The following is a 72,089-nucleotide window of genomic DNA, read 5'->3' on the forward strand; positions in this document are numbered from 1 at the left end:
CCTACTCTCTTTTTCTCTGCTTCTTGCGGGTACATTAATTTCAGGGATTCCCTCTGTATTTCTCCGCCATTGCACACCAGTTCATGAAGGCAGGCAGACTGTTAGGTCCCTGACATGGTTGATGGATGTAGGGAGTAAGGGAGATTGTGTGTTACAAGGCCCAAAGTGACTTTAAGACATAGCGCTTTGCAGCTTTGATTTTCCTGAAGCCTGAAGCATTGAAGAAATATCATTTAAGGCCTTTCAGGGAAACATAAGGAAAGAAAGACTGGTTTTTCCTACCCCTACTCCCCGCCCCTATCAAGAAAAGAGATCAGAGGTCAGGACAGCAGTGGAAGGACTGGTAAGTGTATGCCCTCTCCCTCTCCCTGCCCAATGCCTAATGGCAGCTCTGGAGAGAGAGTAGAACCTCAGGGGAAACAGCTGCAGTCTGTGTCCAGGAAGAATGACATATAGTTTCCATTCATGCAGGAATTCTTGATCTGTCTTGTGCCATGGAAGGAAGGAAGTATGCCTGGTTCTTAAGGGTGCACTTAGGCCTTAAGCTGGGAGATTGTCAGTAGCCATCATGATGGGAGCTGGAGGCCTCCCTGCTATTTTACTAGCACCATTTATAGGTCCATTTGTTGCAAACTTGGGTGGGAAGGACAACCCCATAAGGAATGAGATTAAATTTTCTTTTTTCCCTACATATTTTATTATTTTATCAAAGCAAGATTTAAATACATGTGAAGGCTGATTACTAGGATAAGGAAAGGCATTATTATGCCTACCAGATGAAAGTGTCCAGATGGAGATCAGGTGAATGGGGCCTTTGACTCATCGTTCAGCTTCCCTGTCACTGAGGTTCTATAGAAGCCCCTCTGGGGAAATCAGTCGGAGAGGCTATGTGGGGGTCCCAGGAGTGTATGGAGCATGCAGCTGGGTTGTAGTATGAGTAAGACACTGGCCAGCAGGAATATGGGCAGGAGGATCAAAGTACTCTCAATTCTCTGATTCTAAGTTCTCATGAGCGATGTCTAGCTCTTAGGGTTAGGACAAAGAAGAACACTTCAGTAGGGGGTGAAATTAGTGTTCTGATGGAAGGAATTCATCATCTGCCAAGTAAAATATAAGAATCTGGGTTTGGCTCACCAGAACATGATCAATTCAAGAATATTTAAAAACCGATAACAACAGAAGGCTTGTTAGTGCGGACACCCCCCAACATATCTTCCTGTTGAACTACATTGCTGTGGTCTGGACTGAGAGTTCTCTGTCTGGTGATAGCTGTCATTCCGTGCATCAGTCAAGATGGGTTGAGTTGCTGTGGTTACAACCCTGAAAATCAATGGCTCAAAACAATAGCATTTATTTCTCTCTCACATTACATTCTCATTGCAGGTTGCCTGGGGCTCTACTCTGTGTCATCCCTACTGAGGTAGGAAGGGAGCTCTTTCTCCATGATTCATGAGAAGTGGGGACCCTGTCCAAAGTCCTTTGCTTCAGAATGGTGCTATCCTTGAAATTGTCTGTGTCCCTCTCTGCCAGGGTTGGCAGGGTCCTCTGAGTCCAGACCTAGTCTCATGTGGAATTGCATACCTGGAAATTTTCTAAGTCCCTCTCTAGTACCTGGAACTGACTGGGCCAGAACTGGTGGAATCTTGCTGGTGTGCTCTAAAACTGGACCAGGACACATGGTAGTTTCAGTGCCTGCTTCTCTCTTTTGTACTTGCCAACCTTCTAGCAATGTGGAGTATACAGAGTCAACCAGATGCCCCAAGGGGCCTCTCACCTCAGCCTTGAATCTATGTGGTTGTCCTGGATTCATTGGCCAAACTCAGGTTCCAGAGGAACAGTCCTGCTGGTTACCATGATGTTTGTTAGGGGATTATGTGAGACTGGGCCACCAGAATGGTATCAGTATGCTGAGTTTTGTTAGATTCAGAATGAATACACTTATGTTAGATTCAGAATGAATTCATAGTTCTGGACTATTGGTAGTCTACTTCTGACTGGTCTGTTTGACCTGTGTGAGGGTCTGTGTGTCATGATGTGTGTTCCAGCTATCGTGCTGCCTCTGATATTCAGCAACAGGGCAGCAAGTGTCCTTTAAACAATGAATTTCTTCATACCTGGCTGCCCTGTAGTCATTTAATTCCCTCTGCAGGCTTTATGGCAAGTGTCTGGCCATCCCTGGGGTTGGGTGTGACTATATCCACTGAGGACTTTCAAGACTATTGCTTTGCAATACTATAAGGCCTTATTATTAATGCCCTTTATTGGTGCGGTGATGTGCTCTCCCAGATGGTCTGAAATCATGCAGGATGAGGGGTAGAAATTCCTTGTGCAAATGAGATGACTCTTCTCTGCATTGGCCTGTTTCCTACTTCTCTGTTAGAGGTAGTATATGGAAGACAGATGTGTGGTCAACACTGATGGAGGACTTAGGGAATGTAGTGATTGCAGCCTAAAAAGTTCAAGAGAAGACATGGCTAGAAAAAGTGATGTTCTACTTCTACACTATAAAATACCAAACAGTAAACTAAACATGATTAGAACATGAATCATCTCTCACATTTTCCTGTGTACTCTGGTTAAGACATGTAATTGTGGTCATTAAAATGAAGCACAGTAATGAGTCATAAGAACGTCATTGAAAGCCAGTATTCACGGATGATATAATAGATGATGTAAAGGTATGAATAAGGATGTAACAAGGATTAATAGAACTAGGAATCTTTTGGAGCAAGAATATCTTATTTCAATATGATTGAATTCCAAAAAACCATGGCCATACTTTCTAAGTAATAGCAGCGTTGCTGTCTTTGTGTGTGTGTGTGTGTGTGTGTGTGTGTGGTAGGAGATAACCTAGCTAAAAATGGTGCATTTGGCAATAAACACATGAAAAGATACTTTCTGGACCTTCACAAGAAGAGATGGTATACTGATTGGACAGGGAACATATACGTTCTCATGAATCCAAATATACCTATTAAATTACTGCTACAGTCATGATATGAACATATCCATTACTCTCAGAAGTTTTCTTGGGCTACTTTATGATCCTTCCTTCTGCTCTTTTCCAACACCCACCCTCCCCAGACAACTACTGATATTCTTTTTATCATTATAGGCTAGAATTGAATTTTCTAGAATTTTATAAAATGGAATCATAGAGTATGTATAAGTCTTCTTATGGCTGCTTTCAATTCTTTTAGATAAATACCTAGAAGTGGAGTGGCTGCCTCATCTGATAGCTTTAGCCACATTTCACAACTCTTGGTTTCTTCTGTTTTTGGTTTCATTCAGTTCAGAATACATTCTAATTTACCTTTTGAACTATTCTTTAACCCGTGGTTTATTCAGAAGTGTGTTACTTGGTTTCCAAATAGTTAGTGATTTTACAGATATCTTTCTCTTACTGATTGCTAATTTAATGCCATTTTAATCAGAGAACATATGTATGTTTGTATGACTTAAATCCTTTAAAATTTATTGAAACTTGTTTTATTGCCTAGAATATAGTTATCTTAGTAAATACTCTGCATTTACCTGAAAAGACTGTGTAATCTGCAGTTGTTGGATGGACTGTTCTATAAATCTTAATTAGGTCAAATTTGTTTTAATGTGGTTTGGATTACTATATCCTTGCTTATTTGCTGTGTACTTTTTCTCTCAATTTATTGAAAGAGATGCATTGAAATCTTTGACTAAAACTGTGGTTTTGTTGTTTTTCCAGGCAGTTGTATCAATTTTTGCTGCACTTATTATGAAATGTTATTACTTGATAGATAAACCTTTAGGAGAATTATATCCTCTTAATGACCTTCTATCACTATGAAATCTCAATAACATATAACATTGGTAATATTCTTTTTTCTAAAATCCTTTTGAATAGTGTTAATATGGCATTTTTTTAATGCTTTCATTTTAAGCCTTTTTGTGGATTTCTTACAGGCAGCATATATTTGGTCTGGCTTTTTCAAAATCCAATTTGACAATTTCCACCTTTTATTGCAGCATTGGACCATTTACATTTAGTGTGATAAGTAATATGCTTGGGTTTAAATTTACCAGTTTTCTATTTGCTTTCCTTTTTTTCATCTGTTCCTTGTTTTTCTTTCCTTATTTGTCTGCCTTTTAAAAAATCGAGTATATTTTTAAAATTCCCTCTTCATTTCCTTTATCTTATTAGCTTTATCGCTGTTGTGTTATTTTAGTTACTTTAGCATTTATAATGTATGTTTATAACCTATAACATTCTATCTCCAAGTAGAAAATTTACCATTTTATGTATCATGTAAGAATCTTATAACAGCGTACTTCCATTTTTCTTCTCTTAGCATTTATACTATATTGTCAGATATTTAAGTTTACATTGGCTCGATCCCAGGATCCTGAGATCATGACCCAAGCTGAAGGCAGACACTGAACTGACTGAGCCACCCAGGCCCCCCACTAGTTGCTCTTTTCTGCTGGTTGGTGTTGAGTTCTCTGTGTTCTGTATTAGAGACTGTCTCCCATGTCTGGAAGTCCTTGGTTGTTTGCTCAGTTTAGAACTCAAGTGGCTTAAGAAATGATCACAAGCTCTGAATACTGGGGTGTGGCATCTAAACTACGAGGCTCGCTGTAGGATTATTAATCTGAATTATCTACTGTCAAACCTCTGGTGTTGGTGTGATTAGTTCTTTCCTCTTGGGCTGGTCAGTTTCTCAGAAAATGCTGTTCCGGAATTCCACTGGGAAGATGTGGGCTAGTTGCCAGAGTTCTGGGAGTCAAGGAGAAATAGGGTTGTCCATATTTAGTGTGCAAGATTCCCTAACTGCCCTGTTTTCCTTGTGCCACTCTGTCGCTGAGTATGGTGGTTGTTTGTTTGTTTTTTGAAGTTTATTTATTTATTTAAATAATCTCCATATCCAGTGTGGGGCTTGAACTCACAATCCCAAAACCCAGAGTCACACATGCTTTTCCTACTGGGCCAGCCTGGTCTCCCTCATGGTGTTTTATTATTCACATACAGTTTCTTTTGTTGCCTCCAGAAAAAAATATTTCCACCTCCAGCTGAGGTGGAGAAGAAGCAATTGCCCAGGGGTATGTAATGGGAATGGTGATCTATGTATTTTATTTATTTTTAATGTATTATATGCCAGTCCTGGTACATATGTGTGTGTGTGAGTGTGTGTGTGTGTGTGTGTGTGTGTGTGTGTGTGTATTAGCTAATCAAGAGGGAGGAAGTGTTAATGCCCTATTTTTCAGATGCAGGAACTAATGCATAGAGTGGTAAAGGAACTTGCCCAAGATCTTCTCAGGCAGTAAGTGGCCAGCTGGGACTTGCAGCAAGGCAGTTGGTTTCCTTAATGTGTCATCTTGACAACATTGCACTGTCAGCTTGGGATCTGACAGTTACACAGCTTTCAAATGCTCTTCCTTTTCTTAGCCATTCCCACCATTCTACCTCACTTGCAGAGGTGATATGGGGTACTGCCAGTTCCTAAGCCTTTGAGGAGTCTGCATTCTTATTTAGATTGTTTCTTGATGTTCCCCACTGTTGGCTCAGAACTGCCAAGTCGGTTTCCATTCACCCATCTGCTTTTCAGCCTCCAAAATTAGGTAGATGTTGTCTTTTCTCCTGGTCTTTTTGATTTTTTTTCTTTTTAGGCAAAGATGTCTTTGCTGTGGTTTTAGTGGCCCTGTAGGAAAGGGTGCTTTAGGTAAGTTTGTGCTGAATCTGCTGTCTCTACCTGGAAGTCTTGAGAGAGACATTTCTACTACCCTGGTGGCACACAAATTTAACTTGATTTATAAATTACAGAGAAATGGATGTTTCTTTCAACTCCAAATTTGTGGGTAGAAATTATCCCATATTCACAGGCTGTGATGTATACGTATTCTCATGCCTTTGAGGAAGTCCCATGTGTGTCTCTGTGATGAGGGCATTTTAGGGACATGTGAATATCTCTTAAGCAGAGAATGGCCTTCCTGCCGCCTTCCCACCACTGAGCTACCTGATCCCATGAAGGCCATTAGCTTTTATAGTTTCAGCTTCCTCACTGGCAAAGAAAAAAAAAAAGAAAAACCTCTTTGCCTTTAGGATGAAGCTGGGCCAGGAAGCTGGTACCCTTCTGTCATCGGCATGCTTGATTTCATGAGTCTGTGAGGTTAGTTGGGAGATGGTTTTCGCCCTTTTAAAAAAATTTCCCCTATTGTGGAAGTTTCCTGTGTCTTCTGGCCATAATCACAGGTCCTTGTCAGCTCCTTTCCACACCACTGGTCCACGTGGCTAGAGCCTTAGTAAGTTTGTGGCTAATTCAACCTCTATTATAGCCACAGACTGACCTCCTACTGTGTGACAGGCACTCTGTTACACAGAAGGCACACAGAGATGAACTAGTCAGGTGCGTGCTGTCCTGGAGCTTGCGAGCCAGCAGGGCAGATCCTGCACTTGCTATCATACCAAGAAATATGTGCTTTGATAGCAGTAAAAATAAAATGCACTGGGAGGGAGCACAGGGAAGGAGTGATGAATTTTGCCTGGAGGGATGAGGGGAAGCTTCACACACTGACACATGCATCAGTTCTCAAGGGAGACCATGGCTGTTCTAGGCTATGGAAATAATGTTGGTAAAGTGGGCGTGATGGAGAAGGGGAGAGGAGGGAGAGCAGGCAGGAAAATAGTGTGAACATGTGTTGTTATTTTCCTACATGTCAGGAACAGGGATAGGCCCTGAGTGGGTATGGGGTTATCCAGACAGAGGAGAGAAGATTGTTTGGATGAAATCCAGCGACCTGGTTTGAAGCCATGCTTTAGAGTTCGACTGCCTGCTTTCCAAACCGGATTTTATCCCTTACTGACTCTGTGATCCCAGGCAAGTTGCTTAAGCTTTCCTCAACTTACCTGTAAAATGGGAGTGATGACACGAACTTAGCCACATACATAATTTTTTGTAGTAAATAGCGCATAAGATGAGTACTTGAATGTTAGCTCGAATTTTACCTGCCTGTCTGTCGTTCTGCCCTTCTGTACAACTATCCACTTCTCTTTATGTCCTGCCTTGTTCTACAAAGGATTCAGCAGGAAGAAAAGATATCGAAGAGCTCTCAGGGAGAGAATGATGAGTTCAATTTTAGACATGATGAGTTTGCTAAGCCAGTGGGACACCCCAGTGGAGAAGTCAAACAGAGATTTCAAAATTTGGTTCTAAATGCTCAGAGAAGAGGTCAGAATTGGAGATATGGATTCGTGAGTCAAATGTAAAGTCAAGGGAGGGAGGGAGATTGGAACTGGGGTGGGGGAGAGGGAGAATGCCAAGGACTGAGGCATTATTACCTTGAAGACTCTTCCATTTCAGAGCAGGAAGAGGAGGAGGGGGATGTGTATGAGTGTGCTCAGACTGCCATAACAAAGTACCACACATTGGATGGCTTAAAAACAGAAATCTATTTTCTCGCAGATCTGGGGGGCTGGAAGTACAGGGTCAATCTCTGGCAGGGCTGATTTCTGGTTGAAGGCCTTCTTCCTGCTTACAGATTTTCAGTGCCCCACCATCTGACCTAATGAAATTTAATTACCTCCATAGAGGTCCTAGCTCTAATACAGTTACATTGGGGGTTAGGGTTGCAACATAATGAATTTAGGAGGGGATACAATTCAGTCCATAGCAGCAGGAGACTTGGGAATTTGGGAAAAAGAGGTGAGGGAGAACCATGGTATGAAAGGGAAATAGGGAATAGAGAAGCTGGTAAACATACAAGCCCAAGAAATCAAATAATGCAGTAGTAATAGTAGTAGTAATAGTAATACAAAGCATAGTTACCGTACATTGTGCAACTGTGGTCGACAGGGCTCTTTCCATGAGTTATTTCCTCATTCCTGCTGTCGCCCTGTGCTGCCCACCCCATTCTAGAGGCCAGGAAACTGAAACTCATGCCAAGTTGCATTGTCTGTTGGAGCTCCCCCAGCTGGTGAGTGAGGAAACAGTTCCAAACTTGGATCTCTCATCCTAGGGGATGTGTGTGCCCTTTTCACCCAGCTAAGCTTCCTCTCTAGGTGGAAGGTCCATGTTGAGAAGAGGTCACAGGCTTTGCAGGGGTTTGGGAGGGGTGAGTGGTGGTGGAGGGATGAGAAAGGAGGCTTCAGGCTGCAGCTTGTACAGGGAAATGGGAAAGTTCGGAGAGCAGATGTAACCTGTTTAGTCTAAGACCCTTGTGAGCAATGGAGGTGCCGGCACTTTGACATGGCAGTAGGGTACTTGTAGAAAAGATGACTCCATGGACCAATAGCTTTGGGAAACTGACAATTCTGAACTTACGTGCACCCCCAGATCTTTTCTGCTTCACCCCTTATTCTAGCTGCTCCTCTGGCCAACAGCTCTCCATGGATTCTGACTGCAGGCTGGTACCTCATCTCAAGATGCCCCTGTACCTTCCACTGCCTGCCATCAGCGTTGGTCCCTACTGTGAACCCACACAGACTGGTGGATAAATGAATCCCTTTTCTCCCCTCATTATAGGCAATCCTGAAATACAGCACACACAGAAGTCAGGACTAGCCTTGTCTGGTGGCCGCCAGCTCAGTGACCAGCCTCGTTTTTCCTCTTGGCTTTCCCTGCCTTTTCCCCCATGTCCCTTTGTCATGCTCCCTGGGTTTGCACTTCCTAATAAAGTAATAGCAAGTAAGACATCTGCCTTGGGCTCATTTTCTTTTCAAAATGAGGCTTAAACTCCCAAACTAAAATACCCATTCCTCTGGAGAGTCACAGTATATATAAACATAATATATTTTCTGAGAATTCTTCCAGAAACTTCTCTGCATGATCCAGAGGGCTCTAAACTCATTACACTTTGAGGCTTAAAAATAATGTTAGACTAATTCAACTTTTAGGATTATAGTGTTCCAAAGAACACTGATTAAGTTTAGCTTTACATTCTTGTAAAGAGCCAGATATTAAATATTTAGTATTTTAAGGCCATAAGATCTCTGCTCAACTATTCAACTCTGCCATCGTAGCACAAAAGCAGGCGTGCCGAATGCAGAAACAAATGGACATAGCTGTGTTCCAATAAAACTTAATTTATAAAAATCAGGTGGCTGGCTGAATTTGACCTGTGGGGCACAGTTTGTATCCCCCTGCTAAGAGAAACACAACAGTGACTGGAAAGAGAGAAGGAGGTTGGTCTCTAGTCCAGAACAAACAGTAGAGCTGGAATAAGGGAAAAAATACGAGAAAGGTGAGTAGCACCTGGGTGGCTTGGTCGGTTAAACATCTGACTCTTGATTTCAGCTCAGGGCATGTCTTGGGATTGTGAAATTGAGCCCCACATTGGGCTCCATGCTCAGTGGGGAATCTGCTTAGGATTCTCTCTCTCTTTCCCTCTCCCTGGCCCCTATTCATGCTATCTCTCTCCCTCTCTTTTTTTCTCTAAAATAAATAAGTAAATCTTTAAAAAAAAATACAAGGAAGTTGAGGTTATTCTCTTACTGCTGAATGACTCTCAGTTTTCTTCTCATGCCCCCTGCATTTTCTCGTTTTTGTTAGTATTGCAAGCATGGAGTACATCCTCTACTTTACCCATAATCTATTTTACATGATCAAGGTAGGACAGGGTGTTCAGAGTCAACCATTGGCTCCTCTGCCCTTGATGGTGACATATGCACAGCATTTGGGGAGTCCTGCACCCAGAAACATCAGGGGTAAATGAAATCTTATCATTCTTGGCTATCACTGGCATTGATCTTTGGCTCTGTCACCTTGAGCATACTGTTTGTCAGTATAATGTATCTTGAGGATATCTGTGGTGCCAGGCCAAATGGGAAAGGGCCCAAGCTCTTTGCCCCCCCTCACGCTAGAGCCACGGACCCCTGTAAAGACACCGGTCTGGTACAGAGTATCAAGTGGGTCTAGTGTATCCTAATTCTTAACATTATCATTTCCATAGTCAAGATAACAGGAATACATCATGAGGCTGCTTCCAACTGAGATATATGAGGCTAGAGAAGAGGAGTAAATGGAGGAGAGGAGGAGAATTCACAGGTAGGTGGTATCTGCTGATACCAGGCCTCTTGGCAGGCACTTTATATATGTTCTCACATGTAATCCTCTAAGTCCTTGAGTGGGTATCATTGTTTTTATATTTCCTAAGAACCAGAGAGGTTAGGTATCTTGCCCAAAGTTATGTCACTAACACAAGGGGCCTCCAGAAATAAAATCCCAGACAGGCAACACTGAAGGCAATTTTTGCCTTATCACACTGAAGCATAACTCCTATTTAGCAAATCTGCCCATGACCTGCAGCTGGAATGCCCAAGGCACCGTGGTCAGTCTTGTCCACAAGTCAAAGAGTAGGATGCTGCCATCAAGAGTAGACATGCTCTGAAATTTCAGTGTGAAGCCGGCTATGCTAGTCATTACACTGCAGTATGAGAGGAGCTATGTCTCCATCCAGTACTAACATTAGGAGGCAGGTGCTTAGAGCTGGAATGCTCCTGTGCCCAGAGGTCCACTGAAGGACTTAAAGATTAACAAAATTCAGGAGCTCTTGGTACTGGTAAGTGGTAGGGAGCCCTGCCAATTATTCAGCAGCCTTGAGCATCCATTAGTGACAGAAATGAAATAGGGTGTCTTTGCAATGAGCTCAGTGTGTATTATGGGTCTTTCCAGTCCCATAGTCCTCTGTTCCTGGTAGCTGAGCCAACTTATCTGCTCCTTGCAACTCCTCTTAGGGCCCAGTCATAACCTTGGAGATGGATCTGCAGATGGGCAGCAGAGGGGTGTCCATGAAACTATGTGCCTACTGGACCAGTAGAGAGCCAAATATTTTTTTCTAAAGATTTTGTTTGTTTATTTGAATGAGAAAGAAAGAAAGAGAGAGATTGAGAGAACAAGTGAGAGGAGGGGCAGAATAAGCAGAGTCCCTGTAAAGCAGGGAACCCGCCACAGGACTTGATCCCGGGACTCTGGGATCATGACCTGAGCCAAAAGCAGATGCTTAAACGACTGAACCATCCAGGTGCCCTAGAACACAATTTATGGAAGTGTTCCCAACCAGCTTTTTTCTGATAGGCTGTATGAGAATGTTTGCATGATTTATTGTTGAAATCAGTTATTTGGGATCATCTGACTGAGCCCAGGACTGACCAAACTTGAAAGGGACACAGAAGAACCCATGTATGAGGTGGACAGAAGGCAGGCCCACTACCACTGTGATGATGGCTGACTTGTAATTCCGATTGTTCTGCTGGAGTAGTAGACATCAAATTTGATCACATCTGCTCTCTTGGGGAAGGTATATGTTGGGGAGCTCCCAGAAAGGATTTTACTTAACCTCAGATTCTTTAAGAGTGTGTAACCTCTTTCTGGCTTCCAAGCCAGCTTGACAGATGGCAGTGATGGGAGGGGTAAACCAGGGGGGCTATGGCTAGGCAGGTGACTTCCCATGCTATTTGTAGCAAACCTCTGTCATCGGAGATGACTGTAGTATGTCTAATTAGACATTGCAGGGACATACGACAAGATGGGGCAAAATGTGGGAGCACTCTGCCCTTGATCAAAGCCTTTTGGTGAGCTTGTCTTGTGGTCTCGACCGTCCACTTCCCTTGGCTGAGAACCTGGAGTAGATCCTGACCCTAACACTCTGGGTTTGGGCCTCTAGCATCTGCAGCCGTTTCTCCCATTTTGGCTGACACATCAGTTGGATTTTGGTTCCTGGCTGCCCTGGCTGTGCTGTGTTATGACTGATCTTGGACTCTGTGTTGACTTGGACTCCCAGTCCTAGTGGGAGATGTTGATGGAATATCTCTGTAAGTTGTTAAATGGAAACCATGACCCATGGCTCTGCATCACCATGAGATCAGTGACTGTCTAATTGATAGTTCCCAGTAACACCTATTGAGCATACTGACTGGGCAACAGATATGATATACTCGAAAATAGTACAGGATGGGGGCCAGGAGGAAGTAATAAAGCAATGACAAGGCATCCTCCTGACCAAAGTTCTTTAGCAGAGAGAAATCTAACAGGGTCACTGGGAGCTCCTGCCCATGGGTTCATCTCACTTAAGTGTATACAGATGTCCAATAGCAACTCTACCTATAATAGCTCCAAACTGGAAATAATCCAAATGTCCATCTGTAGATGGATACGTACAAATTGTGGCATATCCATTCAATAGAATACTTCTCTGCAATAACATGAGGAAAATACTGAGCTGTGCAATGCCTCCAATAAATCTATAACTAATTATATTGAGTGAACGTTGCCAGACTCCCTCCTCCCTTAAAGAGTACGTGGTTTATAATGCAAACTAATCTTTGGTGAGAGAAGCAGATTGGTGCTTGCCTGAGGGTGGGGAAGGGCTGGAGGAAGGAATTATAAAGGGGCAGGAGGAAACATTGGGGGATGTTGAATATGTTCATCATCTTGATTGAGGTGGTGGCCTCATGGGAGTAGACCTTTGTCAAAAGTTAATCAAATTGTGTGCTCTGGATATGTGCAGTTTACGGTAGGTCAATTATGCAATAAATTTTTAGGAATTGCAACTTTGGAGCAGACTTCCCTGACCACCATCTGTCCCCATAGCTATTTACAGCACTTCTTTCCCCCTGCCTTCTCTAGGAGACTTCGCCAGGCCAGCACTCGGATCATCTGTTTCTCACCACATCCTAACGGTGTCTGGCCCTTATGGAGGAATAAATAACTACTTGCTTGTTGAGGAATGAAAGGCATGAGCTTTAGTGTTAGGTGTATCCATGTTTGGATTGGGGTTGACACCCATGTGTGTATTTAGGAGGATTACTCTGAGCCTTTGTTTATTTATAAATTAGGCATAACCTCCCTCACAGAGTCATTTGAGGATTAAGTGTGAAAATGTTTGTGATATGCTCAGCCACAGTATCTGACACACAGAAATCCCTTTCCTGCTCTAATCTGTCTTAACTAGAGGCTCAGAGTCTCCCTCATGGGGGTGGTAATGAGAGGGCCCCTATCTACAGAGGAGACAGGAGGAGACATAGAACAATATTCTAGACAAAATGTGCCCAGAACAGTGGAGCTTTGTGGATGGTTTCTTCCCTTTCCTGCATGAGGCTATTACTCTGGGAGTGTCATAGTGAGAAGGGGGGCTGGTGGTGGTTCCTCTACAGTGTGCATCAGGTGTGCACCAAAGCACACCTTGGTTTGCACACCAGCTGTGTGCACCAAGCAACCAAAGCCAAAGCTTTCTTAGAAACACTAAATTATTCAGGAATCAGTATTGACTCTTGGGAGCCAGTGGACCCAGCATGAATCTTTTGAGGGTGACTGTTCTGACTTTCCAGGACTCCAGATTGGGTTTCTGAGTCACCTCCAGCCCTGGTGACCTCAGGTCTGCAGGGGCAGGTTGTACCTGGGTTTAGAATCCTGAGGCTGAGCAAGGTCTTGGGAATATGCACATTCCTGAGGAAGCTGGAGTGGCAGCGGGATGGAGGGCAAGGAGAGGCTGAGCCGGGTGAGACTGGAGAGGAGGGCACTGGGGATTTGGAAGGAATATTACTGAACATCTTTGGCAGGTCACATTCCAATAGGCACCTCTGAGTTCCTGCTGGCTCTCTCCCCAGGATCCACCAGGGATAGCAGTTGGCCCTGGGAAGCCTCACCTCTAGGTCAGTGACATTTTTTCAGGATGTCGCCTCTTCTCCTGGTGAGCCCTCTGCATCTTATGACCTTCAACTCAGTATTTTGGCACTTCTGGTCCTCCCCTATATCCAAGATCAATAGAGAGATAAACACTCCATATTATACAGGTTCTTATGTAGACCTGCTGGAGAAAATGTACAAGAATTCTGAGACAGGGCGCCTGGGTGGCTCAGTGGGTTAAGCCGATGCCTTCGGCTCAGGTCATGATCTCAGGATCCTGGGATCGAGCCCCGCATCGGGCTCTCTGCTCAGCAGGGAGCCTGCTTCCTCCTCTCTCTCTCTCTGCCTGCCTCTCTGCCTACTTGTGATCTCTCTCTGTCAAATAAATAAATAAAATCTTTAAAAAAAAAAAAAAGAATTCTGAGACAAAGTGTTTCTGAGTATTCTGAGACCCAGGTAAATACTGGCTCATTCTGTTTAATAGATAAGGAAAACCAGGTTGATGAAAAGGTATTACATGACTTACTCCCAGAGCAGTTACACTTTTAGACCCTTATGCCTTCAACAATAAGTCCTGAATAGCTTTGTGAATTTCACTCTTAAGTAGAAGGACAGAGAGGGTTTCCTTGGGGGCTTCCATTTGAGAAAGGACTCAAAAAAGGTCCATAGAGGGTTATGACTTAGACAAGAAATAGGAAGGACATAATAGATTGAGTCTAATGTGTTATTCTGTTAAATTGTTGAAGAAAAGGTATCTGATTACCCTTAGAAATAGGTGCAAATGGATTCATTGGCAAGGAAGAGACATATTACAACTAAATGAAAGCAAGATTGGCTGTAAGTAGTTTCCTGAAAGCCATCAGGCCCATGCCTGTTTGAAAACGGAGGACTCCATAGCCTGGGCTGTTGCATTCTTCCTTTGGTAATAGCACCTCTGTTTGCCTTAGGAATACCATCCCTCCTCCATTCTTGCCCACACTGTTTGGGTGAGACTGTCTCTGAGGGTGAGCGCATGGTAGAGGCTAGCCATTTAGGGTATTTTTCTTTTGGCTTGAGCGATTGATTCTGGAGTAGGTAGAGGATCCTGGTTGGTTCAGGGAGCTTGATCCTGGGATGTTTATTAGATTTACTGAGAATGGGAAATTCCATTTCTGCTGGAATGGCTGATCTGGTCTGACTGGAGCTTCCGGGGTCATCCTGTCACCAGCTAGTGGGGGCTGGTGAAGACGGAACCTCGCCCAGGAGGAGGCAAAGCTAAGAAGCCTGGGACAGGGGAAGAGGTATGTGTGTATGTGTGTGTGCATGTGTTTGTGTGTGTGTGTGTGTGTGTGAGAGAGAGAGAGAGAGAGAGAAAGAGAGGGAAAGAGAGGATAGAGGGGGATGAGGAAAAAAAGAAGGAGAGGAAAGAGAGAGAGGGGAAGGTATGGGAAAGGAGTGGAAGAGTGGGGATCAGATCTTTTCCTAATATAATACCATTATTTAAATTCTTGGAGTTAGCTGCTCCTGAAGCCAGAAATACCCTGGGATAGTACAATAAGATTAGGCAACCTACCCCTCTCTTCTCCTAAATTATTATTGAAGTATAACTTATATACAGAAAAATGTACAGAGAATAAGTGTATAAACTGATGAATTTTCACAAACTTAACATGTACCAAGAACTAAGATAAAAGGGAAAGCATCAGTTTACAAAAACCTAAGCAACCCTTTTGTTCTCTGTTCCAGTCGCTGTTCCGATATACTCTAATGATAATGTACAGGTTATGTTTCCCCTTATTGTACTTTATATAGATAGAAATAATCTGGCTTTTTTGGTTCAACATCACATTTGTGAAAGTCACATCTATTCTTCCATTTACTTGTGGGTGGGTTATTCACACTCCTGTATAGTATTCCACTCATGCATTCTACTACAGATAGCTGTTGAGTCGCTTCGCTGTTAACACTCTAGTACATATCCTTTGGTGACTACCTGTAGACTAGAGTGTTGATAGCACCATGTAAACACAGGCCCCCCACCTTGTTTCCATTGGAACTATGCTTAGAACAGAAATAGCTGTGCTATTGGATGTGACATGTATAGCTTTGCTGCTGCTTTCTAAAGTGTTTCTACCAATTTACTTCCCACCAGCTGTGTGAAGACATGTGATTGTTTCACATCCACAGTTTCACTTGGGAATGTCCATCTTTTTCATTTACCCATTCTCATGAGTTGTCATGCCATTGCACTGTGTGGGTGCTTATGGTCTTTTTCTTTTCTAAAAATTATGATAGAATTTAGATTCAGTAAAACACACAAATCCGAAGAGTTCAGTTTGATGGGCTCTGGCAAATGTATGAAGCCATGTAACATGAATCTATTGAGATATAGAATATTTTCCAAAGTTCCCTCTTGTCCCTTCCCAGGCAATATCTGCCCTCGGCCACAGGGGCAGTCTGGTTTTTTTTAGCACTCTGAGGAGTGAGATGGGTGGACCGTCTCCAGCTATTTTTAGTGTCCACTTCAGCTTTTGAAATGAGGTCACAATCTTCTCAGGGCATGCTGGCCAATGACTGAAGAAGTCAGGGGTAGCCGAGGTCATGCTGTTTATGGGCTTCAGCCAGTGACTGAGTAAGCAGTTGTACGAGAGCCTAGACATTTCTGCCACATTTGGCACCCCTCCAACACCCAATCTTTGCTTTGGAGCTCCCTGCAGAGCTGGCAGAGACTCTGTCACATTGGCCTTGCCATCGGACTGCTTTCTTTTTATTTTATTTTATTTTTTTTTTTTTATTTTTTTTTCAGTGTAACAGTATTCATTGTTTTGCACCACATCCACACCCAGTGCTCCATGCAATCCGTGCCCTCTCCAATACCCACCACCTGGTTCCCCCAACCTCTTACCCCCTGCCCCTTCAAGACCCTCAGATTGTTTTTCAGAGTCCATAGTCTCTCATGGTTCACCTCCCCTTCCAATTTCCCTCAACTCCCTTCTCCTCTCCATCTCCCCTTGCATTGGACTGCTTTCTTATCCCAGTTCTTCCTTTTTGCTTTATCCATAGGTTTTATTCCCCAATACATCTTTAGAATTTCTATCTTCATCTCAGTGCCTGCTTTCTAGAGAACTCTAACTGGCCCTGTGGTTCCAAGAGAACAATCAGTAGGGTAGAGTTTTAGATGAGGTCACTGCCCAGTTGGCAATGCCACCCCATCCCAGGGAATCAGTGGATCACGGATAGGCTCTGGCATGAAGTCATAGCCCAATTATTAAAACTTCAGTGTGGTAACCTGGTGCCACAGTGTAGGAGAATGCACTGATCAGTATGAAGATCCGGGTGTCTGGAATACATGGGTGGAATGATAAACATGAGGATAATGGAATTGAGTGGTTGTTACTAAGTTTCATTGACACTCTATAGATAGATAATGAAAGGCTGAGAGCAATTAATTAGCAGTTGAATATTGAATTCTAGAGCCAGACAATCTCTTTCGTAGGAAGAAGAAAAGCTCTTTTTTCATGCAGTGAACAATGAAAAATCTGAATATCAACCCAAGATCTACTAGAGTGGTTATATTTCAAAGATGGTTTAATGTTCAACCAAAGTGGCTCTTTTATGTTGAGGTCAGGTCCCTGGCTGGGAAATTCTAGGACTCTGACCCATGGGATAGGGACAATCTGGATGAATTCCCTCAAAGAATTTTCCTCCTCAGACTTCTGTAAATCTTCTAAGGTTGTAGGTGTGCCTTAACACTTTCTATTAAGAGCTCCTACCCACTATCCCACTGTGGGCTGGGAGTACAGAGCTCTTTCCCCAATAAGGTCATAGTTGTCCCTTAAGGACGTGACATACTTCCTCTCCTGGCTGCCAAGCTTATCAGCAGCATTGAGTTGCAGCATAATCCAGTAGGGGATATGCTGAGCCTCAGAAAGAAGGCAAGTATTTATACCTAAGGGAATTGAAGATCCTAACCAGTGGCTGGGGGAGTATCTGTGAGACTGGGTTCTAAATGTGCTCAATCAAAGGGGCAAGAGCATGAGATTGGAATAAGGGACAGAGGGTTTGATACCCTGGAAAGAATGTAGAGGTTGGGGCAACGTTGTTGTGAAGATGATTCTTCGAATCTGGAAAAACCAATGGCCCACATTGAGTGATGTCGCAATGCCTGAACTTTTGTGCCAGATGGTCTAGGAAGGGATTAAAAGATTAAGACCTGGGCATGCTGGAATAGACATATTATCTGAGGCTAAAGGACCACCAGAGGATTATATTTTCTCAGAAGGCCATGGAATGCACTTACTGAGAAGTTCCACTCTAGCCCTCCTCTGCAGGCTGGGGCCAATGGCTGGAGAGGCTGTCACAGATTGCGGCTCACTAATAGCTATGGGAATGATAGCCCTTACCTTCCCCACAAAGCCGGAGAGGCCAGGTGATGGTGTTTAGCTATCAGAAGTGGGTGTGTGGGTGTGAAGGAGAGTGGAGCTGCGGTGAACATAATGGTTGGCAGGGTCGGAAGGGCAACCACGAAGACTTAGTTTGCAAAAAGAGTTGAATATGGCTATTAGAACATGGCGTCTCTAGGGCTAAAATCCTTGGGCAGCCAAAAAGGGGGCTACTTGACCTCGATAATCAGAACATAAGAATGAAAAAGCAGGAGGCTGATAGTGTCATTGCAATAAAAAGCTCCAATTTTTTCTCAGTTTCTGGACCTGCAACAACTTTTTGACCTGGAATCCCTTTATTGAAGAGGGCAGACCACCAAGGAAAGAACTGCAATACTACAAGTAGGCATTGTGATCAATTCTGTACACTTTCCAAAGGGTCTGTGGCCATTTCCTGAGTGGACTATACTCTGAAGAAAGGGAAATACCCAAGCATTTTGGGAAATTTCGACTTGACACTGATATCTCAATACCCCCCAAACCTCATCCTAGGTCCCCTTTAGAAGAGGGGCATGGAAGAGGCACAAAGCTACCAGTTAGACAAAATTACTCAGCCAGCTGATGCTAATTTTGTTTGTGCCTGGCACGATGCTGGCACACAAATGAAGTGACCTCAGTGGCAGAGAAATAGAGGCTATATAAGACCCTAATATTATGCAGATCCGACATGGCCATTCCAGCTACTGCTGCCTCCGAATTTCCAATCTGCCAGCAGTAGAGACATATATTCTATAGTTGGGTTAGCACTATTCCCTGAAAGGATCTATTATCCACTGGGTAACAAGTTGACTCCATTAGTCCCCTCTACTCTTTAAGAGCCAGAATTTTATTCTTCCAAGAACAAATAACCTATTCTGGTTGTAGATTCGTATTTCCAACCCATGAACCTTAGCCCCAACCATTATCCATGGATCCAATATATCATAACACCTGACCAAGGAAACAGCTTTATTGTAAAGGAGGTGTTAAGTAGATCCATGGCCATAGGATTCACCAGTTGTATTTATATATCTTGCCATGAGGAGCTACCAGCAGGAATTTTGAATCACCAGTTCAAGAGGAATGCTCTACACAGATGGGGCACTGTCATCCAGAAAGTGGCACATGCATTGAACCAGAGACTTTTATTTGATGCTCTATTCCAATTCTCAACAATTAATGAGTCTAGATAACAAGGTGTGGGAGCAAGAGTGGTCCTATGTGATTTCATTGCCAATGGTCCACTGCAGAAACTTGAGCTTCCCATGTGCAGCTCTCAAGTCTGGAGTGTTGGAGGTCAAAAGCGTCCATTGAACCAGAAACTATGGCTGGCTGCCCAGACCCTCTGGGTCCCTTGCAACCAGAACCAGCAGGCAAAGAGGGGAGTTATCATCCCCCTTTTGTTGCTGACCATCAAGCTTGGTCAGCAACAAAAGTTAAATCTCCAGGCATATGGGTGACTCCATTGGTTAAGCATCTAACTCTTGATTTTGGCTCAGGCCATGATCTCAGGATCAGGGGATTGAGCCCTATGTCAGGCTCCACACTCAGTGGGGAGTTGGCTTGAGGATTCTCTCTCCCTTACCTTCTGCCTCCCACCCTTCCCTGGTTCATGCATGCACTCTCTCTCTCTATCTCTATCTCTCTCTAATAAATAAATAAATGAATAAATAAAATCTTAAAAGTTAAAGCTTCTGTTTTCCCATTGGGGTGAGAGCTGAGGGCAAAAGGAACTTAGGGTAGATAGTAGAGATGGAAGCTGATGAGTACTGGCTGCAGCCTTAACATCAGCTCTAATGATGGAGTCTGTAGTTTGTCCCACTATCCTCCATCTTCTGGGTTTCTTCTTAGGAAGAGGGGCTGGCCAGATCCCTGGAGGAAGTGTTCCCTGAACATGTGTGGATGAGTGAATGTGCGGGCAGACAGTGATAGATGTGGAGGCATGCCACTTAGACTCATCATACAGAAAGAACTTGCTGTCCAGCTAACAAGAGTGTGTCACCTTCAGAATTTGCCTGTGCATAGTTTTAAAAGTCAGACTATGGAGAGATAATATCTAGTGTATAATGTGTATAATATATAATATATGCAATATATATACAAATACAATATAAGGTATTTACTATATACATTACATATAATAGAATGTATAATGAAGTATACATTAAATTAAAACTCTTTAGTTAAACTTTTGTCAGTTTTAACTTTCTCTTATCTTACCTTCTAGGTCCATCCATTTTGTTACATTCTTTTATATGACTGAGTAATTTTTCCATGGGGTGTGTGTGTGTGTGTGTGTGTGCGTGTGTAGCTCTCAAGCTACAAAAAGACAAGGTGTGTATCACATCTTCTTTATCCATTTATCTATTGATGGACAATAAATATAAATAAATATCTTAGCTGTTGTAAACAATGCTGCATAAACCAGATTGTTTTCTTATTGAGTTTTCATATAAGAGTTCTTCATATATTTTGGATGCAAGTCCTTTATCAGATATGTGTCTTGAAAATATTTTCTGCCACCTTTTCTGTGGTATATATTTTTAGTCTTAACTGTATCTTTTGCAGAACAGAAGTTACTAATGTTAATGACATTCTACTTAACAATTTCTTCTTTAGTGGATTGTGCTTTTTGGTGTTTTAAATAAAAAGCCACCATCAAATCTAAAGTCACCTAAATTTTTCCCGTTTTCTAGAAGTGTTATGATTTTGTGCTTTTCATTTCTATGATCCATTTTGAGTTAATTTATGTGAACTGTGTAAGGTCTGTCTAAATTGGTTGATTGATTACATGTGTATGTCTGGTAGATTCAGTACCATTTGTTGAAAAGGCTATCTTTTCTTCACTGAATTACCTTTGCTCTCATGTCAAAGATCAGTTGACTATCCTTGTGTGTGTGTGTGTTTTCTTGGCTCTCTCTTCTGTTTCAATTATTTACTTATTTAGTCTTTTACCACACTATCTTCAGTACTGTAGCTTGATAGTGAGTCTTGAAGTTGGGTAATATTGCCTATTCTGGGTATTTTGTCTTTCATAAACATTTTAGAATTACTGTTGATACTTACAAAGTAACTGATGGGATTGTGATTGGAATTGCACTGAATCTATAGATCAGGTTGGGAAGAACTGACATTTTGGCAATACTGCATCTTTCTATCTGTGAACATAGAATATGTTTTCATTTATTTAAATCTTTGATTTCTTTCATCTGGGTTTTATAGTTTTACTTTTATTGATTTTATATGTATCTTGGTAGATTTGTTTTTAAGTTCTTAGTTTTTTTGTGCTATTGTCTATGACATTGTATTTTTAATTTTAAATTCCAGTTGTTCATTGCCCTTATATAGAAAGTAATAGACTGTTGTTGGGGCACCTGGGTGGTTCAGTGGGTTAAAACCTCTGCCTTTGGCTCAGGTCATGGTCCCAGAGTCCTGTACCAAGCCCCACATCAGGCTCTCTGCTCAGTGGGAAGCCTGCTTCCTGCTCTCTCTCTCTCTCTCTGCCTGCCTCTCCACCTACTTGAGATCTCTGTCTGTCAAATAAATAAATAAAATCTTTAAAAAAAAGAAACTAATAGACTGTTGTATATTAATCTTGTATCCTGCAACCTTGCTGTAATCACTTATTGGTTCCAAGAGATTTTTGGTTGATTCTTTGAGATTTTCTACATAGATGGTTATGTCATCTGCAAACAAAGACAATTTTATTTCTCCCTTCTCAATGTATACTTCCAGATTCCTTTTCTTGTGTTATTGCATTAGCTAGGGCTTCCAGTGTGATGTTGAATAGAAGTGATGAGAGGGGACATTTTTCCTATTCCTTATCTTAATGGGAAAGTATCTGGTCCCTCACCACTAAGTACGATGCTATCTGTAGATTTTTTTTTTTGTAGATGGTCCTTATCAAGTTAAAGAAATCTACTTTTATGCCTAGAGAGTCATCAGCAAGTGGCATGCATGTGAAGTGTCAACAGGAACTTTTCAGGGAAAAGATGAGCTAGGTGGGACCTGCAGAGGGAGATGGCACAGTGGCAATCTCCTGGAGTGTAGGTGGGCAACAGAGCGCTGGCAGGAGGCATTTGGGTACCTGTATGGATAGGAAGTCTTCAGGTGCTCTGTAGGTGGGAGGCCTTCATGTACTGGTACAGGTAGACAACCCCAGCTCTGCTGACAGGCATTCAGGTGTAAGTGAAGGAAGAAAGTCTACAGGACATTAATTTCCATGTCAAGAGGACAGTGGAAATACTACTGCTAGACTGAGAGCAATAGGTGACCAAATGTTCACACGTTCTGGCCTGTGACTGGAAAAGATCTCCACCAGATGTGCACACACTTACATCCTCATCCCTTTCCCTCTGCACAGCAGCTAAAAGTCTCAGGACAGTGCCTCCCCCCTGCACTGTCCCTCCAGTGTCCTCTACTGAGAAAGTTGAACATCATGTTCACTTTAAAGGAAAAATGCTTAAATTAGTTCTTTTATCACAGAATACGGAGTAGAGGGTAAAATTGGTGATTAGATGTAATAAATTGACAGCTACATGCTATTTTTTCCCTAAAATAAGTATTGAATGATAAAATTTATCTACAAATACAGTATATTGCACAAGCCTTGGTATGCTCTGTTTTCATTTTCATTCAAGTCATCATATTTTCTGATTTCTTTTATGATTATGATTTCCATAGTCATTGGAATCATTATTCTCTGTAAATAATGCATTGCTTGTCTGTGGCTGTCAAGGTTCTGTTCTCAGTAGTTTGATCATATATTCAGCATGGATTTTTTTCCATTTTATTTATTTTCAGAAAAACATTATTCATTATTTTTTCACCACACCCAGTGCTCCATGCAAGCCGTGCCCTCTATAATACCCACCACCTGGTACCCCAACCTCCCACCCACCCCCGCCACTTCAAACCCCTCAGATTGTTTTTCAGAGTCCATAGTCTCTCATGGTTCACCTCCCCTTCCAATTTACCCAAATTCCCTTCTCCTCTCTAACTCCCCTTGTCCTCCATGCTATTTGTTATGCTCCACAAATAAGTGAAACCATATGATAATTGACTCTCTCTGCTTGACTTATTTCACTCAGCATAATCTCTTCCAGTCCCGTCCGTGTTGCTACAAAAGTTGGGTATTCATCCTTTCTGATGGAGGCATAATACTCCATAGTGTATATGGACCACATCTTCCTTATCCATTCATCCGTTGAAGGGCATCTTGGTTCTTTCCATAGTTTGGCGACCGTGGCCATTTCCAGCATGGATTTTTCTGGGTTTGTCCTACTTGGGATTTGTTGAGCTTCTTACGTCTGTAGGATTATGTTTGTTGCCAAATAGAAAGATTTTAGCCATTATTTCTTCAGATTTTTTTTCAGGTATACATTTTTTCTTCTCTCCTGGAACTCCAATGACAGACTGTTAAATTAATCCCACATATCCCTGAGGTTCTGTGAATTTTTTTCAATATATTATCCCTTGTTGTTCACATTGAATAATTTTTATTTGTCTGTCTTTGAGCTTGCTTGCTTTCCTTCTTTCTTCTTCCTTCATTCTGATATGGAGATGTGAGTTTTTTTAAATTGCAGTGATTGTATTTTTCAATCCTAAGATTTCCATTTGATTTTTTTTATGTCTTCTATTTCTTGTGACTTTCTCTCTCTCTCTCTCTTTTTTTTTCATTTGTTTCATGAATGTTTGTACTGGTTGCTGGAACATTTTTATAATAGATGCTTCAAATTTTTTGTCACATAGTTTTAATATCTGTTTTATCTTGGCATTAGGATGAACTGATTTTTGCCACCTATGATTTGGTATTTTTCTGGTTCTTTTGTATGTTGAATAATTTTGAGCTTTATCCTGGACACCTTGAATATATTGTGAAGCTCTGGATCTTAAAACAAAAATCCTATGGAGACTGTTATTTTTGTTTTAGCAGGTAACCAACCTCTTTAGGTTCAGGCTGCACGTCCCTGCCCATCTTCAGTGAGCTCTGGTTTCAAAGTTAATTCAGTTTTCAAAGCCTTTTCAGTGTTCCTTGGCACTATTGCACATGTCTGCCGCCTAGTGGTCAGTTTGAGAGCTGGGCAATGATGTTAGTCCCTTTCTCAAATTTTTTGATAGGTTGATTAAAAATCCGATCTGCCCATGAACAGTATCAGGGTAAGCCCAGGAATTAATAAACTGCATGGGTGTCTCTTTCCTTAGCTCTTCCCTTTCTGCAATTTCTTGCCCTTACTTTCCAGTTCCATGGGGCTTCCCATTTTTTTTTTTTGTTTATTTATTTATAAGAAAGATATCTTTATTTAAAAGCAAGAGGGGAGGGGCAGAGGGAGTGAGAAACCCAAGCAGACTCTGTGTGAGTGCACAGCCTGACAAGGGGCTCCATCTCCTGACCTCAGATCTGGACCTGAGCCAAAACCAAAAGTCAGAGGCTCAACTGACTTTGCCACCCAGGCATCCCTAAGGCTTCCCTTTTTAATCCTTAGGCCAGAATGCTGGGGCTTCATTACCCTACGCTGCTTCTTCAACTGCTGCTTCCAGAGACAAGTGGCAGGAAGGCAGCGGGAGGGAAAAAAAAAAAAAAAATTAATGAGAGTTTGACCCGTTTTCTTGGGACCAGAGCTCCATGGCCTACAAAACAGGGTTCCATTCTCAGCGTTTTGGTTTCTATGGGCTCCTGTGGCCATCACAAGGAGATGGCTTAAGGCTGGAATACCAGTCAATGGAAGAAAAAAGAAGAAGAAAATCAGTCCCAGAGGATTTCCACAGTTTCTCTGAACATTTGGAATTTTTTTTTTTTTTCTGCTTAGGGAGCTGAACTAAAAGGGTCTTCCCTGCAGCTCTTCCTATACCTTGGGGCCCAGTTTTGTAACGAAGGTCTCCCTCTCCCCGCCCCCGCCCGACCCCCCCACCTAGGCTGATGAAAGGTCAGAGTAGATAAAAAGATATATTTACCACCAGTTTGGTGGCACTTTGAATTCTAGCCTTCTTCCTCAGCTGCCTGTTGTTTACCTTCCAGATTTCTTGAGTAACTGCTCCATGCATTGTCAGGTTTTATAGCAGTATTCAGTGGGAGAGACAGAGTGGACTCTGCTTGTCTGTCTTATCCAGAAGTGTAACTCCTTTATTGAATTTTTTATTACAGCAATTCCATATTTTGTTTACTTTCAAGATGTCCTTTTGTTCCCAAACCTTTTATTTTCTTTGCTTTCTTTTTTCTTTTAATAATATGTAATATTAATAAAATTCCTTCAACCAGGTAAAGGCTGGGTATGAAAAGAGAAGCCCTTTATAATTTTAAAAATAATGTTTTTTTTTCCTCTTGAAGAGATTTACTACTGTCTTTTTTATTTGCATTGTAATATTTCTGGGGTTTTCTATTTTTTTTAATAGTCATTTACTACTATCTCCTAGTGGGGCTATAATATTAGAAATGGCAAAAACATTGATGGCACCTATCTTTCTGTCTGTGTACAGTTGTGTTTATATCTCATGGATTGTGATATACAGTTTTATAGATTTTACCTTTTCTGCCATAATAGGCTGTTGAAGTGTTCTTTATTTTCTTGTATTTTAGGAGGCTAGTGCTTAGTTTTAGGTTTTTGGATGGTATTAATATCTGTCCTGAGAATAAAATCTATAAATTTTTTTCTTTCTTAAGTGCATTAGAATATTCTTCATATTTTTTTTTTCTTTTTGTATAGCATCTGTGGATACTGTGAGGAAAACTTGATTTTTGTGATTCTGGGGCAGTAAGCTGGTATCAGTTATGAATATCTAGATTATTATCTATTTAATTTCTTTACCTCCTTAACGAGGCTGTGATCACCTTGAGGGCAGGTGCAAATGGCTTCTTGATTTTTGTATTCCCATCACCTAGAAGAGCCAAGCAGAATGTGGGTGTAAGAAGCATTTGTTCACATTTTTCCCATTGTGTTAATTTCTTTGACATTTGTATGTATCTCAAGCATGTTTTCCATTTTACTAATTGATTTTCTGCAAAATAAATTCTATTATTAACCACATCCAATACCAATTCAAATTGTTCCATAGTGCGATTCAAATGTCTTTTGTTCCTCTTTTGAAGATGGAAATAGCTCATTATGGTCTTAAGCTTCTTTCCTGTTTGCTCAAGTGTTTTTAGGATCAGGTTTCCTAGGAAGATGTTTTGAAGTTCCGTTTTTGTTGCTCATCTAAAGAAAGAGCTTTGATCACCCAAGTTCTGGATTAGGGGTTGGGTAATTCTTAAAGGAACATTCTTTTTCTTTTTTATTTTTTTTAAGATTTTATTTATTTGACAGAGAGAGAGATCACAAGTAGGCAGAGAGGCAGGCAGAGAGAGAGGGGGAAGCAGGCTCCCCCCAATCCCCGCACCCCCATGAGCAGAGAGCCTGATGCAGGGCTCAATCCCAGGACCCTGAGATCATGACCTGAGCCAAAGGCAGAGGCTTAACGCACTGAGCCACCCAGGTGCCCCTTGAAGGAACATTCTTAATCCTCATATCCAACCAGAGTTGAGTGATGCTGGCTTCTTGGCGCTGCTGAAGTTTATAATCTCACTTTGCCCCATGGAAAATGCTTATTATTTCTATGTCTTTAGACTATCAAGTGTTTCCAAATATGGAATATGGCTCATTACAAAGAGTTCTCCGCAATTTGGAGCAAGTATCAGAAAAACATCCCTCTAGGGGCATCTGGGTGTCTTAGTTGGTTGAGTGTCTGACTCTTGATTTCAGCTCAGGTCATGTATGATCTCATGGGTTGTGGGATTGAGCCGCCCATTGGTCTCCTCACTAAGCTGGGAGTCTGCTTAGGATTCTCTTCCTCTCCCTCTGCCCTTCTCCCTACTTGCACACACACGCACTCTCTGTTTCAAATACATAAATAAATCTTTTAAAAAAATATCTCTTTCTGTAATCATATTGGCCAAGTACTATTCCAGTAATAGGATTGTGACTGGGGATGGAGACCAGTAGGTCCACTGTTCCGTTAAGCTTTTCACATGAGAATAATATAGGCTATCACTAGATCTTAACCCGAAGTGTGAGCTCACTGTTGCGAGAATTCTCAATCCTGTCCTGGTTTTCCTGGATAAAAAGAGGTAATAGGGAGAGGGGAACTTACATGAATTTCCTCACAGTGCCGTTTTTCTGGAATGATGACATATTTTTATCTTAACTTCCTTACCCAATATTTGAATCTGAGGCTCCTGCCTGTGTCAAGTCTGGTGACTTCATAGTTTCTACTTGCATAATTTTTTAAAAGATTTATTTATTTGATATAGAGAGAGGGATCACAATTAGGCAGAGAGGCAGGCAGAGAGAGAGAGGGGAAGCAGGCTTCCTGCTGAGCAGAGAGCCCAATGCCAGGCTCGATTCCCGGACCCTGAGATCATGACCTCAGCTAAAGGCAGAGGCTTAGCCCAATGAGCCACGCAGGAGCCCCTCCACTTGCATAATTCTTGATGAGATTTTCATCTTATTTGACATTACTGTGGCTCATCATCTTTGATCCTACTTTTAAGTCTACTGTCTTACATTATTCCCTCTGCTTATAAAATCCCCTCCATCCTTTGCCATGACTCAACAATTCTCTTGTGAAAAGCCCCAGATCAGGAGACTGACTCTTGTGTTAGCTTCTCCTTTCTTGATGCTTCGTATTCCTTTCCTTTCCTTCCTTCCTTCCTTCCTTCCTTTCTTTCTTCTTTTTTTTTTTTTGGAAAAGATTTTATTTCTCTATTGAGAGAAAGCAAGCACAAGCAGAGGGAGGGGTGAAGGCAGAAGGGGAGAGAGAATGCTAAGCAGACTCCATGCTGAGCAAAGAGCCCAGGGCAGGACTTGATCTCACAACCCTGAGATCATGATCTGAGAGGAAATCAAGAGCTGGACACTCAACCGACTGAGCTACCCAGGTGCCCCCATATTTCTTCCACAAAGTTATGACCTTTAGAAAGAAGAAGAAAATGAAAATAAAATCATTTTCTCTGTGTTCTTCCCCAGTTTTTTTCCCCAGGTCTTCAAAGTCTCTAGATGTGCAGTCCATTGTCTTTTGATTTTATTGGCTCCCAGGTGATGTGGTTGAAATTCATTTTCTATGTCCTGGGTACATTTCATAAGGCTTTTTTTGTGTTCTAACTCATGTTTCAGGAGGAGAGCATATCTATCATTACAAAACATGGTATCTAAACCAGGCATTTTGGTTATTACTTCCCCCAACTCAGTCAGGCTAGTGTAAGCACTGAAAGCAAAGTTTTAAAAGGATCTGTAGGAATATCCCAGGAGCATGCAGAAACAAGGAATATAGGAGACAAGAGTCCAGACCTGAGAGAACATCCGGAACCAGAGTTATTCTCGTTTCTCAGGGCTGAATCGTCTCACCTCTGTGCCTCTCTGTCATCTGTATATACACTTCACTTTTGTGCATGTGAGTAAGGCCAACAGTGGCTGCCTCCATCTTAGTTTTTCATCACTTCCTCATTCAGGTATATAGCAGAGGTTGGCTCCTATCTCCAAATCCCAAACTGTTGAGGAAAATCTGTTGGCTCAGTTTTGGTTCAATCCTTTATGTCAAATAGGAGTGCAAAGGTACATCTCTGTGAGTGGAGCGGTAGTTCTCAGGAAAGGGAATAGTCTATATGCTGGAAAGAAATCACAAAAGGGCTCTGCCACAACATCTTCATAAGACTTCATTGATTGTCTTGTTGTCCTGGACATGGCAATTATAATTTTCTATCCAGTCTTTTCATCTGACTCCTCCTTAGACTCTGGGATCTTTCTTTCCTCCTTCCTTCCTTCCTCCCTCCCTTCCTCTCTCCTTCCATCCTTTCTGCCTTTTAGAGAGAGAGAGAAAGAGAGAGAGAGAGACTGTGTGTAGGTGGGAAGGGGCAGAGACGGAGGATCCCAAGCAGACTCTGCCTGAGCACTGAGTCCCACACAGGACTTGAACCCAAGGCCCTGAGACCATGACCCAATTCCCCAAATCAAAAGGCAGATGCTTAACTGACTGAGCCACCCAGGCACCCCTACTCTGGGATATTTCTATTTCTCCAGAATGCCAGGTGCTCATTCTTGAAAGGCAGAATCCTGAATATCCACAAAATGGTCAGACATTCCTCATCCTTTAATCTTTCTCTCTGTATACCAGTTCCCTCATCTATAAAAAGTGGACATAATAATACCTATGGTTCTTGGGAAATTAATTTTGTGTATATAAAAGCATCTAGAATTGCACTTGGCATAAGGGATATGAGCCATAGTCTCTCATATTCTTGCACTGGACACTGATTTATCCCTTTTTCCTTAAGAATGATTTTCTTTTTTGTGGTTTCTTTTCTTTAGTGACACTTATGACAGCACACTGTCTTTGCCAAGCCCCCTGTCTGTGGTTTGCAGAATTCTGCTACTTGAAGATTAGAACAGCACTGGCCCATTTCCAATCTATGAGAAACTTTCCATTTTATGTTAGTTTCCCAAAGATCACTGACAGAAGCTTGTTGATTCTTTTTGAAAATTCTTTTTGTTCTTTGAGCTCCAATATGTTGGCCAAAAGACTTGAAAACACTAAGAGAGCATGGGTACCTTTACAGTCTCCTAATAAGTGTAAGCCTTTTATTCTCCATGGCAGGTTAATTCTGTTCTTCTCAGTCCAAGTACATGCTCTTAGAGCAGAGAGAAGCAAATGAAATGTAAGGAAATTCACTTTTCATCATCCATCCATCATCACTGGAAATTCTATGTTTCTTCCTTGGGCTTTTCTAGAATCTCAAGAGTAACTGAGAAAGCCTTTTGGAGAGTCTTAACATTTTGCAAACAATAGCTCACTCTGTTCCCTGTTTTTCATGTTTCTGTTCATCAGTCCTGATCATGTTTTCCTATCCATCTTTTGAGTGTTTTTCTTTTTAATAATCTGAATTAGTTACTGCTCAGTGGGCAGATCGAATGTTTTCTTGAGTTTGATTCGTTGACTGACAACATGATTAACTTATTCTACATCTAATTCCTGGGGGTGTTTGAGGCAGCTATAGCTACATTGTACTAATCATTACCCACTGCATTTTCATTATTTAAAATAGCAGACAGTTGCTTGAGGGCAGGGAACAAGCCTCATCCTTTTATGCCTTCTTTGTCTAGAATGGAGGCTGGCCAGAAAAGATGACCATGGCTGTATCTATTGTGCTTTACTAATGCCAGGCACTTGAGATGTATTATTTTATTCAATCATCACAGTAATGCATGAAATAAATGGCATTACATATCCTTTTTTAATGGATGAGACAATCATAATGTAGAAATGTTAGTTAATAGTCCCAAGATCTCTGTTGTAAAGGAGTAGGACTGGGGATCAAATGTTATTGGTCAAACCCCAGGGCCAGGCTCTTAGCCATGACACTGTTCTGTCTTGCCTAACGGGAACCCTAGCATGGTGTTTGAATGTAGCACTCTACATTTTCTTTCTCACCAGGGTCATTTACAAATATGAAGTGAAATCACATTTTTTGGAGCATTACTTCCTTCCTAAAAAAGCATCATCATTTATAATTTTGGCCACTTTTTTTCTTAAACTTCTGAGAGCTGCCTTCCCAAATCTAGTACCTACATTCATCTCTCCAACTGTTCCTTTCTTTGCTACCATGAGATGATATGATAATTTTCTCTCAAGTGTCTGTAATTTACACTTCATCAGCCATTTCTTCTTGGTGGTCAGAAGAAAGTCTAAGGTGACAGCTCTGATCACGTCCTTCACCATCTGCCACTTCTCCCTCCAATTCAGTATCTTTTAAGTAGGACAAACTCTTCCATCTGTTTGTTCCCAACTTGAGTTCCTTCCTGCTAGGACTTGGTGATGCCACATAAGCATAGTTCCCATGCTATTTTAATTTATTTTAATACATTGTGTGTTTTGTTTGTTGGATGTCAAAAACAGTAAGTATTGTTTATGATTAAAGCAATTAGTTTATTTGAGTGAATCATGACTACTGTTATTGAAAAGTCCTAACTGCTCTCCAATACAGGCATTTTTCCCATGGGCTTATTTAGGCATTTCATTCTTGGTCCTAGACTAGTCATGATTTAAAGTACTTAACTCTCCACTCTTGCATTTTCAGGCTGCATTTCTCCCTGAGGGATCCCTGAAAACACCAGTCTTGAGTACCTATAACTAAAACAATTCAAAGATAAACAAAGAAGTACTTGGCATTGGCTCAGAATCGAGGCTACATGGGTGATCCTTTCCTTCCTTCTCCAGGTTGGAGATGGGTACCTGCAAGGTTCCAGTCATTCAGTGGCAATCCAAATGGTTATCATAAAGTTTATCCTTCAAACCAGTTTTTCTAAACACTGACATAGAAGAATGGTAAAAATACCTTTAAGCACTGGGGTTTTATGGTTAGAATTTAAGGGTTGTAGACACTGGAAAAATACTCTCAAAGATGGCTGAAGTGCTGAGTTTTATCTATGCTCTGATAAGGGTACTGCAGTTGGGTTGTAAGAGAACAGATTTGCACTGTGTCGTGTGTGTGTGTGTGTGTACATGTGTATGTGTGTGTGTGTGTGTACATGTGTATGTACATGACATGGCTGTTCACTACAACCACTTCTCTTGTTTTCCAGCTTAAAGCTCTCTTGCTGAGACCAGTTGGTCTCTGGATGTGGGCTTGGGAATTAAGCACCACCACACCGAAGAGCTCACAATTTTGTTATCTTGAGTTTTGCTCCAGAAGTTCAAATCCAATTAGTTTACATAGTTCCTGTGTCCTTGTCTCTCTCTTAAAGCAAACCTTCACTGAGGAGATCAGTGAAATTACAACCCAGGCTTCTAGACCAACCATCTTCCTGTTGCAGATGCTCCCATCCCATGGGTCCTTGTTTTTTCCTGAAGTTCTGGCTGTTTTTCTGTTCTGCCTCCCCTGGTGGTGTGGAGTTGCAATTCCTTCTCCAAAATTCAGAATCCAGTTTATGTCCTTATACTATGGATGTCAATGTGGAGTTTTAAAGTTCACATAGTAAAAAAGTCACAAGAGGAGCTGGGACTTTAATACAGGTGGACCTTACATCAAAGGGCAGTTGTTTTCACGACCCTGTGCAGCTTCACTGTGGGTGGCTCTCACCACTGTTCTATAGAGCACAAGTTGTTGCTGTCTCTCCAGGTCCGCTCTCCCTAGTAGAGATGTTCCCCTGAATGCCCAGGTCCATCTGCGCTGACTGTTGAATTTCATTCCTATGTGAGGCAGGTGTTAAAAAAATCCTTTATTAAGATACAGGCTTGAGTCCTGACACTGCCAGGGACAAAGTGCCTTTCTATCCTGTTTTCTATGACATTTTCTTTAGGACATATTTTTCTACTTTGTCTGAAAGGGAGAGCTGCTGTGTGATGGTCCCCACCTGCCCAGTACTTGCAGAATATACCGACAGAGTCAGAAGACAGAGAAGATCAAGATTGTCCCAGGGTGCCCCCTGGCTTCCCCACTCTATATGTCCCTAAAGATGAGACACTGGTGGAAAGGAGCTGGTTTAAGAAGGGTGCCTAAATGAAAATATGGGGAAAATGGGCTCTTTTCAGCTTTGTTATGCTTTAAAGCTTGGAAAATTGGGAGCCACATAGAAGATTAACCCAATCTGTTTTTTGCTGTGCCTCCACTGGGACGGACCCTCTGAAGGCCTTGCTGTCTGACTTTCATTAAGAATGTCACTGTCATCAAGTTCAATCAGGTCCTGATTCTGGGGTGGGATTGCTTTGCAGAGAGACATATTCTGAGAGTCTCTGTGGTGAACTGGTGGCTTTAGATACAGCCAAGAAGGGGAATGTGGTTTTGTTTGGTGATAAAATGAGATTGTAGCTATCAGGAAAAAAGAGGAAAGGAGAGAATTTCTGATGAGAGCTCTTAGGATGGTGTCAAGACCCCTAAAGCTACAGCCTGTGAGTGACTAATTGGATCAACCCTAGGAGTTGGGACACGCCTGGGTGAAGCTCTGAATAATGCATGAGGACAAATGGCTTAGTTTGGCAGTCCTGGGCAGGCTTGCCACATTTTACAATGGGAAACTAGGAGAGAATTCAGAATTTACCAATCACAAACTAAAGGCGCCTGATGCTTTAATTATGTTATCTTATTAATCTTAAAAAAAACCTTCCAGAATGAATACTGTGATTTTCATCTCCATTTTCTGAAGTAGGATACAGATGCTCAGAAAAATTCCATAGTGTGTTTAAAGTCACACAGCTGGTCATGGCCCATGATTTGGAGATGGTAGGTCAGTGTTTATTGTCTTATGCATAGTTTTATCCAGTGGTGACCCTGAACATAGAATCTGCTTTCACTCACACACACACACACACACACACGGCAAATAATGGCCTGAGAGCATCTGTAGAGAAACTGATTACCAGGACACAGATGAGTTTACTGAGAACACATTACCGATTAACCTCATTCCTTTTGGTTATAAAGTTACTGGGTGTAAGAAGTTGTGAAGACTGACCTTAATTAATTGTTGCCAGAAGTAGCAACTGTGACTGTGGGTCACTACTCATGACCTGATTACCTGTAGAATGTTGCACTGACTCCCCATCTTTGCAAACATGTCCTAACTTATTTGACCCTTGACCCTTGCTTCCAACCCTGCCTAGGTGCTCACATTCTGACTCTGTATGATGCAGCCAGCCCCTGATGCATTCGCTATTGGATGACTGGCTCTGGGTTTCAGTTTGCCCCCATTTATAACTCACAGAGTCCCTCAAATTTTGGTGATGCCCTTTCTTTTCATCTTCTCTGAGGGTGGCCTGAATTTCAGGCTCTTGTGTAAACCTGACAACCACGTTGGACAGGTGAGTAGACAATGGCTGGTCCCTGAGAGTCGAATGAAAATGAATAGGTGGGCAGAGCTAAGTTTTGTATCTTGAGAGGACAAATAACATTTTGATTCAGAGTAAGGTGAATGGGTCAAACATGCCCAAACCTGGTTCACAGAAGGAGACAAAGAAGGCACCACCTTGACCTTGTGACAGTGGGCACGTGTCTGAAGGGGATGTGACAGCAGCTGTTTTGGGGAACTATCATTGTGTAAAAAATCAGCTCTAAATGTTGTGGCTCAAAACAAGAATCAATGCAGCTCAAGAGCTTGCAGCTTGAGTAGGGCTTAGTGGGAGAAGCCGGTGCTGCTGAATCACCATCAGCTGGAGTGGGTCTGCTGGGCTGTGGGCTGGGGGCCGGGGTTCCTTCCCACACAGGCCTCTTTATGCAGAGCCCTTGCTGGCTCCCCGACTGCCTGTTCCTTCCCAGCATGCTGGCCAGGCTCCCAGGGAACCAAACCCAGATGCATCGCCTTCGACGAGCCTAGCCTCACGCAGAGTCACATTCTCTGTGTTCTGTTTGTGGAGTCCATCACAGAGACCTGTCCACGTTCAAGGAGAGCAGACATAGACCTCAGTTCATGAGGGGAGAGGTGTCCATGTCACACTGTCAGGAGAGCGGGTGAGATAGAAGGCATGCTTGTGGCCATTTTGGGAAAATGGAGTCGACCACGGAGGCTGTCAGAGAGCGTGCAAAACAGAGATGAGATTATAAAATGCATTCCCAGACTTCATTGGTGGGCTGTCTGATTGATTGAGCTATCTCAAAGGGATAGGTTCTTACTAGGAGACGATTAGCTGGTTCTGGGAATGCTCATGGAAAGGTAGTGTGTTTTGTTCCAAGAGCATTGAAACTTCTGAGGATACAGGTAGCCCAGGATCAGCGTATTCCTGCCCAGGTGCAGCTGGGGCACAGTTAGTGTCTCTGTCTTCACCCTGGTACAATCTGAGGCTTTTCGCAGTGAAAGGCTCCTGACTGGAGACATGACAGATGAAGGCCCCCGGAATCTGTGTAGAACTTCCTGTGTGTGTGTGTGTGTGTGTGTGTGTGTGTGTTGCCTTCCAGAAAGTAAGTGGTACCACAGAGCACCTAATGCATCTGGGGGCCAAGAGGCACTGTGACCTCTAAGTCTTTGGGGCCCGTTCACCAGCGTGGTAGATTTTGGCCTTGCCCAGTGACTGGAGCAGAGAGGCTCAGGCCCTGGAGCCTTACCTGGCAACACTGTGTTTTACCAAAAGCTTTCTAAGGGTTTACCCCTTTTATTAGCCTGATGGGGTTTGTCCTGGGCAGAAGGAGGCCTCAGGTAACAGCTCTACCCCTTATATCTCATCAATCCTCCGTGTGGATTTAGCAAGCCAAAGCTCCACTAGCGTGAGGATAGGGTGAGGTTTAAACCTTTTAAAGTCGTTGACTGTGTATTTCTGTAAACATAACTTTGTGTGTGTGTGTGTGTGTGTGTGTGTTTTAAATGTGGGAGAAGAATCATATGGAGAAGAATATTGGGTTAGAGAAGCACACTGCCTGGGGAATGATAAATGTTGAGCGAATCAGTGATTATATGGTCTATTTGTTAAAGGAACTGGTACCTCTCCTAAAAGGTCCCTGTCTCTCAAGGGGAAAAATCGGCTTTCAGGGGTGTTAAATGTGTCTGCACCTGTGAGGGCTTGCACCTGGTCGGGATAAATATGTGTGTATGCAGGGTCAATGTCACTTTAAATATGTGATTTTCTTCCTGAGCCTTCACTACCCAAGGGAGCAGGAATCAGTGGTTTTTCAAGGCTGCAATATTTCTATTTATGAGCCAACAAAATTTGAAAGTTCAAGCATTACCTGAATATAAAACAATCTTATAAATTGTAACTTCCTTAGAATTGGGTGTTAAATTAACCAACTTTACATTTTCTTACATTTGTCAGTCAGACACTATGTATTTATGGTGAGTTTACTCTATTTTCAGTGCTGGTTTAGAGGTTAGGCAGGTGGCAGAAGAATAATCAAATCTCTATCCTCTAAGAGCTGGTGACTAATTTGGTGAGAAAATAAACATGTAAACAAATGCAAACATGTGTGTGGGGTGTGTGTGTGTGTGTGTGTGTGTGTATCATGTTCTGAGGAATTGTAAGTGATATGAAGAAAAATAATAGAAATTGGAGAAAGGGGCCATTTTAACTCAGGTTGTCAAGGAGGGTCTCCCTGAAGGGTGACATTTGAGAAGAAAACAGCTATTTGGAGACCTAGCAGAAGAGCATTCCAAGAAGATCTTGATGGGAGGAAGTGGGCAGCTAGGAAGGATGGAAGGAAGGCTACTAGCTGGTGGACAGAGCAGGGGAACAAGGGGAAGGGAAGGATTTTGGAGATAGAGGCAGGGATGTAATAACACAGGGCCTTTTGGCTATGATGAAGAGTTTGGTTTTACTCTAATGTCAACGAGAAACTACTGGACAATTTTCAGCAAGGAGATGGTGCAATGTGGTTTGCAGTTTAGCATGATGACTCTGGCCATATGGGAGGCCTGGACTGGAGAATAGCACATGTGGAAGCTGGAGTCTGCTGCTTTAGTCCAGATAGGAGGTGCTGGTGGCTTCTTCTAGGGTGTAGCCACAGAGATGGTCAATAGTGATGTGATTCCTACTACTTTGTAGAAATTGAACCAGTTGGATTTATATGAAGTTTGGATGTGAGTTGTGGAAGAAAGGAGCAAGGATAACTATCTGTTTCTTTTGCCCAAGGACCGAGTGGGAGGTCCTATCATTTTCCAAAAGGGAAGGACTGGGAGGAGCAGCTATACGGGGTGGGTGTGGAAATTAATATTTGTGGCCAGTCTGAGATCAAGGTAGTTAGTGGACTTTACTAAGTAAAAGTATCTGGTGGGATATCTGGGTCAAGGTGGAAATGAAGGGTGGAATTTGGGGCTTAATAACCTGGAGAAGGCACTCACACCAATGAGACTTGATGAACTCACTTAGGCCAACAGGCGAGATACAGAGAGCAAGAAGGCCAAGAGCAAAACCTGGGGGTTCACTAAGACTTAGAGATCTGTCAGTGGATGAGGAGGTTGCAAAGACACTGGGATGGAGCTGTTACTGAGAGTGGAAGAAATCCAGAGGTAGAGCCCGAGGAACCAGGAGAAGATCTGGTTCAAGAAAGACTTCAAAATCAGGTGCTTGCAGCATTGTTGAGATACCTTGTACAAGAAGAACTGAGCATAAAACATTGGGTTTAGCAGTATGAATGTCTTAGGTGCCTTGATAAAAAGCCATTTTGACAAGTAGTGGGGAGAAAATCAGAGGCAGGATGTGGATACACTGAGTGTGGAATTTGTCTATGAAGGCAAGCAGAGAAATGAATGAGCAGAAGCTAGAAGGGGACACATGGTTAAGTGAAATTGTATTATTCTTTTTATGATGGGCAATATCAATGTATGATTGGAAAAGTTGAGAGGGAGATAAAGTTAAGAGGGAGATAGAGAGTGGTGTAGGAGATGGAGATGAACTTAATGATGCAAGGTGAAATTGCTTTTATTTGATTGCACGTGTTTTCTGTCTCTGTTTTAAGGTGAGGTCATCAGGTGAGAATGGGAACAGGTAAGATATACTAGGGGATATAGCAGTCATGACTGTTAAAATTAGATATTGACTTGGGCTTTAAAGACATAAACCAAAAGTGAGACCAGTGAACGTTATTGTGGATTGTTTTAAAGAATGATTTGACACAGTATTTGGCAAATTTCTTCCGAAAAGGGACAGGTAATGAAGAATTTTTGGTTCTGTGAACCATACAGTTTCTGTCACACTATTCAACTCTGCTATTGTGGCACGAAAGCAGAAATAGGCAATACATAAATGAATGAATGTGGCTATATGTTCCAATAAAACTACAAAAGCAGGGTGTGGTTCACCTTTGGTCCAAGGATTACAGTTTGCCAACTCCTGGTTTAGTTGCATCAGTGTGCATGTGAAGGCAGAAGATATATAGATAGTAAAAGAAAGATATTTTTTTCCTCCACCTCATGAATATGATGGAGTTAGAGAGGTGCCAGGAGATTAAGGGTGTTTACAAAAGATTAAGGTAAATCTGTTGTCTTATGGGGGACAAAGTGAGGCAAGGGAAAGAGTGAAGACATGACCGCCATGATGAACAATGTAAAGAGGGAAGGATCTAGACTACCAGATCCCAGAAAGATCAGAGAGTTGGCAAGAATGGTAATGCTGAAATTAGTGAGCTGGGGAGTGTGGAGGTAGAGAGGCTAGACAGAAAGGGGATCCATGAAAGTGAGATAGTCTGGAAGTGGTAGCAGCAGCGTGGAAGGAAAGATGAGTGGAGTGAAGGATGTCCAGAATCTGAGAGAATGGACTGTTGCTTGGACCAGTGTATTCCAAGAATAATTATGTAAATAGGGTTGAAAAGGATAAGTCTGGGGCCCAAAATCTTCAATCAATGAGAAGTGAGCCCGAGTTGGCAGATGGCCATAGTGATGAAGGGCACTGGGTGTAAAGTCTGATGATTTGGGATTCAGTAGAGCTGGAGTTTTTGATGGAGGAAAGGAGGAATTTCAGCAAAGAGAACGAAGGATCCTGACCCTACCTCCAGGCACAGGGCTACAAGGCCTGGGGGTGGGGGGAATGTAGCCACCCCTGGGAGATTCCGCAGGCTAGTTGGTGTGCACAATGAACAAGCAAGAGATTCTGTTACATTATGAAAGGGAAGGAAACCAAGAAAGTCAAAGATCAAAGCCCTCAGGGAATTTCTTGATGATGGAGTATGAGTTTCAGTGGTCATAGAGGCCGGTCTCTCTAAATTGATGTCGTGGCTCTACAGATGTAGTACATGGTGGTAAACCCCTGTCTTCAGATACAGTGTGTGGGTAGATAGTTTGGCGTCCAGGAGAAACAAGGCAATGAAAGCTCAGGGTAACTGTCCCTTCTCTGACGTGTAACGGTAAATATTTGCAATTCTTTTTGTTAAAGGAAATACGCTGACCAAATCACACTTCTCAGGAACTCAAATTGGGATGACCAGAATCCTCTTGAAATAGTTACATAAAAAAATTGTTTAAGAGTTTACATTTAACTGGGGCGCCTGGGTGGCTCAGTGGGTTAAAGCCTCTGCCTTCGGCTCAGGTCATGATCCCAGAGTCCTGGGATCTAGCCCTACGTCGGGCTCTCTGCTCTGCAGGGAGCCTGCTTCCTCCTCTATCTCTGCCTGCCTCTCTGCCTTCTTGTGATCTCTGTCTGTCAAATAAATAAATAAAATCTTAAAAAAAAAAAGAGTTTACATTTAACTGAAAAATTTTATGTCTTACTTAAAGTCAGGGTAATTTTCTCCTCAAAACATTTCTGGAAGGGGGAGGTGAAATGTTTCCACCTGTATCAAAATTTTCAGCGTTGGGGTGGGGTAAGTCAGACTTGATGATGGTAGGAACTTCGGGCCATGTGGAGAAAAGTTGGCTTGGTTGCTCATAGGCTTTTACGAGTTTTCTGAGGAAAATTATGGGTTTATGTAAGAGAATACGTTTTAAAAGTGTCCTTGTGCTAGGGAGAGGGGCATCTGTTAGGACCTACTCCCTGAGGCTGGTTTCTTTTTCATTGGCAGAAATAGTCCGTGGTATGTCCAGGGGAGTAAGGCACAGCAGGGAAGGGTGCTCCACGAAAGGTTGTTGCTGAGTGCATCCTGGGAAATGGGAGCTCGGTTTTGTGTCCCTATGAATGGCTATGTTTTAATGTGGCGTTTCCTTTGCTCACAAAAAGGAAAAGAAAAAAGTACAATGCCATATGATAAAATGTCTTGGGACACTTTGGGGATGGAAATTAGGCCATATTAATAAAATTTTAATTATATAATTACAATCTTCACTTGGGTTATTGGGTGAGAAAAATTTTTTTTTGAGAAAAATTTTTTATGAGCAATTATTGTGAAATTTTATTTACTCTTTGGCAGGCTGTGGGTAAAGGAAGGATGGAACATAAAATTATGGATGTAAAGCCACAGGCTGGCCTAGAAACACTTGCTACTAGTCTCTGATAGAATTTGCCAAGAAGTACTAAGCCATTTTAATTCCGTAATTTTTCCTTGGTTCATGTATGTGTGTATTTTCTATACTTGGAAAAGACTCAGAGTTGCACCAAAGATGACTGGAAACCAATTTAAATAATTTGGAGGAATGCCTGAAGACAATGAAATGTGGAGATGCTTCTAGAACTGCAGAGGTAAGTAGGTTGCTCCAGCATCCTCCTGGAATGCCACACCAACCACACCATCTTATTGGAGGGAAACGATTTTCATTTACGATTGTAACTGATGTCTGTGATTAGTTTTCCACAAAGACTACAGGTTGCTAATGGATTCCAAGAAATTGTCAGCTTTGAGTAATCTAAATTTAAAATTTTATTATTTTTATTTTTTATTTTATTTTATTTTATTTTTTTTAGAAATCTCCAAGAAAACTTTAAGAGAATTTTATGGAAGATGTTTGAAGAATAGAGTTAGGCATGTAGGATTACGTAACAAAGGGACTGAAGCATTAATTCAGCAAATACTTAGCATTTATTATGAATTTCTTCTTATTCTTGTCTGTTTGCCAAACATCATTCTAGGAGTTGGAGTAAAGCAGTAATCCAAACAGAGAGCTATCCCTACGCTTTTGGAGCTTACAATGCAGTGGAGAAAGACAGACTGTAAACAAAGGATAGAAACAGTGTGTAGGTAAATCCTACGGAGAAAAATAAAGCTGGAATGGTGAGGAATGAAGGCTTGGGGTGGGGAATCCATTTTAAATAGGATGGTCAGAGAAGGCTTTTCCAAGAAAGAGTATTTCAGCAAGAACTTCAGGATGTGAGGGGGCAAGCATTCTATAGGAATGGTCCAGACAGAGGGAATAGCAGTTACAAAGTCTATGACCATGGAGCCTTTTTTTTTTTTAAGATTTTATTTATTTATTTGACAGAGAGAGATCACAAGCAGGCAGAGACAGGCAGAGAGAGAGGAGGAAGCAGGCTCCCTGCTGAGCAGAGAGCCCGATGCGGGACTCGATCCCAGGACCCTGAGATCAGGACCCGAGCTGAAGGCAGCGGCTTAACCCACTGAGCCACCCAGGCGCCCCCCATGGAGCCTTTCTGAATATAAGCTCCTTCAGGCTAAAACATGCTGGTAGGCCAGCAAGACTGTGAGCAGGAAGATCTGTTCAGAAATTTTCCAAATGATAGTCACTTGGACTAGGGTGTTCGCAAATAAATGTGGGAGGACGTGTTGGATTCTGGGTATATTTTCAAGGAGTGCTAACCAGATTTGCTGATAGATGGGGTGTAGAAAGTGAGAGAAACAGAGGAGTTAAGGATGAGGCTAAGCCGTGGGTCTGAACTCACAGGATGAATTGCCCGTGGTTATACTAGGAAGGGCTCCGGGAAGATCAGGATGGCAGTTTGGTCCCTGCTAGGTTTGAGCTCCCTCTGAGGCATCCATGCAGCGAGGCCCAGGGGCAATGACAGATGCGAGTCTGGAGGTCCTCCAGATGGAGGCTGGGGCTGTAGGTATGAGCAGAGTCTAAATCCGCTGTGCTGGAGGAGATCTCCCACAGAGGGGTGTAGACAAAGAAAGTTCCAGTCAGAGGAAGGCTGTGAATTGACTATTGTTCTTGGCAACCTGGAGGTCTGAGGGGACGTTGACAAAGCTGGTGGGGGTGGAGAGCCTGATTGCGGTGGATCCAAAAGAGAACTGGTGGAAAGAAATTAGAAACGGCGAGTCCGTATAATTACTTTTACTAGTTTATTGTAAAGGATAAGGAGAGAAATAGGGCGGTAGTTGGAAGGGGACACAGAGTAAAGGAAGTTATTTAATGTTTTTTTTTTTTTTTTTTTTTTTAATGCGGGAGAAATAGCATCACATTTGTGAATAATTTAGTAGCAAGAGAAGTGATGATGCCGAAGAGAAGGAGAATTGTCAGGCTCCCTTTGTGAGCGGGTGAAGAGGGTAGGGATGGAGGGCGCAAGCCCAGAGGCTGCCTCTCGGCTTGGAGTCAGAGCTGCCGCTTGGAGAGCCCGCAGCGGAGACTACCGGTGTGCGCTCGGATTCTGGGCGGTGTACGCAGCTCTCCCACTGAGACAAGGTGGCTTCTGATTGCTTCTGTTAGATTCAGGAAGTGCTGGAGAAGAGTGCAGAACGCACAAAGTTGGCTAAATCCGCAGACACATATCCATGAGCCAGGGTCGGATGGATCTGGTCTGAGAGGCTGTGAAGGCGGTGGATGGCGTTGGTCCGCATTGGTCTCTTTTGGCATCCAACAGCACCTCAGCCGTTGCGGTCCAGGATCCTGTCATCGGTGTGGGCCCTTGTGTCCTAGGTACCCAGCTCTCCGTTACTCCAGATCCTCATATTCCAGGGTTGTGAGAGAAATCCTGGGGAGGGAGAGAAGGCTGTTACCTGGAAAGTGCTTGTGTAAATTAATGGGCTTGTGAAGTTGTTCGTTGTTATTGTGGTTATTGTTTTTTATTTTACTCTTTGCCCTAGAGTCTGTGATACACATTTACAACTAATCTACATCCACTTCCAAGTAATATTACACTCCTTCACAGGTGCTAGAGATTTTCAAATTCCTCCCTCACGTCCCTTCTAATTCATTTCACTTATCTGTAAGTTACAATCACCCACTGTGTCTTTGCTCTTATTATTTTGAGCAAACTGCTATCTGTTAGATCAACTAAGAATAAGAAAAATAGAAAGCTTTCTTTACCTTTATTTATTCCTTTTTTAATGCTTTTACTATCTCTGTGTGGATCCATGTTTCCCACCTCTGTCATTTTCCTTTCTTCTGAAGAATTTCTTTTCAAATTGAACAGGTTTACTGGTGACAGATTCCCTCGGTTTTTGTCTGAGCAAGTAATTCTCCTTCACTATTGAAACATGATTTCACTTCAGGATACAGAGTTCTAGCTTGGTGTTTTTCTTTCAACACCTAAACATTTCATTCCTCTCTTGTTTGCATGGTTTATGAGGAAAAGTTCTATGTAATTCTTATGGCTGTTGCTCTGTAGGCTAGTGTCTCCCCCCTTCCCCCACCTCCCTAGTTCTTCCCAAATTTTCTCTTTGACTTTGATTTTCTACATTTTTTTATATGAAATATGCAGGTGTAGTTTTTTTTTTTCTTTTTGCATTTATTGTGTTGAGTGTTTTCTGAACACTTAGATCTGTGGTTTGATTTCTGTCACTAGTTATGGAAAATTCTTGGCCATGATATCTTCAAATATTTCTTCTTTCTTTGCTTCTGGTGTTCCCATTACACATATGTTACACCTTTTATAATTGTCCCATAGTATTGGATATTCTGTTCTCTTTTCTCATTTTTTTTTTTTTTTATTCTGCGACTTGTCTGTTGACATATCCAGGCTCACAGAGATTTTCTTGGCTGCATCCCCTCTACTGATGAGCCCAGCAGAGACCCTACTCATTTCTGTTACAGTGTTTTTGATTTCTAGCATCTCCTTTCAGTTCTTCCTTACAAGTCTCTATCTCTCAGCTTACATTACCCTTCTGTTCTTAAGTGTTACCCATTTTTTCCATTAGAATTCCTAGCATATTAATCGTAGTCATTTTAAATTCCCAATCTGGTAATCCCCAAATATCTACCATACATGATTCTCGTTCTGATGCTTGGTTTGCATCTTCAGACTGTTTTTTTTTTTTTTTTTAAACTCTAAGTATTTTTGGCTTTTTAGAATGCCTTGTAATTTTTTTTTGAAAGCTGAACATGCTATATTGAGTAAAAGGAAATGAGGTAAATATGTTATTAGTATGATGTTTATATTTATCTGGCTGGAAGTTAGGCTGTTTGCTTACTACGTGCTATAGTTTTAGGTGTCAGAGGCTCAAATTTCCGCTAGCGTTCTTGTTTGGGTTTGCAAATTGTTTTTGAGTTTCCTTACAGACTTTCTGGAACAGAACCTGAGCCTTGCAGCTCTTCTCAGCTGTCATCTCCTACTATTATAGAGGAGCCCTGTTGGTGTGTGGTAAAGTGTGTTGGGGTGGGGCAGAGGGAGAAGAAGCCTTCTAGTTTTTCTATGAGAAATTCTCAGTATTTGATGGTCCTGTGTCACTGTATTATATGACCTTTACAAGTGCATTTCAGCTCCTTCCTTTTTCCCCTTAGGTGACACAGGAAGACTAGAGGTGGCCAAATTTGGGTATTCCCCTTCCTCCTTGTTGGTTAGGCTTGGGTGAATCTCATGTTGGTTGAGATCTGCTACAAGAGTTTCCCTTGAGGGCAGACCTTTGTTAATAAGAACCAAAAGCTCTGGGGGCATTTTGAAATGATTATTTCCTTTCTCCTGCCTAAAGCATGAGGAGAGATTTCTCTGATTTTTCACCCTGATAACCTGCTGGGGAGCTCCTGGCATTAAAATTCATGAAGGTGTTTGCTTCCCACCCCGTTCCCCAAATGGTGGGCCCCTAACACGTTTTCTCTCAAATTTGTCTACACAAAGCCTCCCAGGCTCCGACTATGGCTCCTGCCTGGTAAGCCTTCTTTCTTTGTATTTGCTCATCTCTCCTAAATTGGGGCAGGCAATTTGTCCAATGCCCTGCATTTTTCTGATGAGTTCAAGAAGAGTTGCTGCTTTTTAGTTCGTTCAGCTTTTTTCTTGCGAGGAGTGGAACAACTTCCAAGCTCTTCACTTTGTATTCATAGTATATATTCAGGTTCACTGGAAAGTGGAGTCCGAAGACTTTTCAATAGGAAATGATTCATGCCATGATAATGTAAGGCCAAAAGAAAGCAAAGAAGAGGTCAACAACAATTTAAAAAAGAGAAGGAAGATGGTCACTGGGATGATGAGAAAAGGGAAATAAGGAAGAGAAATTATTAACTTCTGACAATGGTTTATAATTATTAAATTAGAATTTAATATAAATATAAATATAATTAAATTATAAATATAATTAAATATAAATATGTATTTATAAATATAAGTATTAATTAAATATAAATTATTAAAATAATGGTTTATTTTGACTCAAGTGAAGCTCTCTTTTCTCCTCTTCTCCTTTCCCTTTTGTCTCTTCCTTCCCTCTCTGCTCATCTTTCTCCTTGTTGTCCTTACCTTCTTCTCCTCCTTCCTTCTTTTGTTCCTTTCTGTTAAGAGTATGAGAGATTTCCTCTGTGGCTTCAGGCATGTCAGTCCTTGGCATTCCTCCTGGTGGTAAGGAGGCTTATCCTTTCAGGCTGGTTCTGCTGGCAGGGCAGCCGGCCACAAAATGTTGGGATTCCCTTTAGGCTCACTTCAGAGCTTGTGTTGGACCTTTTACATAATGAGTCGGGAGGACTCTTCTATGACCTTTACTATACCTTTCCTTTTCTTTTCTTTCCTTTTCCTTTCCTTTCTTTCCTTCTTTCCTCTTCTTTCTTTTTTTCTCTTTCTTTCTTTCTAGAGAGAGTGAGCATGAATGTTGAGGGTGAGGGGGAGAAGAAGAGGGAGAGAGAGGGAATCTCAGGCAGACTCCCCACCGGTCATGGAGCCCAATGCAGGGCTCAGTTTCATGATCCTGAGATCACAACCTGAGCTGAAATCCAGAGTCAGACCCTTAACTGACTGAGCCATCCAGGTGCCCCTGTACATTTTATTTTTGTGAGCAACAAGGCAGGCATGGGATGGCATGGGTCTCATGAGTTGTCTCTCCAGAGACCCCTACTTGAGCCCTCAAGTGGGGATGATTTACTTACTTACCATGTGTTGAAGACAACTGTTGTAGGAGGCTAGTTGGAAACTACCAGGTATTCTCTCCACCTGCCATGTTAGAGTTTATGGAGGTGCTTTTGAAATAGCAATCTCAGGACCATCCCTGTGTAGAGCCTGGCCCAGTGCTAGATAATAGGAGAAGCCGTAACAGTTTGTCCAATGACTATAAATGTGTGCCACGTCACAGCGGTGTTGCTATTAATACTGAAGTCTGCAAATGTTCTTAGAATCTCAGTTACTGGGGGTAACTGTTTTGTGGGGGCTATAAACCTAAAAATATTAGGGGTTTATTAGAGGACCCTTGGATTGCCAGAGATCCCAAGAATCTGGTTATAAGGTCCGCACTAACTGTACTTTCACTCAGACCCAATCTAGCCTGTTTGCTCAGAGTTTAAAGAAACCTTTAAATGTAGTACAAAGCATGCAAGAGCCTTTAGAAAACAGTGAAAAGCAAGGGAATGGCATTGACCTTGAGTGGAAAAGGGCAGTAGTGGTTATGTCTTGAAAAGGAGTATAAAAAGAAAGGCCATCTTTAGTGTAGAAGGTATAAAAGGTAGGCAAATAAGGCTTGTGAAGGGGGACAAAGCAATGCCCAGAGTGATGAGAACTTGGACATCAGTTGGACTGGAAAAGGATGGCTGTATAATCAGGATTTAGCATCTATATCTCAGACTTAATTAACTTTAAAAGACAACGACTTAGGGGGCAGATGGCTGGGGATTGAAACTCCATTCTGCTGTTCAGTAACTGTTTAAGCATGGGCAAGTTACTTAACCAATCTGCGCCTAAGAATGAAATGATTTCATAACTATAAAGCTCTTAGAATACTGGCTGGTGTGTTGTCATGTTATAAGCACTATTAAGTACATGAATCCTATATATGTAAGTGTGGGTTTCTCCCTCTGAGTGATGATGTACATAGGGGATACACATTGTATGTGTGTTGATGGAGATTTTGAATCTGTCACTGAGGAGATTTTCAGAAGTGCAGTACCCAGCAAAAATACTTTATTTGGTTTAAACAAGACCTTTGATAGGGCCTCTTATGATTTTCCAGTGGACAAAATTGAAAAGTACAGGTTGGAGCCAGGATGGTAAGGGGACTGTGTTGACTGTCCCCTCCACATACTTGATTTTACCTGATTGAGGTCAACTTGGAAGAAGGGTTCCAGGGGCTTCGTGCATTGACAGACTACAGTTCTCCTGCAATACACAGTTTGTAGTGACTTTGGTGAAGATATAAAGGGCATGCTCATTGGAGCTATGCAGGGTATACAGCCATATAGGTTGGATTAAAGAATCCTGATCTCCAAAGGTATTCTTCAGATCAAGTCCTTCTTTCCTCTTTAACTCCCAACATCCCTTTCCTTTCATTGCTATGCTATACTGCTTGAGTTTTTCTTGTACACGTGGTAGATTCCCATCTGTATACCCTTTCCTCATGCTATCCTTTCTTCTCACACATTTGGAGCATGCTTCTTCTTCTTCTTCTTCTTTTTTTTTTTTTTTTAAGATGATCAGCCCTTCCTCTCTAGGGCACTTTCAAGGCTATCATGCTTTCATCAAAGCCCCAGTAACTGTCTGCAGCTCAGAAAGGCTCAAGATAGACTTGGGGCTTTGCTGACAAATCCTGGCTTTGCCTCGAATGCAGGATGGGAAAGGCACCTGCCCCTACAGACTCAGTTGACACATGTGGCTTTATTTCACACTGTGAAAGATGTGTTCACCTTGTTAAGGAGGGGGATTTTGACACACCAGTGGGGACTTGCTTGTGTGCTGATTTGGTCCTGACACTTCCCTCTGCACCATCTCCTGCATCAGCAGTGAGAAAGGGCACCTGGTTTATTAAATGGACTGCAGTGGGCAGGGGACATATGAAATTGCTTTCATATTCTTCCACACTGCTTTTAAATATGTTCTGCCAACTCTCCCTTCCCCACCATAGGATCAGATTGAGGGAAGTCCTGCTGCCTTTCTGATCTGGTTTGGATATTAGAATAGTCTTGTCTTCAGATATTAACAAGTTGAGACTGATCTAAATCAAAACTTTCTGCACATATCCAGGAAAGCCTGTCTGTCTGCTCAGGTCTGACTCTGCTGATCAATCAGTGTTAGGGTAGGGGTGATGCTTGTTCTTTAACTCTTCACTAGCATTGCTCTTCCTCCCCCACTTTCACGCTGCCTCTGGGTCCTTCCAGATTCAGGCACGGAGGATGGTGTTAATTCATTTATTCACCAAATACTCATTGTGATCTTCATTCATGCCAAGCACTGTTCTGGGCTTTGGGTATGACCCAGTACAACAAAGTCCTTCCCTTCATGGAACTTCTGTTCAAGCAGGCAAAGCAAAATCTATTGATAAAAATATAATATATCTGAGTATAATTGGGGCTGTGAGGAGAAGTAAAGAAGGAAAGAGGAATCAGGATTTCTGGGAATGGGTTTGCTATTTTTTATAAAGCAGACATTGAAGGACTTTCTGGTAATATGACCTTTGGGATGAGACCTAAGAGCAATAGGGAGTAAGCTCTGGGGGGAGATGGGGAGGAACTTCTAAGCAGAGGAGACCAAATATCCAAGATGCCCAGTGTGGCTGGGGAACAAGTGAGGTGGAGAATAGCAGATGTTGGGGCAAGAGGCAGTTGGAGGTGGGGGCAGTCATGTTAGGCTTGTTAGGTCATGGCAGGAATGTCAGCTGTTAATTGAATAGGCAGGGAAGCCACTGGCGAGGATGTGTGGATGAAGGGTGTAATCTGACTTAAATTTTACTGTGACCTCCCTGGGTGCTGAGGGAAGTCAAGTTCAGAATGGGGAGACAAGTTAGGGTGTGACTGCAGTCATCTAGATGACACAGGGTGGTGGTTTAGCCTAGGGAGTCATAGTGAGGAATAGTCATATTCTGGGTTTTCTGAAGGTAAATACATTAGGGTTTGTTTCTGGGTAGCATTTGAGATAAAGAAGAAAGAAGGGACTCAAGAGAACTCCCCTAGGAAGTGGGAGGATGAGTCTGTCATTTACTGAAATGGGAAAGGTTGCAGGAGAAACAATGTTCATTCAGGGTTTGGTAGAAAACAAGTTTTATTTGAACTCACTAAGTTTGAGCCATGGAGTTCAGAAATCTAGGCTGAAGGTTTGTAGGAAGACTCTGGATAGGGCCTGGGACTACCTACTACAAAGGTTATCTTCTGAGAATGAGTAATATGCTAGAGGTCTGAGAAGAATGAAGATGTAAAGAAGAGGAGGGACTGGGAAATGTGATTGCAGGACTACGGCAGCCCTGATTGCACCCTGAGGCTAGTGGTCACAAATTTCAACAAAGGCTAGTCAGCTTGGTTTTCCTTTTGTTGCAATGGACAGCCTGAGTGAAGACTTTTTTCAACACATAATTTTCTGGGTTCTTTGGAAATCCTTGCACAAGGTCCTCTGATGTACATTATCCCCTTTGTGACTCTTGTCAGTCCCTATGTGAGGGACAGCTCCTGGGATTCTTACATCTTGCTAGACCACCCTCTTGTTCAGAGTCCTTTAAAGTAACTTGGGATTTTTTTTTTAAAGTTTATGTGTTTATTTATTTGCACTTCCCACAACATACACTTGCCCCACAGGAATGCTTGCATTCTCTCTCCTATGGGTGGTGAAGCTGTAGCTGAGCCACCATTTCCCACTTTCCTTGCTCAGCAGTTGTTCAGACTTGTCCAGGTGAGAGCTGGAAAACTGTTTTCCACCCACACTTTAGGGAGTACCTTTCAGCTTCATCCAAGAATTTTCTAGCCAAGAACTTTCAAGCCTCCATGTTTTGGTAGCCCAGAAACTCTCTTAACTAGAGAATAAGATGGTAACTTGCTCTTCTCAAAATCACAGCCTCTGAACTCTCTGTATTATTTCCTTTCTAAAAACTTTTTATTTGGAAATAATTTCAAACTTACAGAAAGATAGAATGAAAATAGTATAATAGTACAATACACTCTTTACCTAGTTTTGTCTATTAACTTTTTACCCTACGTGTTGTATCATTTGCATGTTCTCACTCTGTAGATGATTAAAGAAACATCTCTCTCTCCTTAATTCAGTATATATTTCCAAAGAGTAAGGAGATTCCCATAATCATAACACAGTTCTCAACTTCAAAAACTGATATTGATATAATTATTTTATCTGATCTATCATCCCTTATTCCACTTAAGCTGTTGATCTAGTATCCTTAAGAGCATTTTCCTTGGAATATTGGATCCAGTCTGCAAGCTGGTATTGGGTTTTGTTGTTATGCCTACTCATCATTATTTAATCTACAATGTTTTATGCCATTGATATTTTTGAAGAATACATTCCTCCCTATAAAAAAAGAAAACCTTTCTTATTTTGCGTTTGTCTAATATTTCCCTGGGACTTGATTGAGGTTATTTAATGTATTCTTTTTAAAAAATCCTTTTTAGTATAGCCATAAGGATATGCAGCCATCACCACTATCTAATTTTTGAATATTTCCATCACTCCCCTCAAAGAAACTTCATATATATTAGTAGTTACTCCCCATTCCTTATTTGTTCCAACCTCTGGTAACCATTAATTTCTGTGTCTATGGGTTTGCCTGTTATGAACATTTCACATAAATGTTACCATAAAAATATGGCTCTTTCTGTGTCTATGGATTTGCCTGTTATGAACATTTCACATAAATGTTACCATAAAAATATGGCTTTCTGTGTCTATGGATTTGCCTGTTATGAACATTTCACATAAATGTTACCATAAAAATATGGCTCTTTTTTTTTTTGGTATGGTTTATTTGATTTAGCATGATGTTTTTAAGGTTCATCTTGGTAGTACATATCACTTTTTTTAATGGCTGGATAACATACTATTGTAAGCATATACAAGATTTATTTCTTCATGTGTTAGTTGATAGACATTTGAGTTGTTCCTACTTTGTGTTCCTAATTGTGTTATGAACATTCATGGAGGGTTTTTGTGGATATATGTTTTCATTTAACTTGTGTGATATCTAAAAGTAGAGTTGCTGGGTCATATGGTAATTCTATGTTTAATTTTATGAGGAGGTATCAAACCGTTTTCTAAAGTGACTATCCATTTTACATGACTACTGGCAATGAATAAAGTGTTCCAATTTATCCACACCCTTGCCAACACTTGTTATTGTATGTCCTTTTGATTATATCCATGCTAAGGGGTATGAAGTGGCATCTTGTGGTTGTGATTTGCATTTCCCTAATGATTAATGATGTTGAGTATCTTTTCATGTGTTAATTGGCCACTTACATGTTCTCTTTGGAATAGTGTCTATTCAAATTTTTTACCCATTTTTAATTGGATTATTAGTCCTTTTATTGTTGAGTTGTGAGTGTTTTTTCTGTATTTTGGATACTAGACTTTTCTCAGATATATTTTGCAAATGATCTGTTCCATTCTGTGGGCTCTCTTTTCACTTTCTTGATGCTGTCTTTTGATGCATAATAGTTATTAATTTGATGAAGCCAAATTTATCTAATTTTTGTTTTGTCACTTGTGCTTTTAGTGTTATATCTAAGGAACTATTTCCTAATCCAAGATCATAAGGATATACCCTTATGTTTGAAGAGTTTTATAGTTTTAACTCTTTTAGGTCTTTGATACATTTTAAGTTAGATTTTAGTTGTGTAATGAGGTAGGGGTTCAACTTCATTCTTTTCTATGTGGATTTGATTGTCTCAGTGCCATTTTTTGTAAAGTCTATTCTTTTCTCACTGAATTGCCTTGATACATTCAGCAAAAATCAATTGACTATAAATGTATTAGTTTATTTATGGACTCTCAATTCTATTTCATCAATGTATATATCTATCCTTATGCCAGTACCACACAATCTTTATTACTTTAGCTTTGTACTAAGTTTTGAAATTGGGAAATGCAAGTTCTAGTTTTTGTCTTTCATTTTCAAGACTGTTTTGCTATTCTGATTCCCTTGAATTTCGCTATGAATTTTAGGATCCATATGTCAGTTCCTGGGGGAATAAAGGTACTAACATTTTGACAGAAATTATATTGAATCTGTAGATGAATTTTGGGAATATTGCTATCTTAACATTGTTAGGTCTTCTAGGTCGCAAACACAGATGTCTTTCCATTTATACAGGTCTTTAATTTTTTGTAAACATGTTGTATATATTTTAAGTTTCACATTTTGCCTTTTTAAAAATTATTTCTTAAGTATTTTATTCATTTTGATACCACTGTAAATTGAATTGTTTTCTTAATTTCAGTTTTGGATTGTTCATTGTTAGAAATATAATGGATTTTTATACTGAACTTTTTAAAAAAAGAGTTTATTTATTTATTTGAGAGAGTGAGAGAGACAGCGTGAGAGGGGGAAGGTCAGAAGGAGAAGCGGACTCCCTGCCAAGCAGGGGGCCCGATGCGGGACTCCATCAGAGGACTCCAGGATCATGACCTGAGCAGAAGGCAGTCGCCCAATCAACTGAACCACCCAGGCACCCTATATTGATCTTTTATCTTGCAACCTTTCTAAACTCATTAGGTCTAATAGTTTTTTGTCAGATTCTTAGGATTTTCTATATGCAAGTTAATACCATCTGAAAATAGAGATAATTTTACTTCTTCTTTTCCAAACTGAATACCTTTTATTTCTTTTTCTCGACCAATTGCCCTGCCTAAAATCTCCAGTGCAATGGTGGATAGAAATGATGAAAGCAAATATACTTGTCTTGATCCTGACCTTTAGAAGCAAAGCTGTCAGGGTTTCACCTTTATGTACAATGTTAGCTGTGTGAGTGTATATATATATATATATATATATATATATGCGCTCTTTGTCAGGTTAAAGAATTCTATTCATAGTTTGTTGAGTTTTTTTTTAAATCATGAAACAATATTAAGTTTTGTCAAATGCCTTTTTGGTGTCTATAGAGATAGTCTATGTTTTTGGTCCTTATTGTACTAATATATTAATACGATTTGTTATGTTGATTGATTTTCATATGTTAACTAATCTTGCATTCCTTGGATAAATCCCAGGTTTTCATAGTTTATAATCATTTCAATGTGCCCCCGATGTGGGGCCCCATCCCAGGACCCTGGGATCATGACCCGAGCCAAAGGAAGAGGATTCAACCCACTGAGCCACCCAGGTGCCCCAAGTCAGTAGTTTTCTAATTTGTGATGTATTTAGCATCAGGGTAATACTAGTCTCCTAGAATAAGAAGGAAAGTTTTTCCTCCTCATATTTTTTTAAAGAGCTTGTGAAGGATTTATTTTAATTATCTCTTAAAAGTTTGGGAGAATGCATCAGTGAAACCATCTGGTCCTGGCCTTTTTCTTCATGGAATTTTTTTATTATTAATTTAATTTTTTTTTACTGGTTACATGTATATTGACATATTCTGTTTTGTCTTGAGTTAATTTCATCTATGTTTTCTGTTTATTGGCACATAATTTTTCATAGTGTTCCTTTTTAATCCTTTTAATTTCTGTAGGGTTAGTCGTAATACCCTCTTTAATGTCTGATTTTAGGAATTGGAATCTTCTCTTTTTTCTTGTTTATTCTAGCTAAAAGTTAATGAATTTTGTTGATGTTTTCAAGGAACTAACTTTTGGTTTCATTGACTTTCTATAATTTTTGTTTTCTATTTTGTTTCATTTATTTCTCTGATCTTATTGTCCTTCATTCTACTTGCTTTTGGTTTTTATTTTTAGGTTTTGCTTTTCTTTTGGTTTCTTGAGGTAGAAGTTTATTTTGCAGATTTGGTATCATTCTTATTTTCAAGTATATATCTTTATAGCTGTAAATTTCCTCCGAACTCTGCTTTTGCTACATGCCATTTGTTTGGGTGTGTTGTGTTTCATTTTCATTCATCCCAAACCATTTCCAAATTTCTGTATTGATTTCTGCTTTGATATTGGTTATTTAGGAGTGTTTTATGAAATTTATATGTATTTGTGAATTTCCCAAATTTCTGTCTATGTTGATTTCTAATTTCATTTAATTGCATTGTGAAACGTAGTTTGTATTTTAGTACTTTTAAATTTACCTTACACCAGTTAGAATGGCCAAAATCAACAAGACAGTAAACAGAAAGTGTTGGAGAGGATGTGGAAAAAGGGAAGCCCTCTTACAACTGCTGGTGGGAATGCACGTTGATGCAGCCACTTTGGAAAACAGGGTGGGAAAAAAAAAAAGAAAAAACCAGTGTGGAGATTCCTTAAGAAATTAAAAATCGAGTTATCTTATGACCCTGCAATTGCACTACTGGTTATTTACCCCAAAGATACAGATGTAGCATCTGTATGTACCCCAATGCTCATAGTAGCAATGGCCACAATTGCCAAACTGTGGAAAGAGCCAAGTTGCCCTCCAACAGATGAATGGATAAAGAAGATGTGGTCCATACATACAATGGGATGTCACACCTTTATTAGAAAGGATGAATACACAACTTTTGTATCAACATGGATAGGACTGGAGGAGATTATGCTGAGTGAAATAAGTCAAGCAGAGAAACTCAGTTATCATATGGTTTCACTTACCTGTGGAGCACAAGGAATAACATGGAGGACATTAGGACAAGGAAAGCAAAAGTGAATTCGGGGAAATCAGAGGGGGAGATGAAGCATGAGAGACTGTGGACTCTGAGAAATAAACAGGGTTTTGGAGGGGAGGGAGGTGGGGGGGGCTTGGGTAAGCCTGGTGGTGGGTATTAAGGATTACCTGGAGCACATATATTACCTGGAGCACTGGGTGTGGTGCATAAACAATGAATCTTGGAACACTGAAAAAAAAAAAAAGACTTGTTTTATCACCAAAAATATAGTCTAACCTTGAGATTGTTACATGTGTAGTTGAGAAGAATATGGACAATGATGTCAGTGGATGGGAGGCTCTGTAGATGTCTGTTATGGTCTGGTTGGTATTTAGCCACTTCTATGGTTAGTATTAAGTGTTGTTCTGTCCTATTTTCATTGTCAGTTTTGTATCCATTGTGGAAACTGGGGTATGTGGATCATCATAGGAGGTAGGTTCTGAGCCCTGGCCATGACTGAGTTGATCCAAATTTCTGGGTCCAAACAATTAATTAGGTCTTAATGTCTGCAGAGTAGAGTTTCAAGGATAGGTCAATAATGGAGTTAGGAACCGAACTGGTTAAGGTCAGAGTGCTCAGGTAGCACAAGTAAAGTTGAAAGTCAACTATGGACTCTGAAAAACAGTCTGAGGGGTTTGAAGTGGCGGGGGGGTGGGAGGTTGGGGTACCAGGTGGTGGGTATTATAGAGGGCACAGCTTGCATGGAGCACTGGGTGTGGTGAAAAAATAATGAATACTGTTTTTCTGAAAATAAATAAATTGGGAAAAAAAAAAAAGAAAGTCAACAATGGAATAAATGGATGTTACCATATCACAGGTAAAAAGGGTGGGTGCCAAAGTGGAGATCAGGAGAGCCAACAAAGTCAAGGAAAGGATTCTTTCTGGGAGTGTGCCTGGAGTCTTGCAGGCTCTTTCTTGATACCTTATTTCTGGCTTCTTTTATTTGTGCTCTGTCCTCAAGGGGATATCCCTACTTCTTCAAAAGTACCCAGGATTTCTGACAGTTGGCGACTTCCCTGTGGGCCTTCTAGAAAAGGTCACCTATGTTTGGGCACACAGATTGTTCAGGGGCCAAGACAGACTGAACTTGACAGTGTTGGCACTGCCACCAGCCTGTTTGGGAGAGTCAACAGAGGTGGCTCTTTATTTGTGCTTTTTAGGTTATGGTGTATTTTTATGCCAGCCAAATTTCATTCAGATTGATTGATTGATTGATTGATTGCCTTTGGGTAGTCCTTGAAATTCTACTTGGGAGACAGCATGGTATGATGAAAAGAAAGCTTTGGAGTCATAAACTCTGAGCATTCCTGTTTCTGCCATTTACTGTAGGTTAGGTAAGTTGTTAAACCTCTATTGTGTGCACACACACACACATATGCACACACACACATATAGTCATGCAGAGATGTGCACCTATACACAGATGCATAGCGTGGAACATACATGTAAAAGCATAGATGATGCTACTATTAAATAAGTTATTTTTAAAGCACAAGTGTCATGTCCAGTGATGAAAGAACAGGAGTTCTTAGCATCTTCTCCCTTTCCCCTTCCCTCTGCCTATGTATGTGTGAGTGCCTGTGTGTGTGTGTGTGCCTGTGAGAGAGAGAGAGAGAGAGAGAGAGAGAGGAGAGAGCGAGAGAGAACAGGAGTCAGCAAGAGCAAGAGAGCACAGTATCTAACTCAACTGGAAAAGCATGCTCAAACACATTGGGCTCTGTTGTCCAGAGAGACCTTCTGGCTTTAGGCAAGTTAACCAATGGACTTCACTGTTTTGTTCCTGAAACTATTTTTTTAGGTAAACTAACTAGGTGGAATAGAGGTTTTGACATTAGGTGGAAGAATAGGTAGAAGGGTATTGCTACTGGCAAGAGATCATTTTACTCATAAAATAGATGCAGTGTTCTTAGTCTCTCTGGAGCAGGACTCAGTGAGGACAGACCCCAGGATGCACACACATCAGATCCTCTCTTTCCTTTTGCCCTCTCTGTGCTCTCCATCCTCATAGAAACAGCAGTTCTGCTGCTGCACCTGGATTTTGTTACCGTGGTTACAGATGCAGTCCCTGGTGAAGGAGGAGGGAGGGAGCTGTGTTTTTATAAGGGCAAATTGTACTGACATTTAAATTGGAGACATCACAGTGGAGTACAGCTGCCAAGTCATGGCGAAGTGTGCTTTCCCTTTGCAACTGGGATATTTGGAAGACTCTCACCTCCTCCTCTTTCTTGGTGTTTGTGTGTGTGTTGGAGTGCATGTGGGCTCTTCCCTTAGCCTGTGCTGTGTTCAGAGGACTGAGATTCAGGTTGGAAACAGGAAGACAGCCTTTTTTTAGTGAGATTTTGAGGGGTCATGGCTGAACTAGGGTTTTCTTAACATATGTTTCAAATGATGTCAAATCAAGCCAGAAAAAGAATCAGAATGTGAGCAGAAGCCAGATTCATGAAGCCTAAAGGATATTAGAAGAGCAGCTAGATGGAAAGAGCTGGACATGATACAAGAGAGAGGAGTCAGGAGTCTGAGGATGAGGAAGAGGGAAGCAGCATGAGGTGAGCAGACCAGTACTTTGCCTTGAGTAGGTACCTATGTTTGTAGGCAGTTTCTGGGAGAATTGTGCCTCTGTGGGATGGTGGAGTTTACCAGGTGGATCTAGCTCAAGGATGCCCATGCCATCTGGAAAGCAGGAGAGCCAACCAGCCTGCTGAGCCAGGGCCTCTTGCTATCCTTAGGGAAGATGATACGTTTAAGGATAAATTAGTTGCAAATGTTTTCTTCTGAGGAGGAGCAGGCTTGAGATATATAAACCATCTTTACCCACAGAAGTGAACTTGCTACTTCAGCTGCAGATCTCCCTTGTTGGTTAGTCAGTTGATTAGCCAGTCAACAAACCCCTACTGGGTTTCCACTCTGTGCCAGCGCCAATGGTGCCTAAAGGCCAAGTGCTGCTGTTGTGTTAGACCCCAGCATCCTACCTTAATTCAGCATTCTGACTCAGAAGGTCGAGTATACCCCCACTGAGGACAGGCATTAAGTTACAGGACATTGGAGAATGAAAATCCGAGAACCCTGAACAAGTCTTTGGCCACAGGTCTAGCCACTGCCTTTAGGCAGGCTGATGTTCAAGGTATCCTTGGGGTTCATGTACCAACTCTCAGCTCAGGTAGCCAAGAGTCCAAGACAGTACAGATAAAGGGCCTGCTTTGTCCACTTTCAACTTGATTTTTCTGCTAGCGGATAGACTAAGTGGAATTGCTAACCCATATGGGTACTTCAAGAGATGAAGAGCTTCAGCATTCTATGTTCCCATTTTTCAGTCCAGAGAGAGTGTATACAGAGACAGGTGTGTATACACAAAGCCATACAGACTTCTGTTTGTATTTTTGCCCTCTGTGTCTACCTCTAAGTGGGTACCTGCATGTGTCCGTGTGTGCCTATATGTGTGTGTGTGTGCGTATATGTGGTAAAAGACCTGTTGGTGTGGTCATTTGGCAGAGAGCTCTGGGTTGGAGGGTTGAATATTCCTTTTATTATCTCTGTGGTTTTGAAAAAGCAGTGTTAGGTATTTCAGCTATAATATTCTCATCACCAAATGGAAATAATCCCTTTTCATGGGCGACTTTCTGAGGATTGTATGCAGTAATTAATAGAAGGCACCTGGCATGGTGTCTGGCATAGAAAAAGCAATTAACAACTCACTCAGGCCCTGTTACTTTATACAGGCACACCTCAGAGGTACTGCAAGTTCAGTTCCCGACCACCGTAATAAAGTGAGTATTACAATAAAAGGAGTCAAGTGAATTATTGATTTCTCCATGGATATAAAAGTTGTGTTTACACTATACTGTAACATACTTAGTGTGCTAAGCATTATGTCTAAAAAAGAAATGTACACACCTTAATTATAAACATGTTATTGCTAAAGAATGCTGACCATCATCTGAGCTTTCAGTGAGTCATCATCTTTTTGCTGAGGGAGGGACTTGCCTCAGTGTTGATAGCAGCTGATGGATCAGGGCGGCAGCTGCTGAAGGCTGGGGTGGCTGGGGCAATTTTTCCAGCTAAGACAACAGTGAAGTTTGCCATATCGATTGACTCTTCCTTTCACAAATGATGTCTCTGTAGCATGCGGTGGTGTTTGATAGTATCTGACCCACAGTAGAACTGACAAAATTGAAGCCAATCCTCCCAAACCCTGCTGCTGCTTTATCAACTAAGTTTCTGGAATATTCTAGATCCTTTGTTGTCATTTCAACAATCTTCCCAGCGTCTCCACGAAGAGTAGATTCCATCTCAAGAAACCATGTGCTTGGCTCATCCACGAGAAGCAGCTCCTCATCTGTTCAAGTCTGGTCAGGAGGTTGCTGCGATCCAGGCTCATCCTCAGGCTCCACTTCTGATTCTAGTTACTCTTGCTGTTCTCACCACATCTGCAGGTACTTCCTTCTCCGAAGTCTTGAATCTCTCAAAGTCATCAAACTCAAAAGTTTGAAGTGTCATGAGAAGTACCAAAAGGTGACACAGACATATTGCATGGAATACTGGGTATGGTGCATAAACAGTGTGAATTCTGGGACACCAAAAAGAAAAAAAATAAAATGAGAAATAGAAAAAAAGGTGACAGAGATGCAAAGTGAGAAAATGTTATTGGAGAAATGGTGCTGATAGGCTTGCTCAGTACGAGGTTGCCTCTGTTCCTCAGTTGGTAAAAAATGCGATCTCCACACCGTGCAATAAAGTGAGCATAGCTCTATGCTTGTATACCTTTCCCTCTCTCTACTGTGAGAAGACATGCCTCAAATTTTATGTCATTCTCAACTGAGGGAGGGGGAAATGGCTCTCAGAGCAGGCATATCAAGAGCTTGAATGGTAGGCAGTTTGCAGAATTTGTAAAAGCATATTCACACCGTTGCTTTTCGTTATATCCATTAGCTAAAGTAAAGCAGTCAAAATCATCTTGGTTGGTGACCTGCAGGAGAAAGAATGAGAAAGCACAGTTAGAGAAACTGTTATGATGGAGAAATCTCTTGGCCCATGGCTCTCAAGCACTCAACTTAGCTGAAGGAGGGCAGTGCTGTCCCATGCACAGTGACATCAAGTGTGGGGGAAAATGACCTCTTTGCCCCCTTTCTTTGTGCTCAGCCATGACTGGTGCATTAACCACAAATCTTGGCATGGCACCCTAAATTACAATTGCACACATCAAATGCCCATTCCTTCCAGAACAAAGCAATTACAGCCTGTCATTTTGTACGAGGCAGGGCAGGGGTCCTGTGGCAGGTATGAGAGGCCCTCAGGGCAATAGAGGTGATGGCAAGGTCCCTCCTGACAACTCCTACACTGGTGAACAATGGCTTAACCTGGGCAGGATCCTCCTGTTGGTTCCCTCTGGGAAGTGGTTTACACTGTTTTTTAGGGCCTATACTGCGTGTTTGGGGCTCAGCCCCACTGTGACAAGGATTCACGTGCAAGCTTGGTGCTCACATCTTCTACAGCATTGGGTAGGAGCCACACTGGGGTCTATAGCCATTTTGCTTAGGTGCAGTTGATGTCTTGTTGAACCCAAGTGTACAGGGTTAAGAGAAAAGCTGTAGCTTAAATGTAAAGAGCTGGGCTTAGACATAAGGAATAATTTGTCTCGCAGGCTGAGACAACACAGAATGGACATTCTGGAATGCTGGAGCATCTCTCTGGCATTTCCTTCAGTGGTGTGTCTCAGCCAGTGTTAAGGTGAGCAAAGGAAGAGGCTGAGGTCAAGTTGATATTAACATTATGTCAGTTTCAGATATACAGCATAATGATTCAGAATTTTTACGCATTGTAAAATGATCATCACAATAAGTCTAGTTAGCATCTGTTATAATACAGAGTTACATTTTTTTTATTGGAATGAAGATTTTTTTCCAATTTATTTATTTTCAGAAAAACAGTATTCATTATTTTTTCACCACACCCAGTGCTCCATGCAAGCTGTGCCCTCTATAATACCCACCACCTGGTACCCCCAACCTCCCACCCCCCCGCCACTTCAAACCCCTCAGATTGTTTTTCAGAGTCCATAGTTTCTCATGGTTCACCTCCCCTTCCAGTTTACCCAAAATGAAGATTTTTAGGATCAACTCTCTTAGCACCTTCCAGATATTCAGTACAGTATCAACTACGGTCACCATGCAGGGCATTTAGGCATTGACCTTCCCACGTCTTGTTTTTTTTGCTGGAAGTTTATATGTTTTGACTGCCTTCCTTTATCCCTCCCTGCATCTTCTGCAGCACCAATCTACTCTCTATATTTACGAACTTCTTGTTATTATGATTATTTGTATGTTTTATCTTCAGAGTCCACACGTAAGTGAAATCATATGGTATTTATCTTTCTCTTTCTGACTTATTTCACTTAGCATAATGCCCTCAAGGCCCCTCCGTGTTGTTGCAAATGGCAAGATCCATTTTCGGATGCAGCTTAGTAGTATTCCATTGTGGATGTGTACCACATCTTCTTCATTCACTCATTGATGGACACTTAGGTCACTTCATATTTTGACTATTGTGAGTAATGCTGCACTGAACATGAAGGTGCAAATATATTTTCAAATTAGCACTTTTGTTGTATTTGGATAAATACCTAGAAGAAGAATTACTGGTTCATATGTTATTTCTATATTTAATTTTTCAAGGCACCTCCATACTGCTTTCTATTGTGGTTGTACCAATTTATGTTACATGGCTTTGTTTTGCATATTCCTGATGAATAGTGATTTGAACACTTCTTAATATGCCTGTTGGCCATATGTATGTCTTCTTTGGAGAAAATGTCTATTCAGTTCTGCCCATTTTTTTTTTTAAGATTTTATTTATTTATTTGACAGAGAGAGATCACAAGTAGGCAGAGAGGCAGGCAGAGAGAGAGAGAGGAGGAAGCAGGCTCCCCGCTGAGCAGAGAGCCCATGTGGGACTCGATCCCAGGACCCTGAGATCATGACCCGAGCCGAAGGCAGCGGCTTAACCAACTGAGCCACCCAGGTGCCCCCAGTTCTGCCCATTTTTAATTAGATTGTTCATTTTTAAAATTTATTTTTTATTTATTTTCAGCATAACAGTATTCATTATTTTTGTACCACACCCAGGGCTCCATGCAATCCATGCCCTCTATAATACCCACCACCTGGTATCCAACCTCCCACCCCCTGCCCCTTCAAAACCCTCCGATTATTTTTCAGAGTCCATAGTTTCTCATGGTTCACCTCCCCTTCCAATTTCGCCCAACTCCCTTCTCCTATCTCCCCATGTCCTCCATGCTATTTGTTATGCTCCACAAATAAGTGAAACCATATGATAATTGACTCTGTCTGCTTGACTTATTTCACTCAGCATAATCTCTTCCAGTCTTTTTTTTTTTTAATGTTGAGTTCTAGAAGTTCTTTATATATTTTGAATATTGAATCCTTATTGGATAAATCATTTGAAAATATCTTCTCCCATTCACTAGGTTGCTTTTTTTCTTCTTGTTGGTTTCTTTTGCTGCTTAAAAGCCTTTTGTTTTGGGAGTAGTCCCAATGGTTCATTTTCACTTTTGTTTCTCTTGCCTGAGGAGACTTAGCCATAAATATGTTCCTAAGAATGATGTCCAAGAGATTACTGTTTATGTTTTCTTTCAGGAGTTTTAAGGCTTCAAGTCTCACATTTAGTTCCTTAATCCATTTTGAGCTTATTTTTGTGTATGGTGTAAGAAATTGGTCCAGTTTCATTCTTTTGCCTGTAGCTGTCCCATTTTCCCAATGCCATCTCTTGAAAAGACTGCCTTTCTCCATTCTATATTCTTGACTCCTTTGTCATAGATTAATTGGCCATAAAATGTGTGTTTATTTCTGGACCATCTATTCTGTTCTACTGATCTGTTTGTTTTTGTTGGCACAAAACCAGTACCATCCTGTTTTGATTACTACAGCTTTGTGGTATATCTTGAAATCTGAAATTTTGATACCTCCAGCTTTGTTCTTTTATCTCAAGATTGCTTTGTCTGTTCAAGGTCTTTTGAATTCCACACTAATTTTAGAATTACTTCTTCTTGTTCCATGAAAAATGCTATTGATGTAATGATAGGGATTACATTAAATCCATAGACTGCTTTGGGTAGTTTGGGCATTTTAATGATATTAATTTTTCTAGTCCATGAGTGTGGTATAGTTTTCTGTTTGTGTTATCTTTAGTTTCTTTCATCAGTGTCTTATAGTTTTCAGGATATAGGTCTTTCACCTTCTTGGTTAAATTATTCCTAGGTGTTTTATTATTTTTGGTGCAATTATAAGTGGGATTGTTTCCTTAATTACTCTTCCTGCTACTTCATTATTAGTAAATAGAAATGCAGTATATTTTTGTATATTAATTTTGTATCCTGTAACTTTACTGAATTCGTTCATCAATTTGAATATTTTTTTTTTTTTGGTGGAGTCATTAGGGTTTTCTATATATAGTTTCATGTCATCTGCAGTCTCTCTCCTTCTTTAGAGCTTCCTGTGTCCCTGGCTCCTGATTTTATGGGGGGGGTTCTTGGAGCAGGTGGTGTAAAATAATTTCCTTGGCCCAGGTACTGAAAGATCTTCCACAAATACTAAAATACCACATCAGGTGTTTTAATGTCTTCAAGTCTCAGCAACAGAATTTGGAAAGGTTTGGATTCTGCCTCTAATTTCTAACTCTTCTCTGCCTCTAAATAGTTATTGCTGAGGATTTCAATATAAAGTGAATACATGCTCATTAAATTATTTGTCAAATATAGTAAATTAGGGAGGCAAAAAATAAGCACCAGCAAACCTACCATCCCCAAACAACTACTGCTAATATGTTGGCTTATTACTGTCCTGTATTTTTATTATGAATAGCCTTTAAAATTTTTTGTTTGCTTTACATAGTAGTAATCATGGTGTATACACAGTTTTGTATCCATCCATATAAAATTATAATGGTAAGACTGCAGAAGCTTTTCCCCATGTTATTATAAGCAGTTCATAAATTTCAATTGTGTACACTGCAGCTGATTTAATCATTTCTCTGCGATTGGACATTTAGGTTGTTTGCAATTTTTGAATAATGCTGTGATGAACATCTTTGTAAATAAAACATTTTCCATATTGGGCAATGTTTTGCTTCATGTGGATTCGCAGAGATGAGTCACTGTATCCATGTATGTAAACTGCCCTTGTCAGCAGCTGATGGGGTGACCTTGTGCACATTCAAAAGATGCAGCCCTTCCTTCAGACAGTTGGCTGCTCTCTACCGGGAAATTGTCTCAGTAACTGCATTGCAGTTCTTGCAAGGCGAATAGTACCCCTCAGGGTTAGGCAAAACGCAACTTGTGCAACCATTAAGGGGCAGACCTGGTGTACATATTTCTATGATTCCTGATACCTTTCCACAACGTCTATATTAATTTATTCTCCTAATAGTCAAGTAAGAGCATGCTGTTTTATCTCACCTGAATCAGTGTGGGGAATTACTTTAATTATTATAACTTGATGAGGGAAAGTGGCACTTTATTTATATATTTGTATTTATCTAGATTACCTATGCATTTTAAAATGTCACTTTGGTTTAGTTCCCTCTAAAGAACAAAAACCTTTATTCTTCCTAGAGATTGATTTCTTTTTCTCTTTTTCAACAAATATATGTTGAGCAGAAGTTGATAACTGAGCCCAGATCTGGCTCCCCAGTTAGACAGAAGGTGTTCTGTGGCACATGCCCAAGACTTGTGCTTTCCATTTCCGTGGCTGGGAAAACATGCAATTGGCTCTTTCTGCTTCCAACCTTCCCTTCCAAGAAAGGTTTCCTCCTGCTTTTCTGTTCACTTTTGGACTTATCCAGGGAAGCACTGGGGATATCCTCTAAGGGGTCCAGAGTGAGAGGGTCTCAGCATAGTCTGATCTGATGGAAGCTTCTCCCCTTGCTCTTGGGCATCTCTTACCTAGTCAAGCTGACATATGAAAGTAACCATCGCAGGTTGAAAGGGCCATGGGGTCTAGCTGGGAAGCTTTCCTGAAGCCTGGTCCCACAGCAAAATATAGTGTCAGTGCCTCTTGCTCTCCACACTGTGAGATGCTCTCCACTAGAGCCCATGCTTTGACTTTGTCCAACAGATGTCTGTGTGTTCTCTTAGTGTTTCAGGAATTGCTGTATACACTGCATGCAGTGGTCAACAAGAACAGATAAGCTCTCTGCTCTTATAAAGCTTGTAGGAATCACAGGGCATAAATTGAGCCACTGACCGAATAGATTAATGAATAAATAAGATGACATCTAAAAGTGATGTGTTCATGACTGGCTGAGGGTGGGTGATCAGGGAAGGCTCTTTGAGGAAATGACGCTTGAGCGGAGACATGAATGACCTTGTTGACTAATAGGTTGAAGGAAGGAACTCTCTTAATGCTTCTTAATAGAATTTAAAAGAACTTAATATCTCTGAAGACATTACTGGGCCTTTGGGGATAGAGGTGTATAAAACCCACACACCAAGGTGTCAGGTGGAACCTAGTACAGAGATTAAGTAACTTGTCCAAGGTCTTGCAGTTTGTGAAGGTCAGAGCCACTTTTGTGACCAAGTGGATGTGGGTTCAAAGCCTGTGCTCTTTCCATAAAACCATACATATGATGGGGAGGTTATAGGCCAGGGGTAAAGCAGCTGTCATCTCTGGTAGTTTGAGAATCAGATAAGGAGGGAGAAACCAAAGACAAGAACTGGTCCCTCTCTTTTCCTCCTTAGAAGCTCTCTCTGATTATAATTGGAATGACTCCTGGTGGGTAATGCTGGCAGTTGATGGAAAGATGTCACTTATTAGGGGTGTCTGGGTGGCTCAGTGGGTTAAAGCCTCTGCCTTCAGCTCGGGTCATGGTCCCAGGGTTCTGGGTTCGAGCCCTGCATCGGGCTCTCTGGCGGGCAGCCTGCTTCCTCCTCTCTCTCTCTCTCTCTCTCTGCCTCTCTGCCAACTTGTGATCTCTGTCTGTCAAATAAATAAATAAAATATTAAAAAAAAAGATGTCACTTATTAGTTTGGTAAGTTTCATGTGTGACCCACTCAATCTCCAGAGATGATCATCCCCTGCTGAGGGCATGTGTGATTCATTTCTCTTTTTTACCTTGGACATCAAAAAGTAGGAGTCTCTCCTAGCTGAAGATCCAAGTTGGAGCCAGACTGAACCCTCACGAAGGACATTTCAACCTGCCTGGCAATGTTGAGGCTTCTGGGAGCTCTTGCGACTGTAAACTGATTCCACAGCTCTCTTGGGTTAGACATACATGATTCTGGGAGGATGGTGTAGAAATAACTATCCTAGAATCTATCCATGGAACTCTCAAGTCCTGATCTCTTTGCTAAGTACCCTTTGTCTTTACTGAATGTTCTGGCACTAAATGTGGGAAGAAATGCAGTAGGACCCTTTGGACAGGTCCTCTGGTCAATGTTAAGAAATGGGCATCCCTGAGAGTCAGGGTTTCCAGGCCCAGCAGGGATCCATGGGAGCTCTGACAGCTTAATTGTGTTCTTACTCAGTCACCCACAACTAATGCATCTTCCTGGCAAAGCAGGTGTCTTCCATAAGGAGAACAACGGGGCAGATTGGTATCACAAAAGCCTGCCAAAATCTGCTCTAAATTGTCCCTGAACCAGTGATAATAAACTAAATTGCTACAAATAGACACCAATTTGCAGGAATGTGAGCTGTCCAAGGGATGCTTCTGACATGAGAGTAGAGGTGAATGTGTGGTAAATAGATTTGCAGGCAAGGAACTTAAGGTTTGTGGCACAGCAGCAGAGTTTACCCTGAAGAAATTTATTTGGTCCCTCCTTTGAATTATCAAGAATTTGTCTTTCATCTATCCAAATCATAGTTTGTATTTTTGGCTATCCACTATGGTAGACTGGACATGTTGGCAGTCTTGGGGGTCCTGAGCTATTTGAGGGACTGAGCATTTGGGTTTCTGGATAAGTCAGCCCAGAAGGCAGCAAGAAATTTTGATCTTGTCTTGCTCCAAGGATGGGCAGTGGGTACTGAAATGGAAAATGTCTTTGGAAAGAACGATTGGAGTCCAACCAAAATGGGTTGGTCTCACTCTGTTCAATTCAGTGTTTATTAAGTACTCAGACCCTGATCTCTGCACTAGGGCTGGAAAAACAGTACAATCCTACCTCTGCTGGCCAGTTATTGAGAGTTAGTAAGCCGGATGGGGAGGGATGCTGAACCTTGCTGAGGTACCCACAGCTTGTAAGCCCTTCCTTGGGATAAATCCCTCAGGTTAAGACCTTTCAAGGATCAGGAGGAGGGGCAAGGAGAAAGAAATATCATTTCCCTTTTTTCCTTCCTTTTCTCATTTAGTTCTTAGACTTCCTTTTCTTCTTCTTTTTTTTTTTTTTTTTCCTTTTCAGAAATTAAATCAACTGAGCACCTGGGTAGCTCAGGTGGTTAGGCATCTGCCTTCAGCTCAGGCCTTGATCCCAGGGTCCTGCTATTGAGCCCCGTATCATGCTCCCTGCTCAGCAGGAGCTTGCTTCTCCCTCTCCCTCTGCCTGCCACCCTGCCTACCTGTGCTCTGGCCATCTTTCTGTCAAACCAATAAATAAACAAAAAAACTTAAAATAAGTAATAAACATAGATAAATAAAGTCTATTGTTTCATTTAAAAAGCCTTTACCTTATAAAATTTAGAAAACAAAAAAAAGAAGAGGAGAAAAATGTTACCCATAAGCTTCCTACCCCAAGACAAGCCATGATACCATTTGAACCAACTTTCTTTCAATTTTTTACTCTGCCTAGTTATTTTTTCATAATTATGGTTTTTTAGCCTGCATTGGCTTCACTTTATTGTTATAACTAACTCTTTATAAACAACTTCAGTCTTACATAATATTCCAATAGGTGGGAGTAATATAAATTACTTAGTAATTCCCCATTGTTGAACATTTAGGCTTCTTTCAATATTCATTTTTGTTAATAAGAATATAATAAGCACCCCTAAAATAAACACTTTTCTATATTTAAGCATATTTCCTGAGGATACAGTGCTAGTCTTATAATTACTAGGCCAAAGTATATAAATATACCTAATACTTTTGATATAGCAAGAGGGGTGCGGGTATGTGTGTGCGTGTGTGTGCGTGTGTGTATGTGTGTGTGTGTAACCAAACTATTTTTTAAAGGGTCACATTAATCTACAGAATTCATTTCAAATTCATTTTCCTAAATTTCATAGACAATATTAAATACCCACCACAACAACGGTATGCTTTGCTAATTTTTTTCCCAGAAAATTTTATTTATTTATTTTAGAGAGATTGAGAGAGAGAGTGCGAGCAGGGGGAGGCACAGAGAGGAAAGAATTTCAAGTGGACCCTGCACTGAGCTTAGGGCCTGAGGGGGGGCCAGTCTCACGACCCTATGATCATGACCTGAGCAGAAACCAAGAGTTGGATGCTTAACTGACTAAGCCAGCTAGGCATCCCAAGCTTTGTTAATTATATGACATTTGATTTTTATGTTGGCAAATAAGTGAAATATTTTTCAAGAACATTCTGAGGCTTAAATGCATCTGAGAGCCGTGTGTGTGTGTGTGTGTGTGTGTGTGTGTGTTGCCTTGACAGGTGGTGCTGAAGCAGGAAACCCCTCTTGACTTTTTAGGGACCCTGGCTTATCACCCATAGTGGTACAGAATCTGATTGTCAGACAGAGCACTGTGTCCTTAAAACCAAACACAGGATGGACAGATAGCATTTATGTTAATTCCTGGCCTGACCAAATTTACATGTGATTCTTTCTTCCTCCCTCCCTCCCTTCCTTCCTCTCTCTCTCTTTCTTTCTTTCCTCCATCTCTCCTTCTTTCCATCCTTCCTTCCTTCCCTCCTACATTCCTTCCTTCTTTCCTTCCTCTCTTTCTCCCTTCATTCCTTCCTTCCTTCCTTCCTTCCTTCCCGCCCAAAGACTTTATTTATTTGAGAGAGAGGGAGGGAGCGAGAGACAGAGATAGTGACAGAGATAGCGATAGAAAGAATGAGTGGGGAGAAGAGGGAGAAGCTGGCTCCCACTGAGCAGGGAGCCTGATGCCGGGCCTGATCCCAGCACCCTGAGATCATGACCTGAGCTGAAGGAGATGCTTCACCTACTGAGCCACCCAGGCGTCCCCTGTAATACACTTTAAAGAACACACAAATGACTCCTGGTTCCACACTCAGCTGATCACACTGATATAAAGTTTATAAATAAGAAGCCAAAGTAGCAACTTTGGGGACCTAAGGAGATCCTGCCAAAATGTTATTTGCATTTATATCTATATGAATCATATATTAACAAATATTTAATTATGTTATATTCTCAAGCAGATACATACTGTTTTTCTTTTTCTTATTCCTCTAAGCACACTACTTAAGATTTCTCATTTTTCTGTGAAATTATGTTTGTTTTTCAGGGCTGTTGCAACTACTCCACAGCCGGGGATGCGTTAAAGAGCGTGTGGGAATCTCATCTGAGTTTAACTACCACCACCATAACAATAATAATGAAAAGTTAACATTTGTTGCTTTCTATGTGTCAGATATGATGCTGAATGTTTTACATACATTCTTCCATTCAGTCATCAAGGCAACTCAGAGCGATTGATCTTATACACATTTTGTGCGTGAGGATACAGATCTAGAGAGGTTAAATGACTTACCTAAGCTCACGTAATGAGTCAGCAGGGCTTTCTTGGTAGTGAAGGAATTCTCAGTGTGTGGGAAAGATGGAATAATTTTATGGTTACATCCCTGGTCGGGGTCTCTTGTTTTGGAAATTCAGGGGATCTTGCTAAGGTAAGCTTTACCTATTTACTGTGGCCTGATTCCTGGGTGGGGCACTGGGCTTTGGACATTCAGTGCTGGCCTTTCATCTCATAGATTGAGCCAGTGCCCATGTAGCACGGGCGCAGCCCAGGGTTGAGGCTGGGGGAAGAAGAAAATAACTTGCCTCATAATGAACCCAAGAATGAAACATCATCCTGGAGAAGGTGGATCCGTGGAAACTCCCCTAAAACATTTAAAAAGATAAGTGAACTATAAAGATAGAATTTTTGGTGTTTTAATTTTTTAAGCAGTCTCCACGCCCAGTGTGGGGCTTGAACTCAACCCTGAGATCAAGAGTCATATGCTCTACTGACTGAGCCAGCCAAGCACCCCACAATGTCTTGTGTTTTAAAGGTGAATTTATAGTAGCAATATGATAAGGTAAAGATTCTTTCTAGGTGTAGTGAAAATGGCTCTCAGTTGTCTCATTCTCATGCCCAGTGGCAAATTGTGTTCTCTGTAAGTACTAAAAGATCCACCACAGTGAGCTGAGCAGTCCCTGAGCACCAGTTTGGGGTTCACTCCCAGTGCAGGAGCACTCTAGAATGAGGTGTGGAGGCTTGTGTCTGCCTGTTAAAGGAGGGCCTTTGGGGAGGGACCCAAGAAAAGGATCAGCCAACCTCACTGCTTGGGTGTTTTGTGAGGGAAACACAGTAGCTGTGCCTCTGAGGGTTATAGATCTCATTTTCAACTTCAAACCTTTAGTTTTTATAAGACTTATATTTTCTACTGGGAACCCAGCTCAACCAGTACTTTCAAATGTGTCCTACCATGAGAGACTATGGACTCTGAAAAACAATCTGAGGGGTTTGAAGTGGCGGGGGGGGGGGGAGGTTGCGGTACCAGGTGGTGGGTATTATAGAGGGCACGGCTTGCATGGAGCACTGGGTGGGGTGAAAGAATAATGAATAATGTTTTTCTGAAAATAAATAAATTGGAAAAAAAAAAGAAATACAGAGTTAACTCTAAGTTATAGGATTTGACAGGAAATAAAATATGCAGTGGCAAACTAACTAGAATATATGTGCTGCCAAAGCAAACACTGTGGCAAACTAACTAGAAAGCAGGGATAAGAGCATACCATGGCAAGGGCGCCGGGGAGGCTCATGTGGTTAAGGATCTAATCCCTGGTTTCAGCTCCAGTCATGAGATTGAGCCCCACACTGAGCCTGCAGTTGGGCTCCATGCTCAGTGGGGAGTCTGCTCCAAGATTCTCTCCCTCTGCTCTCTTCCCCCTCTTTGTCTCTCTCTCACGCAAATAAAGAAATGTATCTTTAAACAAAGAGAAAACATGTCACGGCAACATCTATGATAGATAGCTAAGTCTGTACTTTGAGGAAATTTTATAACCCCAAATGCCATCATCTTTAAAAAAGGAAAGCTAAAAATAAAATTATTATGTGTCTGAAAAATTCAAGCACAAGAAGATAACAGCAAAATGAACTAAGAGGAAGCATTAAGATGTGAGTGGAGATGAAGAACTAGGAAATAAACAGGAATTGCTTGAGCACAGTTTGGAAAGAAGGAATGGGGTCTGTTCTGTGTTGGGATTTTTTTTTTTTTTCCATTCTGGAGGGCCTTGCCCAGGCCCTGCCAAAATTTTCAGGTGCAGGGGCACCAAAAAGGCCTCATTCCAATCAGATGCATATTACACTCTTGAAGGGGACTTCTATCAGTTTCTAAACCTTCTTCCCTGCTGAGCTAGATAATAATCATGGCCCTGACAGTGATTGATACCTTTACTGGACACTTCCTGGTGCCAGAGGCCTTACTGCATTCATGCACCAATCCTTCTAACATCTCTAGTGACAGATACGTTTTCTCCTATTTTCAGTACTAGGAAGTGAGGCTTAGGTTAGTTAAGTTTCATTTATTTGCGAAAGATGTATAGAGTATTTACTTTGTGCCAGGTAGTTTCTCAGGGTTGAAGACACAGGAATGAAGAAAACAGATTAGACTCTCTACCTTCATGGACTTTCATCTAGTAACGGGTGCCCAAATTTACCACACTAGAAATTTGAGGCTGGTCCATGATTTTAGTCACTGTGCTATATAAGGCACCTTCAGTCCATCTCTTTAAAAGTGGAGGACACAGGTGGAGGAGCCAAGTCTCAACACAGCTGACCAACTGATCACATGGTCTTATGACCCCCTCTCCCCACACACCCTAGGGATAATATCTATTCCATGTCTGGGGGGTGAGGGTTGACACCTCGGTGAGGTACTCCATGAAAGGAAGTAGCACAGTGCCTGACTCTAGAAAAGCTTAGAAAATCCAAGCTAGTGTTATTAATATTCATGTCATTACCATCTGGCCCTGGTCTCTTTCAACTCTCCAGACACTGTTCCTGAGTTGCATAGGCCTTGCACCTCTGTGTAGTCAAGAATTTTAATCTTGACTAAAAAGAGATCTAGCCTCTGTCTTCTCTGAATGTCATGCCTGATAGGAGTGTCTTTGTTTACTGTGAGGCATTGGGTCATGTCAGGTAGTCTAACAAAATGATTTAGATTGGGATCTGACCACACTAGACAGTCTTATGGTGGGGACTGCCAAGCTAGAATGACCAGCGAGGAGATATTAGTTGGTGGGGGCTTTGGGACAAGCAGGATCTGTTGACCTCTGGAGGGACTGGTGACTGAGATCACCCATGTAGGCAATCAAATGATGGAGCCCCAGTCAAGTTCTGAACATGAGGCTTAGGTAGGCTTCCCTGGTCGGCAACACTCCACCCACATTGTCAGGCACAATTGCCAGAAGACTAATTGTGTCCTGGCTTCATGGGGGAAAGGACAGGGGCAACCTCTGTGTTTGGTTCTTCCCCTGGACTCTTGTCCTATATATAGCAATCTTTAGCTGATTTTAATCTGTATCCTTTCCCTGTAATAAACCATAACTGCTGCAGCTATTAGTAAGTTCTGTAATTCCTTCTTTTTTTTCCAATTTATTTATTTTTAGAAAAACAGTATTCATTATTCTTTCACCACACCCAGTGCTCCATGCAATCCATGCCCTCTATAACACCCACCACCTGGTACCCCAACCTCCCACCCCCCCGCCACTTCAAACCCTTCAGATTGTTTTTCA

Source organism: Neovison vison, chromosome 2 (assembly GCF_020171115.1).
Source record: "Neovison vison isolate M4711 chromosome 2, ASM_NN_V1, whole genome shotgun sequence".
Taxonomy (NCBI): domain Eukaryota; kingdom Metazoa; phylum Chordata; class Mammalia; order Carnivora; family Mustelidae; genus Neogale; species Neogale vison.